Source organism: Apteryx mantelli, chromosome Z, assembly GCF_036417845.1.
Source record: "Apteryx mantelli isolate bAptMan1 chromosome Z, bAptMan1.hap1, whole genome shotgun sequence".
NCBI classification, from domain to species: Eukaryota; Metazoa; Chordata; class Aves; order Apterygiformes; family Apterygidae; genus Apteryx; species Apteryx mantelli.
The window spans coordinates 10,387,576-10,459,033 of record NC_090020.1 but is presented as its reverse complement, the minus strand read 5'-3'; the positions used below and the strand labels follow the sequence as shown (position 1 = coordinate 10,459,033).

General features: G+C 45.7%; 1 protein-coding gene across 1 annotated transcript; it reads right to left on the bottom strand.

The window, feature by feature from the left end:
* Nucleotides 1-12,946: 12,946 nt before the first annotated feature.
* On the bottom strand, nucleotides 12,947-64,979 carry LOC136995365 (neuronal acetylcholine receptor subunit alpha-7-like). Its single transcript, XM_067315989.1, has 10 exons — nucleotides 64,901-64,979; nucleotides 59,920-60,059; nucleotides 44,144-44,188; nucleotides 43,037-43,146; nucleotides 40,329-40,408; nucleotides 38,070-38,237; nucleotides 35,537-35,731; nucleotides 34,147-34,233; nucleotides 19,841-19,950; nucleotides 12,947-13,468 (listed from the first exon to the last, which is right to left on the bottom strand). Exons 1-10 carry the CDS (start codon nucleotides 64,977-64,979, stop codon nucleotides 12,947-12,949), a joined length of 1,536 nt encoding a protein of 511 aa, XP_067172090.1.
* Nucleotides 64,980-71,458: the final 6,479 nt, after the last annotated feature.

Sequence of the window (71,458 nt, the reverse complement as noted above, 5' to 3'; positions counted from 1 at the left end):
TAAAGGAAATTATTTATGCCAGTTCTCTAGTTAGTAAACTATTTTCATGCTTACAGTATAACACGTAAAGCGTTAAATGCAGACTAAGAATGGCCAGGTCATCCACTGATGCAAATTGGTACAATTCCATGAGCTGGCTGACACAGGCTGAGAGGTCTGGTTTGGGGCCTTTTTGTCTAATTGTACATGATATGAGAGAGACCTCTACCTCTCAAGGGAGATTTTTCCTCCTTACAACAATATAGTTTTGGGTAGCCTCAGGGGAACCAAGTCCCTACTGTATGCAGGTAGTCTGCCTGGAAAAGAACATCAAATTTTTCCTGCAAGTCCATGAGGGATATCCCAGCCCATGTTAGCCTGGGCATTAATCAAACCGGGAAGCTTACAGTTTGCTAGTGAGTGGACCCTTCCTTTCTTCTTTTCAAGGCCAATAGTGACACCAGTGTCCTGAGAGCACAGATAAATGCTTTTTTATAGTAAATTAGTCATAAATCTTTCCGAAAAGCAAATAGGAAAACTGGATATGGAACTTGCTTCAGAAAGTCTTTTCATCAAGGATGACAAAGGACAACTAGACACTAACTACTGTGCTTGGGCAGCAACAGGTTCAATAGTCTGCTTAAACTACTAAAAGTATGGCACTAAACTAGCTCATTCTGCATTGGGTGGCAGAGTTGGTGGAGGCGTCATACTCCGAAGATAATATTTGGCAAATCCTGGTTTTGAATTGCAAATAATGACCTGTGAAATTTGCTTATGCCTATTTGCCCTTCATCAAAAAGTTAATCATTTTCCCTAAAACATTATTTTAGAAATTCATACTACACCAAAATGAAAATCTGAACTGTGAGCCAGTCATTTTAACTCATCTCTTGAAGAGAAGTCCTTTGAGTATTTGAGTATTTGTTGCTTTTAATATGACTTTCAAATATATGAAAAGTAAAACTGAATGAGGAAGACACTTTTATATTATTTTGCCATTATACACAGTTTTCTGCTACTGGCAGTCATTCGAACTCATTCTCTTGGTGGCTTCTGTGCCTGATTGCTGTGCCCAAGAGGTCCTTCACCCCGTCTCCATGAGTGCAGCAAGCTTTCAGCCTGCTGCTTGCAAACCACGCAGCTATCGCTTCATTTGTGCTTTGCAGTGACTCACTGGATGGACCAGGTTAATTTTATTAGTGTGAGCTTGCACTGGGTCCATAAGTTGCTGTTGCAAAAGCAAGATGAATGTATCTGTGCAGACCTGTAAATTGGATCCTAGCACATGTTTTGGAGGCCCAACTACTTGCAGCATTAGTTTAGATCTGTGGAAAGCAAGGGTTCTGCGGACAGTTCATAACAAGCACATCTGCATTTAGGTGCTGAAGTGTGAATGTAGACATCTGACCTGAGGGTCCCCATTTGAAATCACACTTTTGACACCCGTGAGGAAGAAAAGCAAGGACTCACCTTTCACTCAGGGTACGTTTATACTTTGGGAGCTAGTCCTTGATCTCAAGGCTGCTTTAGCTATGCTGCTTATAAACACTAAAACCATCAAGTTTTCACTACATCTGCACAATCAGTAGTAATCACAGAGAAGATGTGCCATTAAGATTTCTTATAACTGAAAAGTACAGGTATAAACTAGCTGATATTACGAGCTTAAGAGTTTTTCACTGTGCAAGTCACTCACTTTTTTGTCCTTACTTCAGTCAGTAAGCAAAAGTAACACTTGTAGTATATTGTTTTTGCTGAGATAAGGTCTGATTCTGCCTTGAGCATAGACAGCACTGTCTCTCTTTACCTTGTATTTACCCTCTCCACTGTTGTACTATGCAGGAGCAGCCAAAAGCATCAAATCCGTGGATGTAGCACCCATCTTCCATGCAAAATCTTCAGATGCAGCAGAGAGGAGTCAGCAGCTATCGACTGCCCTTCCCTTTTCTGGAGGCCAGCAACAGCAGCCCTGAAAAGCTGGCATCTGCAGGTGGTGGGGGAATCAGAGGGGAAGGACAGTTCCTGTTTAGCCTGGCAGTCAGAGAAGACCCTGTTGGGAAGGCCAAGGAGCTTGAAATTACTTTGCTTGCTCCTCTGGGATTTCTGCTTTTGTGCTTACCTGGAACATCAGCCAGCAGCAAGAAAGGTTGTTGTTAGCCTTGAAGACACCCTGGTGACACATGCTAGACTTGCAAAGCTTTAGATCTGCCTTCAAGATCTGCAGGGACCACTTACAGTCTGGAGCCTGAGCTTTGTCTATGTCCTCCTTCTCTGAGACAGTACAGCTCAAGAGAGCCTACTCATGATTTTCATTACTTCAGCACCAGTTACTTCGGCTGGGAAAAGGACAGTCTGGACCTACAGTTTCTTGGCCATCTGACTGTTTTTTGACCATCCAGTATATGCCAATTTTTTGCAGATTTCTTAGCTGCAGTTTTCTTGTATTGTCTATCACTGAATAGAAGGCTTATTGATATTAATCAGTCTGTATCAGGTGGCTCTGGGGGCAGATGGGTCTGTCCACATCAGTACTTTACCAAGGGTCACCTTGCTAGAGTCTTTCTGAATTACTTTCTTCATGCTAAGTACGGACATAGCAGCATACATGCCAGCCCCAAATCCTGTGCTGCAATCACAGAAGAAATATGCCCTACTTGTGCACTACCTTTCTTTGTGCATGATGTGGGAAGGGGAATCCCACACCCAGCTAAAAAAAAATTAGAGCCACCCCTGGTCTTCATTAGACTTACTCCTGAGAATATTTCATAAACTCAGTGAAGGGGTAAGCAGGACGGCTGAATGGGAAAGCAGATTTAATCACAGCTCACCCTTTCTAGAGACATGTAGCTTCTTAATGGATTTTCCTGTCAGGAAGATTTCGCCTTTCCTCCTCAAAAAATTTGCAGACACTTGGTGATACTGGTGTCAAGCTTGGTTATGGACAAACTCTGATGTCAGCCAAGAGAGCTTATCACTGCCTCAATGGGTGCAGAGTTTTGTGAGCAAAGTGAACGACTCAGTCCAACGTTTGCTCCTAAATATTCAGTAGATGTGCCCCTGTCCTTATGATGTTCACTGCGCAGCAGATCAGGGCTCCCCTGCCAGGCACCTGCCAGCACCTTAGCTCTGCACTCAGGATAATGCGGAGCTGTGAGTGAGGTTTCCTCCAGATGCAGAGGAGAACGTCAGGAACACAACGGGGAGTTATTTGCAAGGGAGTTAACATGCTGAACCCCTGAAAAGATGTAATAAGCTATTTGCTCTCTATCCTTTGAAACTGGTGAATAGCATCACAGGATGCTGCACATAATGAACCCTGAACCCCAAGCAGGTGGTTGTGCAACTGGCCAACCCCCTACTTTTATTTTTTTATGTTTATCTGTTTGGGAATTCCATTAGATAGACTTCAGCTGTGACATCTGGAAAAATATTTCAGCTAAGAGGGACTATACAGGCTGTCTGACAGCAAACCCCCTTGTCATTCTGCCAAGAACATTTTACTAATATATGGTAGAAAATGCACAGTCACTGAACGCAAAAAGCTAGAATTGGTTTTTGATAGTCAGTCAGCGAGATAAAAGCCAGGTTCTCTTGACATGTCTGTGGGAAGGAAGCACGTGTCCAAAATTAATATCAAAAGTAATGACAAAAGTCACTATATGGTATTTTTGCATTAAAAACTGTAAAAAAATAACAAATACAGCTGTTACTGTCTGAAACTGACCATCTGCAATGCCTACTGCTTTTCTCTTCCAGCAGCCACAGAAGAAAAAAGGTGGGCGGATGTACTGCTGATTTTCTGTCTCATCCAGTTTTGGAAGCTCGGTGACTCTTTCCTCACAACCTGCATCCCCAGGAACTTTGTGGCAGACACATCTCCTGCCAAATAGGCCTCCTACTCTCTGCCCTGTGGACTCTGCAAGGTTCACAGGGGTCTTCAGTGCTATGCAGAGGCTCCTTTTCAGCCATTTCGCTCCCTAAAAACCCAGGTTTTAACTTGGCGGTCTTTGTTGCCCATGATGAAGTGAATCTGGCTGTTTCTTGCCATGACAACTCATCCTCCAGCAAATACCCCGATACCTGAAGTCAAAACTCTTTTTTACATGAAAAGCATGTTATTCTTATCCACTAGAAGCAACCTTTACAAAAAGAAGCTATGAATAAGGTGTGTGTGGTTCACTTTGATTCTGTGACTTTTTTTTTAATTTTTGAGTTTAGAGACTCTGGAAACACTCAAAAAAGCTATTGCTGTTTTTTTGGTGATGTCAGAGGAGATGGAGAAAATCTACAGTAGTTTTCTAAACCATCAAGGTCCTGCTCTGTGGGCCAATGCAACATATCCTTCTCCGAAGCTTTTAGGAAGCAGGGTAAAAGATCTTGTCCTTAGGATAGTCTTTGTAGATGTAAATATCCTGCTTTTTTTAGTTAAGGATAAGGGAATTTCATGCTGAACTTGGTCCTTCTCAGTTGTAGCTGTGGGAGTTACTTAGAGATGTGAAGGAAGCATTTGGCCCGAATTTACTGCGTAATCCCTTCTCCAAAGGTCATTGGGAATTAAAATGTAAATTTCACACAGCACAGCTGCTGAAAAGTCTGCTATTAGTTATTACCGTTATGTTGGTCAAGTTCGTTTCTGAACACTTGGTTTCAATCTGCTGGTATTCTTCAAGGGAAAGGTACTTCATAGCAAGGGCACCGTACTTCTGGGCAACGGTAAGGTGGTGCTGAAGAATGAGTCTTGTGGCACATTTGAAATGGTGCAGCCACTGCCTCCACGGCTGGAGCCCCCCAGGACTTTTCACTGCACAGATTTCTGAAATCAGGTCGTTGTCCTGATCCGTCTGGGACTCCTGGTCGTGTCCAGCACAACGTCTCAGTAGGGTGTACTGATACTTAATGGTACTTTCCTAGGCACGTTGTCTAGCCTGTTTCTGGCAGCAGCACTCTGTTTTTAACTGAAGTCACTTTAGGACAGTTAGGGAGCCCTAAGCCTCATTACAGCCCTCTTCGCTCCCGCACGCAGCACTTGCCTTTCAGCCCCTACTGAGAACCTGAAACTCTGGCAGTCGTTCTGCAGATGTTAAATCTGTTTGCACTAGAGTATGCTGGGTCATTTAATCCCAAAGCACATTCAGGTTAAGATCAGTAGCAGCAGGCATTTAGCAGAAAGTTTGGTAGGGCAGCAGTGTCTAGTGACAGTATCTTCAAAGATAGCCAAGGGACTTTGAGAGACAGGGAATTTCAAAGGTTTGGTTTGGAGCTGAGCGAGTATTTGAGATTTTGGATGCTACATAGTCCTAAGATCTTGACTTCTTCTCAGGATGCTCTCCTCCCTGCCACTGATGTAGGAACTTCTCTTTGGCCTCTTCCACTTTATTCTGCTTATTGTTATGTGCCTGTGCTACTTAAGAGTGGGCTCGCTTTTCAGCAATGAAAATTTAGCTGGTTTTTGCGCATAATTATAAAGCTGGAGGCTTCAAGAACTAGCAAAAAACTTCATACCTTTTCTCTAATTTCCTAGTGAAGTCAAGGTGTTTTAGGATTTAGACTGCTAAGAAAACCAAATACAGAAACGCTCTGGTCACATGCAAAGCTGATCACATTACCCATAAACATGTTTTGTATCCACAGTACTTCTCAATACATTTTGTGAGGCCTGTTAATTCATTAAGGACTATTAGTTGCAAAGCTGTGGATACAAATTTCAGCTAAGGAAACCCCTAAAATGCAGTTTAAGGTCATATTCAGATCATTACTGATCCTCTCAGAGACTTGATACCCAGCTGGAGGTCACCCAGTGCACTATGGCCATTTAGGAAGTTCTTCAGCTGGGCTGAATTTAGTCATTGACTTCTAAGTTAGGAGAATAAGATTTGGCTAGACTCTGTTAAACTTCATAAATAACATTCACAAAAATATTCTGGTTTTAGTCTTGGATCAAAAGAGGTTAGCCAAGGTCTTTCAGGATATCAAATTTCCTTTTCCCACTTGGATTTCTGACGGGTGAAAAGGAAAAAAAACAAAAAAAGACTCTATGTGGAAGCGTATTTGTTTGCCACAGAGTTACCAGGTCGTGGTGCTATGTGTCTGCATTGTTCTTTTGATGGGATACTTCTTTTTCACTGCCCCTACCTAAGGAAAATAATACTAGAAAACCAACAGCTGGGGTTTTGGATCCTCCTTCTGGTGTAGCAGACTCTTCAGAGATGTGAAGACTATTTTGTACCACTATTCTATTGAACAAAAATATTAAGAAAGAAGCCTTGGTTTTTTGCACAGAAATTAAGAGGAGCATTTTCACAGGAAAAATATGCATCTGCAGTTTTTCCTATCCCTTTCTTTTGGTTCTTCTTTCACCTTCCTTAGCTGAGACATGCAGACAGCAGTAGTCTTTGCATGCCTCACCCTTCAGAAAGAAGAGCCACCCACAACAGCCAAGTCTCCCCTCGCTGGCATGCAGCCAAGGTTGCAAGAGAGCCTTGCCTCATCTGTTTTCCTCTCCAGCAGAATCCCAGTAGTATTTGAATAAAGTATCAGCAAGCAGAGAAAGTCTGTGTAAATAACTATAATTGGTTGCATTAGACTAAGTAGCCAAAGAGAGCCTGCAAGGAGCATGATGATCATCCTAGTCAGTAAACGTTGTTGAAAGCACAACAACTGTTGTCTTTGTTTATTGCAGAGTAGCATTGGTTATAGTCATGTTTGAGAATTCTCTATCTCCATTTCTGTCGCTAAAGCTGCAGGGTTTGTTGTAATTGTGTGCAAAATGGTATGCTGCCAGAATTTCAGTACGTTTCATGCACTAATCCGAGCTAATCGTGATGCCACAGTATAATCTTTGGCTTGTTCCAGTACTATCTATTAAATACGGAGATCTAAGTGCAGGTACACTTTATATCAATTATTGTTTTAGGCTAGGAGGATGTACAAGGAGAGGGATCATTCCAGGCATGCCTGTTTACCAGACTCCTTCTTGAACAATTATGTGTGATCTCTGTCAAAGATAAGATGAAGTGCCAGATGGATTTTTGATCTGACCTGATGTACCAGTTTGGGGGTTTTAGTGATACATGAAACCAGGTTTTCCTTCCCATGGCAATATCAAGTGCTGTAACACTTGTGCAAGATAGAAGGTTGGCGTAACAGAACACTGCACTGATCATAAAGTTCTGAAAAATGTCACCTGGCAAAATCGAAGTTTAGCATTTAATTCCGTCTTCCAGTGTGGGGCCATAGGTTGCCTCCAGGGAGTTGCTGTTCGATTTCCCATTCTGTTATCACAATTTTCCTACATAGGTTCTGAAAGACTAAGTTCCTATGATGAATCAGTGGTCTTGATTCTTGTCATGCGCCCTGCAGTTCGGTTGGACGCACGTGCGCATTGCACAGCATGAGGGGTACTAGCTGCCAAAGCAACGATCGCACTCTCACACCACAGCTCTCTTGGGGATCCCCTTGAAAGCACATTTTAATGTTAAACTCAAAAAATTTGTCAGTCAGTTTAGCAAACCAGTCCAGTTCAGTCAGAGTTAGATTGAGCTGCAATTATATTTGTGCTATTTTGTTTTGATTTCCCTGTGGAAATTTGAAAAGTTTACATGAAATCGGAATAACTCTAATAAAGATTATATTTTTAGAAATTTTCTTTTTCACAAAATAACCATTTAGATGGAAAATTGTAAATCAACTTTAATTATAAAACCTGTAAAATCCAGCTAAATTCTCTTTTAATTTGTGTTTAAAATGTTTTTTTTTTTAATTATTTTTAACCATGGACTCTAAATCCTCAAAATCATCCTCAAAAGTTACAACCTGCCAATTCATGAGCTTCATTTTAGCTGCAAAGTCATCCCAGTATATCAAGACCAAGCACACATTACCGAAGCATTAAAAATATGCCAGTTTGGACAAGAATGGTGTCTGGGTTTGGAGGTACTTTTGGCATTTATTACTGACAGAAGAAAGAGTCTTTATATCAAAAAGTAATTTATTCTAAATAAAATAAAGCTTACAATACTAATCAATAAAAAATATATTCTTAACTTCAGGATGTGTGTCTTCTTTAGACCTGGTTAAAAAACATGGAAGGCTTTTCATCAGAAATTTTAACACAAATGAAATTTAGAAAAATTCTAAACAGTCTACTTTTAGGGTTTCCTCGGCCTTTGGCTTGTTCTCTGCCTTGATGAACCTAAGTATTTCATGGTGAGCAGAAGTTTTTCTGATCTGTGACATTTTAGCCACTGTTTTCACTTTCTGATGTTCTTGTCAGCTGCCACCTCCTGCCGACAGGGTAGTGGTTCACGGGATGTTTACAGATGCAAGTCATTAGGCTTTCCAGAAGCACAGAGAAGGGTGCAGACAATTTCCAGTTTTAGGATCTGTTTTCCCTGAAATGATTTGTTCTAAGCAAATAATTCGGGGACAAAACTTAATTACCACATGACGAACGCACTGAGGCTTTACGCTTTTCCTTTAACCCTGGGTTTGATGAAACTCTGCTGTGCGAAACTGAGGAAAATCTGCAGACCTTTTCCACATGAGCTGTACTGGGAGGTGCAAAGGGGTCTGGTCAGCAGCAAGGTGGAAAAAAAGTGGAACCCCCGAATTTATTGGATGATAAAAGAAAGTTTGTGTTAGACAGAAGTGTGTTTTTAAGTACAAATGAGTGTAAACGTGGTTTAATTTTACTGTAGTATTCAATGTAGTCCTTAGCATGGACCTATGGGCCAAGCAGAACACTTGTTTAAAAGGATGGAAACGGTATTATAGTTGCTTTGAGGACTTACTGAAAGAGGGCAGAGTTATGGTTCCATCTATGTGTATTGTAACTCTGTACTTCATAGATCTCAGAAATCTCGGCCTGAAATACCTTAGATCCTGATTTCCTGTTTTCAGAAGTTACACAAAATATTACAAGGTAACATAATTTTGGCCGGGGGGGGGGGGGGGGAGGTTCTGAGAAAGGGTGTTATTTGTTGGCTTTTAACTGAAAAATAACTGATTCTTGCAGAAATAGCTGAATATGCATCTTTATTTTATTTTAAATTTATTTTATGCCTTGATGTATTGTGGGCAGTTAGAGGATACTGTGATTCCCAAGTGCTCCTTCCTTTCATTACGCATGTTCTATCATTGAATAAAAGTCATGGTTGTACCTTGAAATGTTCGGAGTGCAATGTTAGTAAAAGGAGAGAATGCCACAAATATGGCCTTAAATTTTACTTTGATTAGAATTCTGTGGACATGTCTTCACTGTATTATACTGTGTATACATTCATTCTTTGTCTATTGCACAACCATGCAAATTATTTTGACAAAACTGATTTTCTATATAAACAGATACTACCAAAACCATACTGCTGTATTCCTGTCCTTGGTCTGAAATTTAGACCCTGCTTTCCCTGATAAATGAATTTTTAAAAAAAGATATAATGATTGTATGAAATAACTGTGCATCCTGCAGATGCTAATCTTTGAAAGTCCTCTTTTGTGCAAAAACAGCTCTTTTTAGAGTTTACCGTGGGAATGACTGCTTGGTTTTTTTTTCTAGTATTATGTCCTCCTTGTACATTATCATTGTATTTGCATTTACCTTCATTTAAACATTGGTCTTCCCAAAGTATTTTCTTTTTGTCAGACAAGCCTATGAGATCAGTTTTGTAACTGTATTTTATTTAGGAAGTTCTTCACCAATTTTCTACATTCAACAAAAATCTGCAGGGGCAGGGTGCCGACAGCCCACGCTGAATACCTCCACACCAGAGATCTGACGTGCCTCCCGGGGAATACGGCGCTCCTCAGCAAGAGAGAGAGTACCGGGATTTTTACTAGGATGTTCACATTGCCTGCGGAGGATAAGATGACCGTGACTCTTAACGGAACGTCTGCTTAAGTGCACGGATTTTGTAAAAGATGGATGTTGTGGGTTAGTTCATTGTTGCCATTTGGCCGTTCTGATTGTTTTTGGAAACTTTCTGTCTTTTGGAATTACGCAATACCTTGACAGACGTTGTGTGACACTAACTAGTGGTGCGACAAAAGGCTGCGATTTGGTATATATGTGGGATGACGCATCAGCCTTTCCAATTGCGCTGCGGTTCTCGGGAAAGCCCTGAATGCATCGGGGCTTTATTCTGCACTGTTCTGTCTGTACAGTGGCCGTTTTTCCTCTTTCACTCCAAACTAGGTCATTCCAGAATTTTTGTGGTAACAGTGTTATTACCTTCCAAAAGGCCAAGTGACTACCAGATGTCAAAAGGATCTGCCTTGCTTTGCCAGTTGAACAAGTAACCAGAACGCAATTTCAGTCCAGTACAAGGTTTTGTGAACTGCATAGCATTAACACAATTTGAGTCTTAGGATAGCTCTATAAGAGAAGACCCATCCCTTGGTGGCATAGAAGTAAAAAATGGTAATCTGTAAATGGAATTTTTTAGTTTTACTGGACTTCATAAACTAAATATTTGATTGAGGTTATTTTTCCATTGTTGTTTTTGGACAGTTTCTGTCATCCTTCTGGTCCTAAGATTTATGCATCCCTGCTCCAGTTAAAAATACTCTCATATAATAACTGTGTTTCATGTAAAGAAACATGCTTTGCATTAGGATGTTAAGTTACTGTGACTGTATGGTTTAACATTAGCTTTTATCCTTTTATCCTGTCACTGGAGACTACTTTCAAAAATGGAGACTTTCAAGCAAAAATATTAGTGGTCCTTGAGCAAGCGTTCTAAAGGTCATATAGCAGCCTGCATCACAAACTGCAGAAATAAATGGATATTTAGACATTTTCTACATCTGTTGTCCCCATAACCAAAGCAATAATTTAGAGTGAGCACTTCTGCTGCGTCCCAGGAGCGGAGCCTGCTGATCACTGACCTGAGCCCCCAGAGCAGTCCTGCAGCTCAGTTGAGAGTTTGTGTAGGGCAAACCGCTCTTGAATTGCATCCTGCACCTCGGCAAGGCCAGCTCCATGAGCAGAAGCAGCAAAATGGGCAAGGGACAGAAGCAGAGCTCCTGGCAGTTTTCTGCTGCTGGTGCAGCAAAAGCTACCTAGAGCACTAGCACACTGAGATGGGCAGCAAGATCTCTCAGAAAAAAATACAATGAATATTCGTTATGGTGGTCTTTTACTGTTGCCACTTTGAGCTGAACTGAAGAAATAACAAGTAGCGCAGAGCACAAAAGCTAAGATAAATACAAAACAGGTCACTATAGTCAGGACTACCAAGAGCTTTTGGGTGCTTTCTGGACATAACTTCAAGTAGGAAACACTAGTGTGATGATCTGATCTCAAAGCTGTAGAGGTAAGGTTCATTATAGTGAAGTCTCTCTCTAAAGGGACCCACCACCTCCTAACGAAGAGCAATAGCGAAAAAGCTCCCACAGCTTCTCCTAAAAGAAACAGCTGCTTGGTTCTTCAGGCTGTGGAGCTACCAGCTTCACCATCACTTTTTAAATGAAAATGCTTTCCCGTAAATAATAGCTCCATGATCTGCTTCTTCCTCTCCAGGAGTGATGATGGGAGGGATCCATCAAGCAGATACGGGAAACATTAATTTTGGTACATTAGCACTGACTGGAAGAAAATCAAGCTGGAAGACAGTCAGAGAAGATAAGGTGGTGGTGTTTTCTTTTAGAAGACATTCAGAAATGTGCTGTGATACCCAGAGAGGAAAGATGCCTACCTCACATCACAGCCTTTTGTAGGTCTGTTGTGATCAGCTGGCAAAATAAAATCACACTGAGAAAGGTGTGGTTTCCACTCGCATAGTTAATGGAAAGGAGGTGCTTTTGAGAAGGGGGCTTTTCTGACATTCTCTTCCAGGGAAGTGGCATAATAGGATTATTGTTTATTAATATATAGACATTACATTACTGTATTTGTGGACAACAAAATGGTACAAATGGAGATTAAATATTGCTACGTTAAAATTTACCAAAACAAAAATATTCTTTTACACAACTCTTTTAACCAAGCCACATTGTCCAAGTTTGAAAGTGGACTATGCTAACAGAATTTAGCACAAAAAAAACCCTACTTCAGTGCTGTTGTGTAAGCTGTGGACTCTAAATGTGAAATCTGGCCCCAGTGAAACCAGTGACAAAAATTCTACAGGCTGTGTGGAACCAAGATTTTTGCCCTAGTTACACAGAATGCATCATTATTAGTTTGGCAGCTGTGATCCAAGAGATCAGAGATGTTTCATATTAAGCAGAGCTAGAACATGACAGCAACGGTGATGCAGCAGGAGAGCTAAGGAGGCGCCATTAACAGTACGTGTGATTGCCATTTTGGAGGATGAATTTTCTTTCATTCCTCAACAACCAATATTTCCTACATGAAAACTAAAAAGTTACATTCTGGCAAAAATACATTCTGCTAACATATTCACTGAGAAAACATTCCAGTCACTGCACTAGTAAGAGCTAACACGATGACAGTTTATTTTGTTAAATGCAATACAGCGTCATAAGACTGCGAAGAGATATCTGTCAAACCTGAGAAGTGAGTATCAGAGCCACAAAAAATCCCCAAAACATAAAGATACTGAAAACAGTAAAGTACTGAAGAGCTTATAGCAAGCCACATAAAAATAGCTAAAGGTTCACAGATGCTTTGTAATGTATTGATACTAGTGTTAGCTTGTAACAAATATATTGTAGATTGGAATTCTTGTCTGTCTTGTCTATCTGATGGTCACAAGATCATGACATAATTACATGTAGAAGTAGTCTAAGAAATAAATAACAACACGTATACTCAACATGTGTGCTATTCAGTAATTACAGTCACAAACATCAGGAATAAATTAGCTCTTGAAACTAATTTCGGTTCCTTCTGCGTATGTTAGCACAGAAAAGTACACTTCTCTCTTTTGAGTTAAAATACCTAGCAGAATTACTGGAAACCTTGACTTTTAAATTACCTTTCTCCTTACTGTTTTCATCTTTGAAAGCCTCATGCAAAATCCTTTGAAACAGCTTCTATGAAATTTGGAGCAGACATGAGTATTGTAAATGTGCAGATGATGGCAAAAAGGGTAAATGCAACCAGGCACAATCTGTCTATAACAGCAGCTGCAAACTTCCACTCGCTGCAGATTTCCTCACCCTCATCTTGTTTTCTGAAGCGCGTTGCGATGAACTGAACCTCCTCCAGGATCTTCACGATCACTGGGAGGTGATCCACGAAAGCTTTCTTCTGAGCGAGCTCGATATCCTCTGGCGAGGGGCAAGTAACCTTTCCGCTCTTGCTACCCAGATCGTTGCTCTGGCGGCAGCGTGGGCTCTCCATGGCGTGGTAGCTGTAGACCACGTTGCCGTTGCTGGACTGGTGCCCGGGCAGGACGTTCAACTCAGCGCTGTTGACGCTCGGAGGGTGCTTGGGATAGCTGTATTTGCAAGAGAGGGGCCTTATGTTTTCCCCAGGTTTCTTCATTCGCAGAAACCAAGCGCACCAGTTCAGCAGGATGACACGGACCTGAAAGAGAGTGATCAGAATATGAATAAAGGGAGCCTTTGAGCATTTTAATATACTGTTTCTGAAGCATTTGGTGGCTACTGTCGTCAGTCCTTATGTTCAATTAGAAAGCCTGGCTGTTTGCTATGTTCTCCAACTATCTGATTTTAAGTGGAGTTTTTCAGGATCTGGGCCCTTCCCAAAAATGACATTTTTCAGACATGTTTTGAACATACAGGTGTTCCATGTCCACCCAGCTTAGAGAGCAAAGGAGATTTAAGATCTTCACTTTACAGAACATTTCTTGAACTCCTCTATTTTGCAAACAATCCTGGATCTCTGTGGTTGAGCGGAAGGCACAAAGTTGGCTGCATTCTTTTACAACCATTTCTCAGTTAATATGGAGAGAGATACTCTTAAAGATTTGGGGGGCAAATGTTTAGATTGTGCTGAATTAGACTATAGGACAGACTAACTGAAGTTTTTAGCATATACCCTCCCCGCAACCCCTGCTGTTTAAGTCTATATAAACAGCCTTGTGTTGTTTTACTTGAAAGCTGTTGCAATCCTGTTTTAATCCTTGGTGAAGAGTTCAGCCACATAACACAGCAGGCCTTCTCTCAAAACAACAGCAGCTGATCAGTTAAATTGGGCAGTTCGAAATCTGAATGTTGCTATTATCAGCTGTCGTTTCCTCATGCTCTGGTATAAAACTGCTCCGACAGTTCGCGAGAGCTTTCTAACCTGCCTATGGACGTTTGTGGGGCAAATATTTCCTATTAAGGCTGTCAGGTGAGCTAACTCAGGAGGGTACATCCAGCATTTTTTTCCCTGTGAACTGATCTTCAGATCCCTTGTCTGAACTCTGAGCCTGCCAGATTTCCCATTTTTAGTACTGATTGCTGTGGAAGGCAGACAGCAGCAAACTCAGTCAGTAAAATCTTGTAACCGTAGAGTCCTTCAAGTAGTATGTATAGAGGAACGGACATTCGCAAGGAGCTGGTGAGAGTCGCTCTTGGAAGACAGGTGGCCTCTTCAATTACTGGTTCGCTCTGCTTGCAGAAAAAGCAGAACTGACCTCTGGTTTCACCCCTGTGCCCAGGACCGCCTGAAGGATGCTGCTCCTGTCGGTTTGGCCCTGTATGCCTCAGGGCCACCCCTCGTCCGTAGGGTGGTTTCAGATACAGGTGGAGTCATCTCCTGCGTTTGCACAGGGCAGATGCGCAGGTGGGCGAATTACAGCTCGCGCTTTGCGTGGCTGCTGTAATGACAAGCGTAATTTCAGAAAGGAGGAGACGCTAATTACCACAGCAGGGAGTAATAATAGTAAAACCCAAAAGCCAAGACGAGTGGAAGATGGTAATACAATTTTTAAGTTTTACAGTGAGAGTTCTTCTGGCTCGCAGCCCTGTGGGCCATTCTGCTTCACTCCCTCTAACGAATCTTTTATTCCTCACCCTGAAAAGCTATTTTCCTGAGTTTCAAATTATTCTGCTTTCATTGGTGGCTTTAAATGTTTCACTATTTCCTCCCTGGTCACCACAGACAAACACAAAACTATAATGTAGCAGGTTAAAAAATCCATCCTGGATTTAATTGAACTTCCTTAATTAGAATGTCCTCTGACTGCTTATGGACACAATGATTGCATATTATCATGGAACAATATAAAGGCTTTAATTGCTGACAATATTTCAGCAGTGTCAGTGGCAAGGGTAGAGAGAAATTCATTCTCACATAATGTGAAATTCCAAAATACTAGGCCAGGCAAACTTTATTAGAAAATGTTGATATGTCTGCCCTGGGTCTTCAAGGAGATGTAAGGGGAAAAGCTCTGTTCTGCAGAAATGTTACTTTTTCTTTCAAGATGGTGTGCTTATTCTTTGGAGAATTTACATTTATAATTTCAGATACAGACAAGCCCATTTCCTACAGACAATTAAATACATGCAAGACAACACCGCAGCTTTTCATGTGTTTGGACTAATGCCATATTTCCTAGAAAGCACAGACGTTCAGGCATCAGTCTCTTCCTGGCATGCCAATTGGTTGAGGTTGTCTAGAAACAGCCCGGGTGTGAACCCCTGCCCACCGCTTAGCCCACGGACAAGGTTGTAGCTACAGCGCTCTGTGAGGAGCACCAGCTCCCCGGCAAACCTGCACGCCCCAGCCCGACGGCATCAGCCAGCCCAGGATTATATCCAAAGGGAAGCCTGAAACTAAACAACCTGATGTAGGCACAGCAGAGAGCCGGAGGGCTTCTGCCTCTACCTTGGAGGTGCTCCCAAGGAAAGCCCACGCCTTCCCCTGGAACTCGCTCCAGCAGCCAATTCCATCAAAGGTGGAAAAACATCCCCTAACAATTAATTAGGGGTAGAGCTTTGCAATGCCTGGATGTCTGGCTCTGCCAGGGGGAGGGGTGTGTGGGGAGTGAGTAGTTCTAGGAGGATCTGCTGAGACTGGGATTGCAGAGAACAAATTTCAGGTAAGCAATTTCCTCCTCTCTGCAGATAGCCATCTTAATAGGTTCCTGTTTTTATTCAGCAAAAAGCTGTATGGATGTCTCTGAAAAAAAAGGTAAACGGGCCCGGAAAGATGCTGGCAGGAAAAAATCAATGGGGATTGTGCCATAAATCCTAATGACTGAGCAATGGCTATGACTTGCAGAGAACTTGTGTACTGACCGCTCTTGGGCTGCCAGCCTCTTCCCACACAACTGGCATTTGCCCCTTTTGTCTTGAGATCGCTCAGCCCTGCCTGCTTGCCTGTGCTACAGCTGTCACAGTATATCATCTGCACTCTCCAGTAATGCCTTCTACAGTCTTTGCTTCCTGATAGTAATTTTTTTTAAGTGTATGGCAGTTCAGCTGGCAGGCCATTGAACCTTGTTGTTCAAGGATGACGACCCCCTGCACACAACGTTTTCAGCCAAAAAATAGTGGACCTCAGCAGGTCTGTGGCAAGAACCCAGAGTACTCAGATAGGTCTTTCTTATCTGTAGTTTCTACCTTGTCATTCTTTGTCCAGACGTTGTCAAATACAGACCGTATGGGGGTTTTATTCATCAATATATTCATCATTATTCATCAATGACTTGGATGAAGGGACAGAGTGCACCCTCAGCAAGTTTGCTGACGATACAAAACCGGGAGGAGTGGCTGATACGCCAGAGGGCTGTGCTGCCATTGAGAGAGACCTGGACAGGCTGGAGAGATGGGCAGAGAGGAACCTCATGAAGTTCAACCAAGGGAAGTGCAGGGTCCTGCACCTAGGGAGGAATAATGCCAGTCACAAGTACAGGCTGGAGGTTGACCTGCTGGAAAGCAGCTCTGCGGAGAAGGACCTGGGAGTGCTGGTGGACACCAAGTTAAGCATGAGGCAGCAATGTGCCCTTGTGGCCAAGAAGGCCAGTGGTGTCCTGGGGTGCATTAGGAAGAGTGTTGCCAGCAGGTCAAGGGAAGTGATCCTCCCCCTCTACTCAGCCCTGGTGAGGCCACATCTGGAGTGCTGTGTCCAGTTCTGGGCTTCCCAATGTGAGAGACATGGCACTACTGGAGCAAGTCCAGCAAAGGGCTACTAAGATGAGTAAGGGACTGGAGCATCTCTCATATGAGGAAAGGCTGAGAGAGCTGGGCCTGTTCAGCCTGGAGGAGAGAAGACTGAGGGGGGATCTTATCAATGTGTACAAGTATCTGAAGGGAGGGTGTCAAGAGGATGGAGCCAGACTCTTTTCAGTGGTGCCCAGTGACAGGACGAGAGGCAATGGGCACAAACTAAAACACAGGAAGGTCTGTCTGAACATAAGGAAGAACTCTCCTGTGAGGGTGGCAGAGCGCTGGACCAGGTTGCCCAGAGAGGTTGTGGAGCCCCCTTCCGTGGAGATATTCAAAAGCCATCTGGATATGCTCATGGGCAACATGCTCTAGGTGACCCTGCTTGAGCAGAGGGGTTGAATTAGATGATCTCCAGAGGTCCATTCCAACCTCAACCATTCTGTGATTCTGTGGTTCTGAGTGAAACAGCAGCAGGTCTGTGCTGGGGGAACAAGTTCCCAGCAGCATGCTTCAATACACAGGTCTAGATACTTCCATTCATTTCTTCCCACAACCAATCCCTATTTTGCTCTACATCTAGCCAGGAATCTCTTGCCAAATATGTTCCTACAAATTTTCTTGCCAATGGCAAAAGAAAATCCACTCTTTCTACAACTGCTCCAGAAGTGGACCGAAGTGTGTACCTCTCCCAAACATATTACGGGGAAATGGATGTTCTCCAGATCCCGTGATTGCTCAACCCTTGTTTAATTTGTTACTGCATTTTTCGCTATGGGTCCCTTGGATTCACTCATCGGGAGGGAAGTCCTCTCAGCTCTCCAGGATGTGAATGGGAGTGTGTCGGGTTGCTCCAAGTCTTGCAGGAGCTCCGGGGAGCTCCAGATGACCGATATGAAAGAAGAAAATCCTTTGTCCAATAGTTTTCAGATATGCCATTTCTGTGTTCTGAGGTTTGAGAGAGTGAGCAACAAGCCAGGTCTGATAGCTTGTTACAGAAGAGCACAGTTCTTCAAGGCTTGCTTTGTCTTGCAGAATGGATGATTCGTGTGGTAATGGGCTGGTTTCATGTGTCTGGTTAGGCCTAATGCTAAATCTGGACGTACTGTAGAAGCAGCTATAGAAGTCCTGTCTTAACATGTAACATTCAGTTGTTACAGGGCTTTGCAGAACTGTTCTCTTAGGCTTGTCCTCTTTCCCAGGAAACTTCAAAAAGAATCACGAATGATAATTTCCTCTAATGTCTCATCATCACAGTGAAGTTTCCTCAGCAAAAATATTTGACGTGGCCTCAGAGAGTATCTTGATGGGCTGGCAAGGAACAAGAATTGACTGGCAGGGTCTGTGAGCATATTTAACAGGACACCTCAGCCCATGCCCAGACTCCTCAGAAGGCAGAAGACACAGTACAATTGCCCAAGGGGCTGTTGTGCTGCTGCATACTCTATCCATTTGGACATCTGAAGCATGTTTATCCAGACTGGTGTCCTCAAGTCTTGCTGACATAGAGGTTCGTCTAGAATTCACCTGCTGTGCTGTCTTGAAACTAAGCTGATCTTAATTTATACAGCTTTTTAAGAAGTGATTGTTAGGTATGCTTAATATCTACTGATCTATTTTTTTTTAATTTGCATTGACTCTGCAACTTATTTTTAGAGAAGATAAACTAGAAATCAGTTCTGTTTCTCAAGCTGACATTGGTAGCCATGTGAAATTTCACATCACATCACGATAATTGGCCAGCATGACAAATAAAGTGAATGAGATAATAGAGGACGCTGCAAAAGCAGACTTCTTAGAAACCAGGGTGAGCAGATGACTGCGACTATTGGTATCTGCTTTAGCTTTCATTACTTTTCCTTTTGTAGCAGCAATGTGTTCCCTGCTTATTCTAAAACCCATTCTTGGGAAGGTGAGAGAGAAAAAAGTATGCTTTTGTTTTTAACATGAAAATCTAAAATAAACACATTCCTCCTGAAAGCTAACTGGGGCTGGTACTGGACCTCACTGGCATAACAGACTCTTCTGTTGTAGAGAAAAGAGTGTCCACAGACTATGGCACTGAGAAGTCATCAGATGCCAGCAGACAAAATTGTTTCTCCAGGCAGACAAGTGGATATGGTTTCAGCAGAGGGCAGATTTCCCAGCAAAGTCCAGGGGTCCCTCAGCACAGCCAGACTGAGCCCAGACTGAGCCTGACTCCATCTGCTGATGATGCAGAAAAGCAGTCAGCCACCCTGCAAGCTGCAAGAAGCACAGCTGAGTTTATATCCAGGACCCTTGGTGCCCTGCGGTGGTGGGTACTGTCTTCCAGCAACTCAGAGAGCCATTCACAGCTGGGACAGTTGCAAGAGTGGAAATGCAGACTGCCTCCAGTGTTGAATTCTGGACCTCCTGTCCTTGTTTTGGGAGATTACAGCTCTGCCAGTGACTGCAGTATAAATCTCTACAAGGCAACATGCCGGACAAACTGCCCAGCAGAGACTAGTAGGTGTTTGCTTAGTGCTTTGAAACGCCAAGTTTTATCAGCACCAGCGACTGCTGGATAAGAAATCAAGGCTGTTGCCTTTGGGGTCAGCACTTGCAAAGTGGGTGCAGAGTAAGCTGTCTCCTGGTTTAAGTTTAAAGAGAAAACCCAAATAATATATGCTGGTTTTAATGGAAACCCAAATTTAGTATATTCGTTCTTTTACGCTGGCAGCAAACACAGCAGTGTCACACATACTGTCTGTAGCTGGCACTTGGGATTAATTGAGAACAACTTCTGCCCCTCTTTAGTTCACTATAAATTGTAATTTTTTTTTTAGCAGGTTGTTGAATATTTACCGCCAAAGCTGCTTACCCATTTGGGCATCTTTCCTGCTTGAGGGTCATGATGGTGAAACTGTAAAACCAGCACCGTTACCACCACAGACAGACCAACGATGACCATGATGCTTGCGAAATATTGAGCTGCAATTGAAAGGAGGATTTGGTTAGGAGAGGAAAAAAAGAAAAGGCAAATAACATTCCTCAGCCAGGCCCTGAGAGCAGTCCTGTGTCACATCCAAACATCCTCTCCTCTGGCCATCCACACTATACACTGCTTGAGGCCTTTGCGGTTTTCAGTACATCTGCTCAGCCCTTTCGCCTCCACCTAGGGGAGGGCTAGAACCAGTGAAAGGCGTATTTGCTTTGCTTTTATTCCCGCTGCAGGGATGGCATGGTGCCTGTGGAGCTGACGAGGATGCTGGTCACGAGGCCCCGGTCCTGGGAGCCTCCTGGTGGTACCGGCAGCAGTGCCAAAGGCACATGCTTTGTTCGTTGGGTCACTGGACCCCTCAGCAAAGTGTGACCACGGCACCATTTCTCGCCTGTTCTCCCCATCACTGCCCACAGGGGTTAGGCATCTTCTTCAGCACCCTCCTCAGCCCTCAAGCCCACCTCCTCTGGCTCCTAGCTGTGCTTCCGCCTTACTGCTAAATCTAAGCCTGCCACACAGGACAGAAATCGAGATCCTTGAAGCCAGAGCAGGGACCTGAAACCAGTCTAAGGCCCAGCACAGCCTCCTCATGCCGGGAGTTAGGTTGAGGCACTGGAGTGTGAAAAAGAAATGCCCACAGAGCTAGTGACGTTTGCTATGGCAAAATACTAGGGAGTGTGACAGTCAGATAACAGGGAGCAACATGGGGCAACGCGTGACACTGCCAGAGCTTATAACCTCTTCCTATGCCCACCCCTCCCTGCCGAAGCTTGCAGGAAAAGTCAAGGATTTTAATAAGGACTCCAAGGCAAGTTCTGTGCCAGGCTCAGTTTCCTAACACCTCTTTTCGTTGCCTTAGCGGCAAAGAGCATATTCATAATAATGAGGTTCTGATGCCTTCCTGAAACCAACGCTAGAATTGCTTCAAGAGGCAGGCATAGCTTTCCACGGCAAAATGAATTATGCAGCTGGACTAGAAGAATACTCCTGAGGGCAAGGTGAATTGAAAGATCTCTGTTACACTTACTCATGAAAGAATAAAGGCAACGGTGGTGCAAAAACAGAACAAACCATGAACTCAGGTTTCAGAGAAGGTGGCTGATCTGACTCCAAAATGAGTCATATAATAGGAATACAGGCATGTTGACACCACTAGAATAATTAGTGCCATAAGTCACTAAACCCTGCAGCAAATTCTATGCATTTAGATGCCACCAATAAGACTTCCAGGCCTGAAGTGATCAATTAAAAATGGCTTTGGTTAGGATTTTTCATAGACCCTTGGAAAATTAACCTCTCAGTTGAATTTGAAAGGAACTTGGTATTACCTGACTCTTGAAAATCCCAGCCAAGGATTAGCTGAGGAATTCACATTCTTAGTTTCTTGTGCTGTAATCCCAAGAACAGAGGGCAGGAAATTGCTATGGAGGTCTGGAGTAAACAGGGAAAACAGTTCTCTCAAGCCGAGACTGGCAACTGTAGGGGACCTGTGGTGCCATAAAGAAAAATGCTATCTGTTCTTGCCTGATGGTGGGCAAGGAAGAAATGGCTGGGTGTGCATCACTTGCATTTCTATTTGGGTCCTTCTGGCCAAGGTACTGTTAAGTTTTAAGTTGGAGAGTAAGGATGGAGAACAGAGGGCATGGTGCTTCAGCTGTATTATCAGTTTCAGGCGATAAAAAGTCACAAGTGTATCTGTGAAATGAAAACTGGCAGGTAGTCCAGCTAGGAGGAGATATGATGAAGACTGTTGCCCACTCTCCTGTGGCAAGATAGGGTGGACCTGAGAGCCACTGTTGATAAAGTAATTACTAGAGCTTCTGCCCATTGGTCTCTTGGTTCCAAAACACGGCTCTGTGCTCGCATTACGGATCCTGCGTCAGGGCAGAGCCACGGGCAGGGGTGGCTGAGACCGAACCAGGCCTGGGATCAGTGACAGTTCACCTGTAAGGGACGGAAAACCTCCAGTCCTGAGCAGGTTCAGGAGTGAGGCAAACTGATGCTGACTCTGAAACAGTAGCTTTACCCCCTCAAATATTTCCTGGTCTTCCCTTCCATGGCTTAATCCTACATCTCCTCTTTCCCTGCAGCAGAAGAATATTCTCCTCCTGCAGCTCTCATGAGAGCTCTGGTGGGAAAGACTCTCGTGCTGTCTCTCACACACCTCCCCAAGAGCGTGGCTTAATCCTCCTCCAGTCTGCTGGCCTGGCATCTCTGTCCCTGGCAGTCTTTAGCCCTCACCCCAGCCAGATCAAACCCATCATTTGACAAAAGCTTCAAGGGCCGCGGTCCCTTGTCACCTCCACCACCCCCTCTGCCATGACCACTGCTCTCTTATCCTCCTCCAGCAACCCTGTGAGCAGAGCTGCTGAGAGGACCAACCTGCAAGGCACGTAGGTACCACTTTCCTTGGAGCCATGGCACTGCCATCTCCACTCACCCTACTTTGGCCCCACATGATCAACCAACTCCACTCCTGGGCTTCTCTTGATGTTGCCAAGCACAGCCACAGGAATAGAGATGCTGATCCATCAGATGTGGTACAGGGAACAAGCAACAGAGCAAGAACTGAGCTTCAACAGCTGCAATCCAGCCACAGGATTGTCCTCTTCCCTCCCCCCTGCCCCAGTATTTTAGAGTCCATCCTAAAGCCCACAGCACAGGTGCAATTAGGGCTTTGAGACTCCCACAAAGTCTCTCCCTTCCAAGTGTATCTGTCGGCAGCGGGCAAATGTGAACCTGATTTTACAAAGAAGCTCAGCCCATTTCATTTAAACACCTCGAGGAGAATACTCAATATCTGTCACTGAGCATGTTATTGTCTTATCTTACCCTGGAGCTCCTGGTTACCAAGATCTTTTCTAGGCTAAATGGGTCTGCGTGGAGGCTTTAATAAATGTCCCAGCCACAGGCAGTGTCAGCCCCCAGTGAAGGAGCAGCCAGCCCAGTCCAGAGTGCACTGGGAAGAGCGTGGGCCTGGGTGCTGGCTGTGAGCTGCTCTGAGGCAGACCTGGGATGCGATTACCATGCTCTGGAAGAGAACTGCTCCCATTTTCTTCTTCTGTCCTGGACAGCTGCCACAGGGCAGGAAAAGGGACTGGGACACCAGCATTTGAGCCCCCGTATGCTCCTGCCTTGCATAGCGATGCTCCCCAGGGATGCGGAGGTCTGCACTGGTCGCTATTAGCTGTTCTTCATGTGACTTCAAAGCTGCATGCTGCTTTCTTCAGCAGTCATGTGTCAATGAAACAGCTGCTGCTTGTGCACAGGAGCTGATCTCTTTCAGGCATGAGGTGTCTGCTCTTTCATTGTTGATTTTCTTCCCTCTCTTTGCCAGAGGGGGCATGATGTAACACGCTACCTGGACAGCTGCTTTAACATCGGGAGCTGTCAGGCTCAGTCTCAGCACCATTAGAAGATGACCAGGTGCTGTAATCACAACAAATACTGATCTGACACAGCCACAGAGACCCAGTAAGTCTTTTTAAATGATCAGCGATGACAATAGCTATTTGTTCTTGCAGACATCCTCTGACATTAAAGAGTAAAACCTGTATCAAAAGGATGGCCTTGACTTGCAATCCAAAACTTCAGGAGTTTCCAGCACCATTTTAGGACATTCTGTGACAGCACCCAGCATCAGGGAAGCACCTTAAGATTATTTTAGAAATGTTTTGGAGTGGAACTGGATTAACTTTAACTTTAAGACTAATTAATAGAACAAAGAAAATAAAACAGAAACCCTAAGAAAGGCAAGAAGATCCCAGAGTGATGCGTTGCTTTGTTAAAATTATTACTGAATACTGACAGGAAAATCAGTGTATTATCCAGATTTATTAACCCAGTTAATCATGGAAAGACAGAGCTTCCCCACTGCGGCAAGTTACAGTCCTGGTTTTATTATGAAATGGAGGAGGAGGAAGGGGAATGTCATACTCAGGTATTCACAGTGGTTGAACTGGATGCATCCCACTGGAGTCTGTGTTCCTTCTCCGCAGAAAGCGTCAGTAACTGCACCTGAAATGCTGGAGTGGTTTACAGCTGCTACTAGTCAGGTCATGTCAACCATTTGGTGTTGAATGCCTCCACTGAACTCTCAGGAAATGGGAGAAATGTCTCAAAACATGCACCAAATGAGCTGTGCACCACTGCACCTCTGGAAATGCTTCCAGTTCATAAGTTGCAGCCTGTGGAGGACTCAGGAGACCTCAGAGACCATCCCAGGGGCTTCCAGCCGTCCTGTTTCTCTCCTCCTATGGCAGAAACTGGGGCCAGTGCCAGGCAGACAGGGTCCCAGTACACAACAGCTGATGGCCCACCACTTGTGCAGAGTTTCTCAGAGACCAGGGCACCGAAAGGTGAAGGAGGGATTCCCTTCCTAGCTGATTTACCCTTGTACACAGAGAGCAAAGAAACAAGGAAAAGGATGTGGGCAGGAAAATTATGTCCATTACTGATGAGATCTGCTCTAGCTGGGCCACCATGTGTCATCCATTACCTCTCACTGATGTTAGAGAGCAAAGAGCATCGTCATGTTCCTGAACTGTGAGCTGATGCCTCATAAACAGAAAATGTCTTCAGAGAGTGAGAAATCTAAGGATTAGACTCTGTGTTTACCTTTTGGTTATGATACTTGTAGAGGGCATAGGGTCAGTGTTTTCAAGCTCTTCTCCCACACGCTTTTGAGGAGTAGAACAAGGTATTTGAGAAAAAGAACAGCTGTATTTTTTTCATAAAGAAAGTTGCAAAGCTTGAGACTTTGGGAACAGCACCATTGACCATGGAGCCCAAAACTGCAAAGAGCTGCTGAGACTGAGAATTTCCATTGCATGGAAGAAGCTGAGCAGAGGCCTGGAGTCAGCAAGCTGCCAGGCAGGAGCATCGAAGGGCGGGGGGGAAAGCACTCAGCAAAATCAAAAAGAGACAGAGAAAAATGAAAGGGCAGATGCTAGAGTGGCAGCAGCTGAAGAGATACAGGCACATGACAGAAAATGTCATAGGAGATTAATCTCGTTTTCTCCATCTAGTCAGAACCACTAATGGCTTCTGCTCTTAACTTAGAACAATCTGTAATTCTTGGAGCTGTTAAAGCACTGTGCTGCTTCCTTGTCTCAGCAATTTGCAGCCTTGTTTGCTGTATGACTGAACTGCAAGAAATCACCCCGAGCATCTGGTGCAAACATATTTATTCGCAGCTTACACCCTTCTTCTTTACTGAAATAAAATAAGCATGGTAAAGAAGAGCAAGAAGGAGACAAGGCTGTAAATATGTTAGGCTAGTAGAGCCCTGAGTAGCAAGTACTTATTGTGCATTAAGAACAGGCAAGCAGGTGAGCACAGTGAAAGAAGGGGACAGAGGGAAATGCAGTTTATATTACCTAGAGGCAACGATAACTCAGTTTTATCGCATGGCATTTGATATGTCCAGCCAAGGCATCAAGCATCGTGTGGATGTTAATATGGACTGAGGAAGTGACAGTTCCTTGTACTTATGAGTCCCAAGTTTTGTTTTTCATACACTCTGTGAACATACCATTTTTCAAGTGGTCCACACTTTCTGCAATAAAACACCTTTTAGAGCAAAATACAGGTTCTAGACCCAAAAGTGATGGTACTATTCTGAAGAGAGCTGGCAGGAAATAATGATTTGCATTGCCTTGGCGTTTACTTGGGTATGTGGGAGGAAAAAAAAAAAAAATCATTTGTCTTCCCCACAGACATTCTGCACTGAGATATAGCGCATGGTAAATCCAAAATGGTCGAGCACTTCCCATGTTCAGCAGGACGCCTTGAAGTTCCGGGCCAGAAGAGTGTTTGTGGGAGAAACAAATCATCTGACTGGTTTGAGAGGTCTGAACATTTCAATTTAGGATTTGGCTTATGGGCAGAAGCATGCCTTATCTGATCTGACAAAGTACTTTGAAAGCAATACTTCCTGTGAGCACCGGCTGGGGCGGAGGGAGAGCAGCCAGCTCTCAGCTTGCTGTAGCCTTGGCCGCAAGCTGGAATCTGCCTGCTGCGGGTGCTCCTGGCTGTTTCGCTGTGTGGCTGTACTTTCTCTGCCACCTGGGGCCTGATCTGAAGGACTCATGGTCTGCAGTGAGCTTTGGATCAAGACGAGAGGAAGAAACAGCCAGGCGAGGTTCGCTAAGTAAACATTTTAGGGTCACTTCTGCACTCTATCGCCCTTTTCTTGCAGTCATGGGACTGCTAAAGTGGAGATGCAGTCAAGGTGGATGCAGGAGGGTGGACGGGGATCCCAGAGCCCGTGTCACGCTGCGCTGGGAGGAGAGGCAAACCTGCCCTGACTCGGGCCAGGCAGGGATTTGGTGGTGTTTCTTTAAGAATAAAACATCTGAAATAGGCTGAATCATCTAAGGCTGGAAGCAGCCAGGATCACAGAGCAGGAAGGAAGAGCGGAGCCCTCTGAACCCTTTCCATGCCATGCCGTGTGGCCCAAAGTGTTTTTGCCCCCGAGATGATATCGCAGGCAGCAGAATATGAGGGTGGGGAAGCAGTGCCAGCTATGCCCATAACTGCATTGCCTTGAATTTTCCAGGGCCATTGCTTTTGGCCATATCTGACTACAACGGGCTGTGGATTGATCTGTCTTTCTGAAAAACGGGTTGATTTTTGCTAGGTAACTAAACATTACATTAGGAGCTGAATTTTTTAAGGTATTTAGTCCGTGAGTCCAACCCAGCAGCCCATCCTGAGACATTGATTCTTGAAAACATGCCTATAGCAATGCAAGATTAATGAGATCCTGGTGATTGCTTTATCAGGTACTGTTGGAAGTGCGTAAGCATGCCCACCAGCTGTATAATCTTAAGGAGGCTCTACTTAAAGGATAATTGTGAAGGGGCAGAGTTACAGTTAGGAATCTGACTTGATCTGGGGAAGCTTCCTTCCTAGTTACTTCTTAATGCATGATTTGCTACCCTTAATTGCAAGGTTGCTTTCAAATGAATGATAGAGTTTAATGAAACAGGTCAGGGATACGGAGTCTGCAAATAGGGAGGCACAATGCTCTTTAGAAAAAAGAATTCAGGCGTATGCCTATTGCCTAAGGAATGGATTGATCCTTTCTTCAGAGATGGTCACAAAACCATTAGCCAAAATGGACTTGATTATCCAGTACTGTTTATATGTTTCATGCTGTCTTTATCAAAATAAAAAAGCCCTTGCAGTTTATGACTGGATGTCTCAGATGTAGTTCCCAGATGAATTACATGACCCTCTAGTTTGAATGGACAGATCCAGAACTTCTACAGAAACTCTATTTCAAATTATGTTATTTGTGTAATTTCATTTTGGTCGCTGAACTGGGATTGTTACACATCCACATGGATCTCCCTCCTCATATAATGCCCTCAGTTGGTGCACAAGTGTACTATGTATTAGGAGCAGGCTATCTCCATGGAATTGCTGGCTTTTCAAGTGAGAGACAAATCTGTCTGTAAGTTAATAGGCTTATAGAAACGTAAAGGGCAGTTGTTACCATACACCTGAGCTGTATGACACAGGCTTTAGGATTTCACCCAGTGATAGTGCAGCCAGTCCAGTAATTTCAGGTGTGTAACACGTCTGGAGTTCTGTGCATTTCTCTGTGGTTTTTCCTCATGAGATGATCTCCAGCTGTCTAGCTACACAGGCTCTTTATAAAAACTTTTTTTAAAGAGAGAAATTAAAAGTAGGTCAAATCATGAGTGCAGCCAGACACGCTGCCGGTGAGGCAGGATGAAGCCGTTCCCGGGGTGCGTAAGTTTAGGACACAGTTGCTGCCGTGTAATCATGGTCTGAAAGTCTGTTCAGGAGCCACAGTCCAGAGCTTTCAGTGCCAGGAGGGACCTCCAGGGCCCAGCAGTGAAGCAAGCCTTGCTCGTATAGTCAACTTGTGTTGAATTCTGGCCGAACCGTTGTGTTTGTGAATGCCATGGGACGTAAATACTCTCGATCCAAATGACTGAGCTGGTTTCTGTTGCTATGGGTGTTTAATTTTTTAAACATAAGCAGAGGCATCCTTGCTCTGGTTCCTGGACTTTTCCTTTCTTCAGCATCACAGATGAGTTTGCAGAAGAGCAGCCCTTTAATTTTTGAAAGATCTCAATGCCTTGTGTGGCACATTTGCAATGCTGCTGAAAAGTGGGCTCTGGAAATATCTTGTTCCCCCAAACAGGGGGAAATTTCTGGAGAACAGGAGCAGGGGGACAAATGCAGTCACCCAGACTCCTAGCTGGAACATTTCTTGGCACAGAAAGGGCCTGGCTCACTGGGGAGAAAAAAGCTTCAGTACACATCACCCCGCAGTGTGTTGAAGCAGAAGAGTCCCAGTGTTAAAAGGCATTGAGCAACCTGCCTCTGATTTCTAGGCCAAGCTTTGCCACTTGCTCTTTACAGATGAAAAAAGTCTGCTTGTTGTTATTGTGTATTAACACAGCATCTATTGGGCTGCTTAGAAAACCGGAGTCCATCATGTGAGAAGTTGCACGTGGTGGGGGAAGAGAAAGTCCACTCCGGGCAGCTTTATGAACAGAGAGAGTGCAAAGGATGTGCCAAGGAAAGGAAGGAGGTGTTTTGCAGACAGGTTACAACAGGAAAAAGCAGGCATCCTGCCCCACCTGCTTCCCTGTGCTTACTTAGGCTGGAAAGTGCCTCATTTATTGTAAATATTAGTCGAGGTCAAGAGAGACTAGCCTCAGTTAAGAAGAATCAAGATACCATTTCCTCATTTCTTTGCAAACAGATCAGACATGAGAAGCCGGTTCTTTTCCTCATGTTATATCAGAGCAGCTTTCCTGTGCCCCCTTAACAGAGTGACTGCAAGCAGCAGCTCTGAGAATTTCTCACGTTCTCATGGTTAAATAGTTAAAACTGAGGCCAAAAGGCAGAGAAAAGTAAGATATACAGCATTGTTAGGGACCAGTGTTGTTGGACTGGCAAAAGGTGGGACTATTCATATGGGTCCAGGTGGCTGTGGATGCACGTTTAATTTTAAAAAACCCAAATCCTAACAATACAAAGCAGATTTTTCAGAGTGTATGGGTCAGAGCATCTCTGCTCCCACAGACATGAAGACAAGCAACAGTGACTTCTCCTGCAGTCCAGCAGTTGATCTTTCTATTTCAGGATCGAATTGCTTGCATCCTTTTTAAACCGCATGCTTTAGAAGATTCATTTATTCCTGTAACCTGGTGCTAATCATGGCGATTCTCCAAGAACTGAACAAGCTGTCCAAGGGTCCACCACTTCCTCCCTAGGGATTTTCAGCTGGAATTGGATCATGCTGAAGAACTGCAATTATTACCTGCTATACCCCTTCTGGGATCGCCTGCAATATCATTGTGGGAAGATTATTCTGCGCTTCCCCATTGGAGTAGGGAAAAGGCTTTCAGAGCTCAAGGTCTGTCTATACCATACAGCCCAACAGTGAGTACTTGCTGAACAAGGGCTATTTAGATCCAGCAGCCAAATGGGCAAGCGGTCTTGCCCTGTTTGTCTGGGCTGGTGTCTGGAGTAGCGCTAGGAGTTAGGAGTAGGGATTTAAACTAAGCACGCTCTGGGACAGAGATGACAACCCACATCTAAGTGGGGCAATAGTGGAGAGGGGTGGAAGGAAAATGGTGCACGGAGGGCTGAACAAGAAAGGCCTCAGCAATGGTAGCATAGAGCGGAGGGGGCCCACCTCCAGAGTGTGTGCACAAATTCGCCCAGCCTGGGAAACAGGCAGGAGCAACTGGAGTCCTGTGTACAGTCACAAAAATTCAGCATAACTGGGATAACTGAGACGTGGAGATCACCAGACGCTCACACTGCTGGAGTCCTCTGATGGAGAGGTACAAGCCCTTCAGGGAAGACGATGTGCATTGCCCTCTACATGCAGGAGCAGCTCCTATGGTGGGTATCTACGGGACAGGTGACAGCTGGTGGAAAGCTTGTGGGCTGGGGTCAGATGAGAGGCCAGTGAGGGTGACACTGTGGTGGGAGCCTGTTACAGACCACCTGATCACTGTGGGCAAGTGGATGGGGTCCTTTTTAGGCAATGCAGGGATACCTCTGTGTTGCAGACCCTGGTTCTCACAGGTGACCTGGACTTCCCTGTCATCTGCTGAGAGAGCAGCTGAGTGGAATGCAAGCTGTCAAGAGGATTTCTGGAGAGTGCCAGGAGTAGCTTCTGGATGGAGGAACAAGATGGGTCAACCAGAACTAGTGCACAGCTGGATCTGCTAATACTACCGAGGACGAACTGGCTGGGGACATGATAACTGGTGGCAGCCTGGGCTGTAGTGACAGTGAAATAATAGAGTTCAAGATCCTGATAGGATTGAGGGAGAAAAGCAGCAAAGTAAATACCCTGGACTTCAGGTGAGAAGATTTCACTTTTTTCAGGGATTTGCTAAGTGGGATCCCATAGGAGGCAGCTCTGAAGGCTAAAGCAGCTCAGGAAAGCTGCCAGGGCTTTAAGGACAACAGTCTCCAGGTGCAAGAAAGATCTTTCTCACTACTTGTAGAAACAAGCAGACACATCAGGAGACCAGCATGGCTAAGCAGGGAACTCATGGCAGAGCTCCAATGAGAAAAGGCAGCATATGGGGGATGGGGGTGAAAGTAGGGATAGACTGCAAAGGAGGAATTTAGGAACATTGTCTGGGCGTGCAGGACTGGTGTTAGGAAAGTTAAAGCTCAGCAGCTGAGATTGCCGAGGGACATCAAGGGCAACAAGAAGAGCTTCTACTGCTACAATAACATCAAAAAGCTCAAAAAGGAAAACATGGGCCCACTGGTGAATGGGGTGGATGATTTAGTGAGAGCAGACAGAAATAAGGCCAAGGTGCTCAGTGCTGTCTTCGTCTCATTCTTCACTGTCAAGGTCTCCCAGGTCTCTGTGCTTACAGACAGAGTTCAAGGAGAAAGAGAACTACCAGCGGTGGATTAGGATCAAGTCAGGGATTACTTGTCAGGTCTCAACCCATACAACCCCTACAAGTCCGTGGGACCAGACAGGCTGCACCACGGGTGCTGAGAGGGCTGGCTGGTATCCTTGCAAGGCCACAGAGACTGGGGAAGATCCCTGAGAACTGGAGAAAGGCAGTTGTTGCACCCACCTTTGGGAAAAGCCAAAGGAACAATCTGGGGACCCAGAAGCAGGTCAGCCTCCCTTCGATCCCTGGGAAAATCAGGGAGCGAGTCCCTGGAGAACATTTCTGGGCACTTAAGGCAGAAGATGGGTAACTGGGAACAGTCAGCCAGGAATTATCAAGGATAAATCAGGCCTGACCAACTTGATTGTCTTCTATAATAAAATGAAAGGGGACAATGTCTTGACTGGAAATAACCCTGAGCAACCTGGTCTGACCCCATGGCTGACCCTGCCCTGAGCAGGGTTTGGGCTAGACACCTCCCCTGATCCCTTCCAACATGAGTTATCTTGTGATCCTGTGAAGCAGGAGCTCCCATTAAAGGGGGATTGCCAAGTTTCAGAGCACGCCAGCCCAGACTGCCTGGTTGCACAGTGGACCCCAGTCAAGGCTCAGTGTGCTTTTGGGCTGTAACAGGAGAGCATCAGGTGAGAGTAGCCAGGGGATTGCTTTAGACATCCCTTTTCTGGATAGCTCAAGTCAGTCTCCAGGGTCTAATAGACCATCCATGTATTATAATTTTTCTTTTACAGTGTTTTACAGTGTGAAGTTTGTTTAATGAACAGATGAAAGGAACAAACTGTCTTTGACCTACATGACAACTTTGATAGGTGCATTTCTAATACATTTGATATGCTCCAATTATTTCTGAATCATGAAAAAACTTGCAATAATACAGGCTGCCAAGAAGGCATATTTAATACACTAGTGGTGAGAAGAGAGTCCCTTATCATATTCTTGGCTTTGTGATCCAAAAATGATGAAAAGGTGTGAGAGGTCCTAATACTTGAGCAGCCAACAGTCACCTGGAGAAGGGGACTTGACCCAATAGACCTCCCCACCACCCTGCTGATATTTGATGTCCACACATCTGCAATAGATTAGGTAGTAATTTGCTGAAACTTGTTATTCCAGCATGAAAATCTGTAATAATACATAACTTAGGTCTATCTAACTCCCTGAAGTTAGATAATGAGGTTGTGCGACTAAGTGTCATTTTGCTCTTTTTATGGTATGCCTCATGCTAGGCCTTAGTTACACAATGATGAAGCACACCCTCCATCGGCACCTAGATATATTGTTGAATATATATATTTTTTATTTCTACTGTCCTCTGTGTGTATCTTAGTCATGATTTGAACAAAAATATTGGCATTAGCTCAGGAGATAATATAATTTTTCAGGTCCTAGTTTTTCCTATGGTGTTCATTCTTGCTTACTCTTCAAACCAGAACAGGTTTACTTTCCTTACCCTGCTATGAGGCCAGGGAATGATGCTTTCCCCAGTTCAAGCGCAGGCCCCCTTAGTCCTGATGAAAGAGACAGTCATCCTTGGCTTTGCTCCCGCCAACATGACATGCTTATCTGTGGCTTCTCCTTAAAGAATATGCCAATGCTAATTCAGGCTCTGCACTCAGCCCCACTTGCAATCAACACGAAGGCAGCGTACAGGCCTGTGCCTTTACTGATCACATCTTGCCGCCCGGCCTTCCCCTTCTCCCCTGTTTAGCTGTCCCAACTCTGAAGGGTTTGGGCATCCTCAGGCCAGAAGAGGTGGGGAGTCACCTGCAGCTGCTGGCAGTCTGACCTGCCTTGGTCCTTTCACTTCTCCCTATCCTTCTCAGACAGCAGTTTCAGGAATTTCATGTGGCAGAGGCTGGAGTCATTGACGTGCATCGCCGATGGGACCGCAGCCTGAGATCTCTCCTTGCTCCTGTTGTGCTGCTGTGGACTTGCAGAGCTGTGTATGTATTGCACACAGAGGTGACCTTCCCCTTCTGCAGTTTGTATCACACTGAACCTCAAAAACAACATGAAAGCAAGACCTGCATTTTCACTGTGCCTGGCAATGTTCATAATACCCAGCCAGCACCTTTGTGGGCCAGCTTATTGGTATGACAGCCCCATAACAGGCAATCAGTCTCTCCTAATGCCTCAGTTTATCTTGTGGAACAAGAGTGAATCCCTCATCTGCCTCGTTATCTGACCCTCCAGAAAGAACAAACTAATGAAGCACATGATTAGAGCACTCTGTCTTTCCCGTATGGCTTTGGGAAAATCATTTAATCCTTCACAGCTTCATTCCTTGCCTAGAAAAAGGGAAGAATGATATTTCTTCCAGCTCCTTCTCTACCCTTCCCATCCATGTCTGCTTTATCTGCTCAATCTGCAAGCTTTCTGGGGCAAACACAGTCCTTTACTGTGTGGGCATGTGTGTGTTCAGCACTTGGTATTATGGGCCTTCACCTGGAGCCTTCTGATACCACCACGGTAAAAATAAAAGTAATAATCCACCATTCTGAGTCCAGGTAAGGTCTTTTAGATGTTTCCATGACTGCTTCTTAGGCTATAATAAAAAGGCTTATATGGCATAAGCTTGGATTTCTTATATTGTCTTCCAGGGCAGTTACAGTGGAAGTCACCAAGAAGATAATCTGGTCAATAGCTTTCATCAAATGTTAGAAATCACCACCACACCAGTGATGTATTTGAATTTCGACTGCAATCTCTTGAATTGCTCTTGGGGTAGACAGAAGAGAGGAGGAGGAGAACTGGCAGGGAGAGATGCATAAAAGGAGGGAAGGCAGGTCACGTGGGCAAGGAAAGAATTTTTTCCAGCCAGCAACACTGAGATTTTCAAAAGCTCTGTGTGGGACCTGCTTCATTCAAAAAGCTGCCGAAGCAACTTTACAGCCAGGCGCAACGAATCCAGAGCCAGGGCTGAGTATTATTCCAGTATTCACTCCGTGCCTGTGCCCTGAAGGTGCTGGGTCTTCAGCTTTGCCCACCTAAACCTCCAGGTTTTGTGTTAGTCCTATGTCCTCTGCACCTTGCAGTTACCAGCTTATCTGATGTTTTCAAAGCCCCTTTGCAACCCTCATGTAGGCTCTCTTCATATGCACAAACAGTGAAGGCCCAGACAAAGATTTACTCCTGACACTGCTGAAATGCAAAACTCTATTAAAAAAAGATTCAGTCCTCAAACCGGCTTTGCACAGCTCTTAGGAAGTATCATAGGGTGTGCACAGAGCGACAAAAGCAACCTACCTATCAGTTGGACTGAGTCAGAAGTTGCAGGCATGATCTCAGCCACGAGCAGCATGAATACAGTCAGGGACAGCAGGACAGTGATACCTGCAGGGAATGAAAATAGAGAGGAAGGATGAGGAACGTGATCTCTGCAGCTCCTCTTACGATGTCTGTGCTGATAAATATAACCTTGTCCTGATCTACAGCTAAGCCAAATGCATGGCTTTGTGCTTGTCAAGACAAATGAGAGCTTCTGCCAAGTGAGAGTATCTTTGGATGCATCTTTAGCCGCTCTCTTTCCCCTTGTCTCAATTACTCCCAAAACCTTGTTCCTCTTAAAGTGATGGAGAAGTCTTTGCTGCTGAATGAAATGAAGCTTGCAGAACTTGTAAACTGTGCTGTTCTTGCAAAACTGGGCTCAAGCAAAGCCCAGCCAGTTTTTAAGAGCTTCCAGAGACTTCACAGTCACAAGTAATCTTTGGACATTGTAAAATGTCCTCCATACAGCTGCAACCTGATTTAAACGTAGCTCTTTGTTTATTTGTTTCCTCTGGAAAGGCTGTTGCAAAAACTTGCCGTTCTGGTGCTGAGAAATCACCTTCTGTTTCACAGCCTGCACGAACATTATGCCCTATTTTTTGTGTCAGCATCGCCTTTTAGCTCAAATAATTCTTTTTCTTGACTTCCCCCTCTTCTTTATAGACAGCAGTCCTATTCCCCTTAGTTCTTGTTTTGCTTCACGGAAGCCAGGCCACTCAGTTTTCCAACTGCTCTACGGACCCTCAGTGCGCTTGTTCCTTTCTGAATGTCTTTGCCCTGACCAGTTTTGTGCACAATATAAAAATTAAGATCTCACCTGGGCCAGTTTTGTGTGTTTCCTGCTTTCCCCTGTCTTCTACTCTTGGAAGCACATATAATAGTAAATCACATTTAACTCTTCTTTGACTGTCACTTCTTTGCATTTATGGGGAACTCATAGCTTGATGGTTTGGGGACTTGAGGACATGGAAGATGAGAATCCAATGCCCAGTCACTGCTGCTCATGACCCTTCAGAGAGCCACTCCACCTCTCTGTAACTTAGTACATCCTAGCTGAAAAATGGAGCTAATCAGCTGTGAAATGCATTGAGATGCACTAAGGAAAAGAGCGACAGGGGAGAGAGTGTTATCGTTGCTGCCTGTGCCAGTGAAAAGTTTTGCCTCATCCCAGGATAAAATCAAAAGGATGATGTCAGTAGAAGTACGTAGCACAGTATGTGTGAATGTCTTACAGAAAGCTGTTACCCTGATTTCTCCAACCAAACAAGTGCTTCAGCTGCTCCTCCAGGGAAATCTTTTTTATCAAGCACCATTTATTTCCCATTTTATGGAGAAGACTTAGAAAGGAAATGAATTTTTTAGCACTTACCTAAAGAAATCTTCTCTCCTGAATCAGCTGGCAAGAGGAAAACAAGCAATGCCAAGGCAGATATCAGAACGCATGGAATCAGCAGGTTCAAGCCATAGTAGAGTGTGCGTCGGCGCATGGTGACGGTATATGTCACATCTGGATATGGTTCTTTACAGCATTCATAATACATCTCGTTCCTCTTTCCTGGGACACCTGTAGAGAGGGGACATCAGAGCAGTGGGGAGAGGTATCCCTGGAAAGGGGCCAAGCACATGATGGTTTATGGCACCTCTAATCACGTGGTCTCTCACCAGAGCTGAAGGACCTCCAGGGACCACGTGGTCTATCCCTGACCACAAACAGATCCAGCCCTGCAGAGGATGTTCCTGGCACAGGCAGCAACAGCCACCTTGGTGCTTCAGTATTTTTCGCTTTAAGTCGTAAGCCAGCAATGGGGTGAGAAAAAGGAGACAAACTGAGCCCTGTCTTGACCACTGAAGCAGTTGTTCCCTCACAGAGGATCTAGTGTAGGGGTGTGAGCACGCTACAACTACCTCCAGACAGTCTAGGTTCAGACCTGAGCGGGCATCTCGTCTGACTCCTGAGGTTCAGTCTGAAGGAAATGGAAGGGATTTCTCCCCACCCCAACCTCCGTGGGGTCTCTTACTGCTCAATACTTCCAAATATCAGACCCAGGAGTGCTTTGAAGTGTCTTGTGGCAACTGAGAAGGGAGAAGAGAAACCCCTAAGGCTGTCACCAGGCAAAAGTCATTTTCTAACGCTATGGCCACAAGGATGAAAACATGGTGAACAGATTAAGGGGCAGAAGGGACAAAGTATGTTTTTTTTCCTCAGCTCGAAGTTGTTTGAAAGCTGAAATACATCACTACAGGGTTAAACCAGCTGTTGTAACTCTTAGTATGTCAGTGTCTTCAGCAACCTCTGAGGCAGCTGTGCAAGATTCCTGCTGTTCCTAATCCTGCTTCTGCATTTTCTGAGGGTTTTTTTCATGCCTTTTGAGTACTCAGAACCTGGCTTAGCCACAGAGACTCATCTGGGCCAAATAAACACGGTTCTGACCATCCCAATCCCAACAAGGAAAGATTTGCAAACAGTAGCCAAAGGATAATGCAGCAAAACATACCTTCTGCCTCCCTGCAGAAAGCAAATGGTGACAAAGGGAGGATGTCATATTCACTAGCCCATGCAGCAGATTTTCTGCAGGACAGGTGCCGCTAGTGGTTATTTTTCTGTCATTCTCTTATATAGTACTTGCTTTGTTTCATCAGGAAAAACAAATATGATATGGCTTCCGTTTTCAAAAGGGGTGTCGAGTTAAGCTTAAAGTCTGTCACCTCTGAGGGTTAAGAAACATAGCTGTCCAGCACAGCTGTACTGTGGATTGGCCAAAGTGACCAGGTTGCAGAAGACCCTGCTTGGCAGGGACATCTAAGACTCTGCTTGGCAGGGACAGCAGCAGCACAGGAAATGTCAGGGGAAGTTGGAAGAGCTAAGCATCTTGTACCTTTCCTGCCACCATTGCTTACCTCCTTTTTGTTTCTGCCCACATGACAGAAGATGCTATGGCGTGTTTGTTCTGGCAGGAGCGTGGCAAAAGCTCCATAAAAGATATGGCCATGGCTGGCTTATGGTGTTAACTATCACTGTAGTTGTATGGGCTAGTTAAGGGTCAGCTCTGTCCGTGCCTTATCTGGGAGGAAGACAGATAAATCAAAAGCCAGTCTCTTCATCAGATACACAAAGCTACCGGACAGAAATAGCCACTATAAAGGAGTATGTGAAAGCCAGGACTGCTCTGAAATGGACTGATTTTAGGAGGTCTCCTTGACTACACATTTGGACTAGCAGATGAAAGATCCTGTCTCTGAGTTCTCTGTAGGGTGGTCTAAGCTCTGTTGATTTCCATAGCATTGCTTCTGATTTAGACTTACATCAGTGAGTTCGTAATAAGGCACTAGGAGCTAGCTCTGAATAACTAATTCTGGGCATAGGATCCTCTTTTTAAAAACACAGGTATCTTCTGAAGCACAGAAGAGAACAGAGATATCTTGAGCTGCAGTTATTTGCAGGAACTGATAGACACTTTGATCATTTTCTGGGCGAGAGGAATTCATTTCTGTAAAAGCTCATTCCAATTTCGCTGAAATAGTGTTTTTAAACCCAATCAATTTTTGGCTGATGTGCTAGAATAGATGTGACATTATGCTCAGTGTGTCTGTATGAGACACAGATCCAAATTTAGTACTGACAAACTGCTCAAACACATCAGGACCAACAGATTCCATTTACGTACAGGTTCCCCTGAGTTTCATGCTGCTGCTGCAGAACACAGTGTTTTCAGACACATTTGAATGAATGTGTTTGAAAAATTCTCTCTGATCAGTGATTTTTTTTTTTTTTTTTTGCTGACTTTTACATAAGAGCGTTTAACACCTGTATTTCAAACTTCCCAATTGGATTGCTCATTTCTCTGTACTTGGGTTTTGCCTTTGAAAATTAGACTATGGAAGATTTTAGCCCATCAATTTACCCACTAAATCCCATTCTCCATTTGAAATGTAGTTAGAAATATCAGCCTCAAGCATCTGCAGATCAAGTAACCAGCCACTGTGGGTCCAGGAGCCAAACTTCAAATCACACCTCTGCACATCAAAAGGGAACCAGCGGACGTCAATGTAACACGTGCTCTTCAAAATGCCTGTAGACAGAAATATGTGGAATCAAATGTGTGCAGGGTGCAGCCCATCAAATGGGGAGGACAGGGTAGGGGTACAGAGTACATGGGTGTCCAAGTGGTGCTGCTGGGTGTACCTGGACAGGCTTTCTAAAGGGGTTCCTCCTTAAGGCTTGCTCAATTTCTGACATGCTCAAAAGCCCTGAATTAGACCTACAATCCCTTTGAACATGTGTTTTTATGCTAAACCTTGCTCACTGGCGGCCTTTATCTTCTACACGCTAATCTGGGCCTTTGTTTTAACTCTGGATGTGTCTGGTTCACTCGTGGGCCTGCTGCTCCGCAGCCTTCACCTCACCTCACATGCTCACCATGCCTTGCCAAGCTCAGAGAAGAGGCAGTTCTGCTTCATCAGAAAATTATCTCAAATGCCGAGCTGACCCTACCTGTTTGGAATAACTGTTTCTGCCTGCTCCCTAAAACACCAACTAATGTGAATCCCACTTTTAAGTCATATAACTGAACAGAGTTTCGTGCTCCTCAGTAAGTGCTCAAGCTGCGCCTTTTGAAAATTAAATCTCCAAAGCAGAGGTCCTTTGTTATTGTCTCCGTCTACTGTTGCAAAGGCTGAGGATGTCGTTCATGATCGCTTCCCTGCACAAACAGTGCTGTTCTGGGGTGGCTGGATTCCTTTGGTTTGTTCCTTTATGCTCAGGTGGGTTTCCCTCCTGCTGTCATGGCCCTTTTTGGACTGGCTACAGGGAGTCTTTTCTCCCATTTTCTCATGAATCTCGGCTCCGCTCCCTTCCTTAACAACAGACTGCTGTCCCATTCTTGTCCTTCATCTCTGCTTCTCCGCCTAGCCATATGTACTGGAGCTTGTTTCTCTAATGGACAGCAACAGTGAGTACAGCCTCCTCTTGGAGTCAAGGGAAATAAAACTTTCATGAAGCTTTGGGAACACTCTTTTCCCTTCTGCAGTATTTTCCCATGTCTCAATTATTCTAGCTGCTTCTGCGAGCTCTTGGTGCTGTTAAGTAGGCTGATTATGAACATTTTCCTTCAAAAATGGATTGGACAAATTATTTTACCAGCAGTTAAATTCTTGTAAGTAAAGATTTCCTGTGCTTTGCATAACAGATTTCCTTTACTGCTTATTCCTTAGCTTCTCTTTCCTTGGGGTCTTAAGTAAGCAGTTCTCCACCATGGAGTTTGCAGCTCACTCTGGATGCAGTCTGCATACGTGGTACCGCTTCTCCTACTCCATCGACAGAAAAGAGACTAGCAGGGCACCAGATCTGCCTAATACAGGCACCACCTGCATGATCTACCTAAACAGACCCTGGGGGCATGGAAAAGGCTCTGCCCTGGTGAATGCCAACTTTTTCATGTTGTCTTTTGCTCCCTGGAGAACAGCCTTACCCGCAGATCTGTCCCAGAGAAACCACATGAGTGCTTTAAGTCATCTCAGGGATAGGGATCACCAATGAACCTGTGGATATGCTTGGAGTCGGTCTGCCAACAGCTACCTCAAAAAGCTTGGGTGTTTCTTGTCCACCACAGCAAGCAACTGTGGGAATAGCCTGGGTGTTTGCTGGTAGGTCACACCTGCCAGGACCCTGCGAGCACTGGAGTCAGCAATATGCCTGGAAAGCAGGCGAGGACCAGAGTCTGACCAGCTCTGGACTGGGCTCAGCCTAAGACTGCAGTACACAGAGGGCTTTGGTGGGAGAGCAGTGCTGCTCCTGTGACTCATCCTGTAGTCACAGCTCTCTTCACTCGCAAGAAAGAGCTAACCGGGTTGCACGTAAAACCTCCCCCTGTGATAATGTGCCGTGAGGGTGCACACCACCTTGCTTTAGATGGTACCTCTGCTGGGCTCTGAATGTTGGAAGCAAACTGCTCAGGAAATACATTTATTCGTTTATGAAGTGGAAATCTGCCACTAATAACGGACCTAAATCACTTCAGCAGGTCTGTCCCATAATAGATGGCTTGCAAAATTTCTACCCACAGACTGCTTCCAAATGCTTGGATTTCATTCATAAAGGAAAACTGTTTGTAATTATTCAAAGATACACATTGATTTAAAGCAAACAAACGTGTTCTGCATACCTGGAGGAATATATTGACAGGATCCAGAGTAATTCACCAGCACATTTGTGTGAAATGTTGCATCAAATCTTTCATCAGCGCTGCAACACAATGAGAACAAAACAAAACCAAGAGAGAGCCAACAGACGTATGACTTTGGATGTAGTAGCTCTCAACAGAACAATACTCTTTTGTCAGAATTTAATGTACAGGATGTCTGAATTAAGGGCTGTCTTACGCCTAGGCAAAGGGCCCACCCCCATCAGTAGCTCACCTTCTCATAGACGTTGTTGGCCTGTGCCTGGGTACACTGGATGCTTGCCCTAACGTCCTTGAGGAAGGGAGAGGCAGAGCTGGTGATGTCTCAGGGCAAAGGCAGAAGGGAAGGGAGCGGGGGTAGTGTCCCGCCAGGAGTCTCCAAAGACCAGACAGTCGGGAGGACGGATCTTTTCTGGGACTTCTGTCAGAATCGGGCAGCTCACAGTGTAAATTAAGCTATTTGTTACCCAGGTCTGCGGGAACAGTCCTGCAGTCTTTCAGGATGCGTGGGGCCAGCACTTTGCTTCACGCAATGGATGAAAGCACTGGCAAGAAGCTGTTTTGGATCTGGGGCTTATATGGGGAGACTGACTGAGACTGTAAGAGCAGAAACCAGGTGAAAGGGACCAAGAAAAAACATTTCTTTAGATTCCAGCAATTCTGAGGTAAAGAAGCCATCTTCAAGGGAGCAAGCGTGGGGGCTCGCTCCAGAGGGTCTCTTGGGAAGAGGTTAAATGCAGAGCATTCCTATAGCCTGTAAAAAGGCTTTACACAGTAGCCCCTTGCTTATCACGGCTATATGCAGGTCGGTCATGTTTGAGCGTGACTCCAACGTTTTACTGGGCACGTCCTGTGTCACAGCCAGACATGAGTCCATCACGTGGCTGGGCATAGATGTAGCCCACTCCTGGGGCTCCCAGGAGATGTCACACAGCAGCGTGGAAAATTTGGACCCTTTGTTCCCCCTGTGACCTGCTCTTTATTCATGTCCAAGGAGTCCTTGCACATGACAGTAATGGGGGCAGGCTGAAAGTGAGGCAAACTGTGCTGGTGAGCGGAAAATGGCCTGCTGGTGTAGACGCTCCTGGCCTAAAGAGAAAAAGAAGTGTAGGAGAAGGAAACTATACTCAGGGCACAGTGCTAAGCTACTCTAATGTAAAAGAGTGAAGCACAATGACAGTTCTGTCAGGAGCTTTCTGTGGGCTTGAAAAACAAAATCGAATCACAAAAATTTGGGGAGAAGAGCACATGACTCAAGATGAGCATAAAAGAAACAGCACAAACAAATGGGCATAAAATTGAAAAAGCTGAGGTGATAACTAGCTAGAGACATAAAAGGCGGCAAGACACAATGGCATGAGTGCACGTCAGAACAGGGGATGAACAGGTTAAAGAAGTGTGCATACAACAGACTCCCATTGCCACAGCTGATGAAATTTACTCTGGAGTAGTGAAGGAACTGGCCAAAATACTCCCTGAAGCATTAACAATTATCTGTGAGAGCTCATGGAAAATAAGAAAGGGCGTAGTGAACTTGAGATGATCAAAGAATATTCAGATGATCTTTTTTAAAGGGTGAAGTTATAGACACATCAGCCTAACTTCAAAGATAACAAGGTGATAACAGCTGGCATGGATTTGTCAAGGGCCAGTTGCATCAAATCAGACTAATTTTCTTCTTTGTCAGGACTGACTTACTGATTAAGAGGAGGCAGGAGATATGTCTGGACTTCAGAAAGCCTTTGCCACATAATGTTCTTATAAACAAACTAAAGAAATAGGGAACAGATTAAATGCCTGCTGGTTAGAGACTGAATCTCGCTGAGTTGTTATCATGGGCTCATAGTTGAACGGTGAGCAGTAAAGCTGACATAAAGAATAACCGTTATACAATTTCCAGGTGACTGCAAGTTTCCTTCAGACACCTTGGAGTGAGGGCTTGGAACAGAAAATGGACCTTGGCAAACTGGAGAGACCAACAGAATGAAATTCAATCCGGATGACTGTGAAGTATTCCCCTTAAAACTGTCAGAGACAGACAGACATAGGAAAACCTGGTAAGGCAGCAAGTCTGAAGGACAAGGTCTGGAGTTTATGATGGATCAAAAAATAAGCCCAGAAATTAGATGTTAGTGAGCATACAAGCAGAAAACCCTCCTTCAGGAACATGTTAAAGGAAACGTGTGGGCAGGTGTGGAGATTAGTATATCACTCCATTGCACACTGCAGAAGTCTCGGCTAGAGTGCTGAATCCAATCTTGGCGAAAAAACAAATTGGACTGTTTAGAGGAGAACAGCGGTAATGGAAAGAGATTTAGAAAATGTGGATGATGAGGGAAGCACAAAGAAACTGGCCTTGTTTAGTCCAGGCAGGAAGACTAAGGCAGAAACATGATAATAATTTTCCAGGAGAGACACAGTAATTACAGGAAGAATATGGGTTCGTTGTTCTCTGTATCCACTGTGAAAATGGAAGGAAGACATCCACAAAACTATAGCAAAGGAGATTTAGTTTGGGTATTAGAAAAAAACTATTATCTGGCGATTGTTTTCTTTTATTTTAATTGCTTCAAGAGAAGGAGGCAAAATCCCCAGGTAGGAAAAGCCCGAGTATTAGTGGAGCGTGGCTGATTTCCAGCATCTAGCGCTGTAGTTCCATGTTTCTGTAGGCTGTCACATATCCTGCTTACCTGTTATACAGAAGAATATCTGGCACCCAAATCTGATCAGCTGGAAATCGCAAGTTCTGCACCTCTGGGTATTCATACTGATCCCAAGACAGGTAAACATCAACCCAGTACTGTTGGAAAATACATATATGAGATATATGAGCTGGGAAAAATCTTCTAACCTATTTTTTAATATTAGGGGAACAGAATGGCTGTTACCAATAGTAATGCAGTAATGTGATAATAGTTACATAGCTTATAGTGATAGGCTTTAACAATTAAAGAAGGCTGGCCTGTATCCTGAAGAATTTACAAAGTGATGAGTGGATGTTGTGTGCCATTATATTGTAATTTACTGTCTAACCCCACCACCGTAAGACCTGAATACAGATATTTCAAACCTTTTCTTGATGGATTGACAGAAACTCTGGTAGTAGGCTGGTGAACCAACCTGGTCTGAAATAACTTGGGTATCATTAGTGGTATGTGGACCACTGTCTGGCAATCTCTGATGGAAATAATTCAATTTGTTACAAAGATTTGGGAACGGGGGGTTAATAACCACCTCGCTATGACAGGCAAGCAAGCGGACTTTGTATCTCAAGGGCTTGCTTCTGATCCCCCTTCCCCCCTACACCAACACACACACTTAGTTCAAGAAAGGTACAGGTACAAGTTTTGTGCTGAACCTTGTGACTTGCAGCAAACCTCTGTGGCAGGGCTACCAGGGAAACAGTCACTGGTGCTATAACCATAGCCAGCCTCTCCTAGGGACAGGACACCCAGAGTCCTGTAGTCCTGCAGGATTGTCTGAATTCTGGATTTTTGCAGTAGGAAAGCTCATTTCTGTTGCAAATCCCAGCAGATCGCTGAGGAAGAAGCAGCCCATTCTGCTGTGCCCATTAACATGATGCAATGTTTGGCTGCTAATGTCATAGCAGAATTAACTCAGTCATTCAAGTCTCCCACAAGCTTTTTGCTCCTGAGTTACGTCTTTACAGAGCATAAGTCGCTCAGGAGATCAGTTCATGCCCCCACAAGAGTAGACCGTACTTGTAACCACACAGGGCCAGCGGCAGACTTACTGTTAAGGAGGTTTTTTGCTCTTTATTGACACGGGTTACTCACCATCTGCAGCCAAGCATTTGTGATCAACACCTGATTCTTCTCATCCTTTAAACAAAAGGGAGAAGGGGAGAGAAGAGAAAAAGAGATGAGCCTCAAAATACAGTTTAATCACAGGTGGACGCATCACAGCTCTGTTCCCTTCAAAACCCTGATTCTTGGAGAAAATGCATGCAAACTCTATTGAGTAGACTGTGAGGTCAGCGCAAAATCACTGAATTGTGCCACATGACCCAGACAATTATTGCTCTCTTTGATCCTTAAATCTTACAAACCTCCTGCATTTGTTGTAACTGAGCAACATCAGAAGTGAAAATAATAGATAATGGCTGTTATTTTGCTGGAGACTCCTTACCAAATGCACAAGATTTTCTTTTTCATTAGATGGGCAAAACAAGATGATTTCCAGTACTATGCAGCATACAGTAATAGGAGAGCGTTTCCACTGTCTTGGCTACCGCTGCAAAACAATAGTGAAAGGATGCTGAAGGTGCTGTTCCTTTAGAGTCTCGGCATTATGTAACTTAGCTCATGCTGAAAAGGAAAGGCTGGTCTTGGGCAAAAGCTAGTATACGGCAGCAGACTGCAAACACTGTCTGATGGGAGCTCATGTAGACGCCTTGGCTCTGTACAGAGCAGGAGCTTTGAAGGTTCAGACACCAGCATGTGGAGGCTGCAGTGAAGTGGCTCTGACTGGTGCCAGAAATGAAGAAGCCCTCGCCTCGTCGGTCTCAGAGCAGTTTGGGGGAAGATGCGGGGATGGCTGTGGGGCCTGGCTGTGTTGCCGTCAGCCTGCAGGTGGAGAGTGACCACAGCAGCAGAGACGGAAACAGCAGCCTTGCCCAGCTACTGTGGTGGGACAATGTGATTAATGTGGTGAGATCCACTTCCCTCTCCAGAGAGAAATGCAGTCTGGGCAGAAGTGGATCCTCATGCTTGGGCCTGATGCCGCAGCTAGGGGCAGGCCTGGTCAATGCAGCCACACTCTGGGAAAACCGGATTCTTGGCTAAAAGGCCCAAAAAGAGGCAGTTTCCACCTCTACCTCAGCTCAGCTCTCTTGGGCACTTGCTGGAAGGCACCGCTAAGGCAGGAAATCACTTGTCCACAGCAAAGGCATATACCTTCTACCTGCGGTCCTCAGACCACTACCCCATTGCACGCTGGCTTGACTCCCCTTCCTACCGATACGTTGGAATAAACTACCTTCTTGCCCCCTGAAACCTACTATTTTTTAATTAGAGACAATCTTTATGTTCCATTGTTTTCTTCCCATTCTCCTGCAGCCAAAGAGAAGCATCAAACACAGAGCTCATGCAGAGAACAGAGGGGTTAGTTTCATTACAGGCAAGATGCAGAGATCACTGAAGCAGAGAGTTATGTTTTAGCACCAGACAAAGCTGCTGTGAAACTCTGTGGCAAACACTGTGAGCTGCAGCAATCAAACCTCAGGCTCCAATGCAAAAATATATCAGTGCACGCAAGTGGAGTCACCAATCGGATGCAGTAGCTAGCACTCATAACAGGAGTACAGGAAGAACTGTCAGGCAGAGAGCTTCACCGAGACATGAATGGCCTATAGAATTTCTTAGGAAGATCTCTTCTGACTTCGTTGGGTCCAGGCTTTCACCTGATGAAGTTACTTTCCAGAGGTATATGGTGATCGTCCTGTCATGCTGGTTCCTAGCTGCCCTAGTCCTCTGAGTCTGTATGTGTTTGCTCTTAGGAACATCTGGTCCTCTGCAGTGTCTGAGGTGGCAGACACTGCATTGAAGACTGGCAGGTATTTAAACTCTACAGAGCACCCTGGGCATGTAAGCGCTCTGCGGTCATATTCAGAGGCATCTGTCAAGTCCTGCAGGTAGGTAGGGCTATCAAAGTCTCAGTCAACTGCCAGACTAGCTCTTGATCAGTAGTATCTCCAGCAAGCTCTGTTTGCTGCTACTGGGTGCTTAGAGCACCCACTTGAGCTTGGACACCAGCCTGCCTGTTGTATCTGTGGGCTCCATTCCTGTTGGCCCCAGCTCAAGGCATGCCTCCATTTTTGACGGGGTCTTCCTAGAGCTGGCTGACATTTCCTTGACCCAGTAGGTGACTGGATCTGAGAGTCTAGAGACAGTCAAAGAGCTCCAGAGGCTCTTTCTGATACTCTGGAGCTTGCAGAGGCTGACTGAGCTTACTGGAGACATGTAAAAAATAAGTGTACATGTGGTTGCCAGAGTCCTGTATGCAAAGCTGTATGTTACACCACCATCTGTCCTGCTCCCCTAGAGTCCATGCCGCCTGTACTCTTCATTAGTGCTCAACATCCAAAAAGCCTAGCCTCCACAAGCACAAGATAAACTACATCCCTGAAGTAGTCTGGGCTTTTGGATTGGTCTGACCTTTAATTATATTACTTTTTGCAGTATTTGCTGGTTAACAGAAGGAGTGAAGCCAGAACTGCTTTATTCATTTTGGAAAAATTGTCGGTCTAGCCACGTCAAGCTGCATTCATGGTCTCCCCTCTCTCTCCCCCTCCAGCGCTACCCCCACAGCAGATAGGCAAAGCAGCTACCCATTAATCACCAGGGAAGATGTGAGCTGCTCAAAAGCAGACTGCCTTATTTCTCACTCAGCTCCTTCACTGGATGAGTGTTTTCTTTTGTGAGGCCTGTGGGTTTACTTCTTGTGCATGCCATGCAGAAACCACTGCATGACTGCAGACTCCAAGGCTAATGGATGAAGCAGAGCTGTCTGGGGAAGCCTCTTAATTACCAGTTCCCTGACAAGGAGGACGCTGGATCATTGGTACTGCTGAACGAGCATGAAGCTTGTCTGTGGCATGCTCCCTCCCAGGTAGCTCCCTGGCTTGCTGGAGCCGCAGGTGACCCAAAAGAGGAGCTGTGACACTTAGGTCTTTCCTCTCTCTGAGGTCTGCAAAAGGAAGGGTTCTTCCCAGCTTCACTGCACCTCATGGGGAAGGGGAGGAGGGGACCTTTCCCTTTTCTTTGGCTACCTGAGAGTCTCTGGGGGATCCATTAAAGTGCAATGTACACCTGGAAGGCTCACGGCTTTCCTGCATGTGGAGAGGCCTCTGGTCAGCAGCCTTTTACTCATGGCTCTGTTTTCCAAGGAAAAACCCTTTTTTACCCCACATAAGCATTTTATACTTGACAGATTCCATGCCTGCAAATAAAAACACCTAAGACTGACTTCTGTAGTTCACAAAACAGTCTATTGCCCTAAACTGCTCACCCATTATACTTCTAGGAGCTCCTTGCTCAAACTCAGAAACTAATGACCCTGATAATCAGCTTTCACTGCAAACAATTCATCAGTCACTACAGAGCATATGGATATTTCAGGTAGCTTAAACACATTGTCTTTGGTACTATTTGGCTCCTTGTCACAGCACTATTGTGCTCAGACCCACCATGTTTGTCCTGCTTCTTAGGTACGTTTTGCAGTCGAAGGTGAACTTTTCTATTAGGGTTGCCACAGGTTTATCTGCAGTGTAGCCATGCCCTACGTGGTCTTTCTGCCTTCCTTTTAATAACAGCAGTCAGCAAGAACACGAAGTCTAAGCAGGGCTTTGGGCTTCTTACATCTTCTCAGCCTTGCGGGGAAAGAAATGTCACTTCAGGCTGCTTTCATGGCTATCCGGAGTCTATTCTCATTCCTGCCTGCAGGCTGCTGAGCTTTCAAAGGGAGTTGGCTTTACGGACAGCAAGGCCCAGAAAATGTTATTTCTATATTCAGCACCAATCAACACACAGATGACAGCACAGATGCAGCCTGCTGGGTCCTTCCTATTGGTGGTTAAGGTGAAACAGAAAGTTTTCCCGTGAAGGATTTGAGTTTGCCCGGAGTGCCTGATTTGCAGGAAGAGCAAAGCACACTTTATACTGTACTCTCCCAAGTCTGTGGTCTGCGCTAAAGACCTTTAGCATAGCTAAAGATAGTAAATATGAGATTCACAGAGAAGGAAATCCGTTGCCTTCTAGTGCAAGGGCCTTCTAAGGGCTCATGTGCTTATGGAGCTTCTCATTTCTGGAGGTTTGGTGATTTACTGAGCCATATAGCTTTGCATCCTGTAAAGAAATGGTTTGGTCTGGAAGGAAGGGGCTGGTTGCCTGTCCTTTTCAGAGCTGCAGAGGAATCACAGTTCTTGCTCTCTTTATCAGGAGCTGTGGGCCATCAGCATCTCTGAGACACCTGGGCATGATGTGGGCAGCTTAGTGGGCTGTATTTGTCTCTTACAGAAGTACTTCCAGACAACCCTGAGAGCAGATCTGCCTCACCCAGTCCCAAGAAGTCACTGGTTGCCTAGATAAAAGTACTGCTTTGCCTAGATAAAAGCTAATTTTCCAGCTTGGGAAGCACTGGAGGAGGTTCCCTCGTTGTGTGTCCTGGGTTCATATGGAGGGATTTAAGGTCAGTCATCAGGATACCTTTCTTCCCAGGAGAAAGCTTGAATAATCGCAGCACTGTGTGTTTTGTTACCAGTTCTCTGTCGCACTTTGCTTCAGGATGATCTTCCCTCGGCGTCGGGCAGGCCCTCTCCAACCCCTCCCCTCACTGCAGCATGCAGCCGTCCCCGCCAGGATCCCAGGTGAGGCTGGAGACTGGAGACAGCAAGCTCCCCGGAGCCGCTTTCCCAGCACTCCCCTGGCAGTTCCCTCGGGCTGTAAATGTTCAGCCCAAACGAATCAGTTTGCTGCTGGTATTTACAAAAGCTGGAAAAGCTAGTGCTGTTGTCAGTAGCGAGTGCAACGGTTGTCCTCTAAATCCTTCCTTTCCTTATCTTGGTCACCTTCTCCCCTTTCTGTCTCCATCCTCACCCCAGTTAATCCTCTGCCCTGGACATCTGCCTATTCCTACAGCCACCCTTGACCCATGGAGAGCAAGAAACTTACTCCGGCTTGTTCCAGCTGAGAAGCCAGTGCACATGCTGGAACATGTGAATATTTTTGTTTTGTTCTATTTTCCCTACTGTCAGTCCAAAGCTTACAGTGTGCGCAGGTCCACCTTCCTTTTGCACCAGGCTCTGCCAGTGGACTCTCCCCTTGCTTGCACCACCATCCAGATAAAATACGACTGCCCTTGGCCACATAAATATCTGGGTCCATAATACACGGACAAAAAGAAACAAAGCCCTTGCTGGTTCAGTAGTCACATCATATGGTAACGTGTCATCGCGGTAACAAGGGACGTGTGAACAGGTGACTGACCGACATCATTAATCCTTGCCCTCTTGCAGAGCTATAGCCTTGGAAGCTGACTTAGTCACCGACTTATTGGAAGATATTCAGCTGAAAAGTCCCAGACTGGACAGATGACTATCATAGGTCACCAAAGGCCATCTGTGGTTACTCCGTTTTGCTTTTCTGTTTATTTGTTTTTTTACCCTACCAATGTGCCTGAACATATAGAAGGGATATCTCAAGGTTTCTGCTGTACAAGAGAGAGGTTGCATTGACCTGGAGGTTTTCTCTCGGGAAGATTTGCTGGCAGAGACACTAGTCTCTGCACTGGATTTTGCTCAAGGAAATCAAAAGCAATGGGTGAGGCTTTGAAATACTTGCAGAATCAGTCTGTGTCTGCATCATGCAGTCCTTTCCTTTGCTGAAGCACCCATCTGGCCACAGCCTGGAGCTGAGCAACTAAAACATTCCCCTGACCCAAAGGACTTAAATATTTAGGGACGACTCAGCTTTAATGCATCGTGTGGTTGAAGTTCCACAAAACCAGAGATCTTCAGAAAAACCTGGGTTGCCCTGGTAACAGTTAGTCAGCATGGCTGGACAGCCTTTATATTTCAGGGGTCTCATTAAATATGAATACTCTTATGTTTACGGCTTTGCTGCCTGAAAGAGTCTAAAAAGTTGGAATGCATGCTTCCATAGCAACATCAACTTTGAAGAGATACCTGATGTTAAAGCATTTCATCTCACTACCGTTAACAAAGCATCTTCAGGAGGAAAAAGGGAATCAGAGGGGATAGCCTAGAGAGCAGGCAAAGGGACTGGGAAAGATACAGACATAAAAAAGGATAAGCAAACATCCACTGATATCTGTGGAGTATTTCTGTACCCATCAGGACAGAGATGTGGAGGGGCTGGTTTGGTCAAGTTAAGGGGTCTAGTTAAGAGCTCATGGCTGAACACCAACTCCTTCCCACTTTTCGCATTTTGTTGCTTTGGGCTTTTTCTGCTATGAAGGGCTGTAGGCAATTTCTCATAAGTGCTTTTCACCTAAGGGTGATCCACATTCACACAGCACAACCTGCCTTTGGCCTCTGCACTGGGTCACAGCGCAGAGCCTGCCAAGCCTGCAGATTTTTGCCTCGTCTCCCTTATCTCCTGCTCTTCCCAGTCTTCACTGGTACTGTTGTGAAAAAGGCCACGTCACGCAGACTTGCTTCCTCCCTGCACACGTGACATGACCGTCAGCTACAGCACAGGGCTGCGGGTGCCCGTCTCAGGATCCTCAGGCTTTTTCCGGGGTGCAGCTGCTCAGCAGTGCCTGCAGATCAAGACTGATATGAAGTACATCACATTACAGTCTCCAGCATTGGCTGTGAGTCTGTTGGGCCTCCAGCCCTTCATGAGAGACCCACAAATTCAGTGGATCCCTCCTCCCCAAACCAGTACAGGGTCCTGGGGAGAGCTGTGAAGCCACCAGATTGTTCAGCTGCTTCACGTAAGTTTCTTTAGGAAACCTCACAAGCTGGGGCAGAGGGCTCGCAAGGCTTTCCAGCCCAGTGCTGCTCTCTAATCGACTGCCTGGGTGAATTGGCGTGCACCCTTGGGGAAGGGGTGTTATGTCACAGTCCAAAATCACTCAGTCCTCTATTAAAGTCACAAGTCATCTGCACATAGCATGTAGGTGGTTTGCATATTCTCCAGGGTGAAGGTCTCATCCTGAAATAGCCATCCATGTGTTTTGAGCACAATTGGCAGGTGTTTCAACAAAGAAGACTAGACTCAAATCGTTATTCCAAGTTATTCATTATTCATTGCTTTTCTCAGCATTCAAAATCACAGGCAAAGCACCGGGAGGAAGGCAAAGAAAGGTCCTGAATAGGTCAGCCCTGAGTTCTTATCAAAGACAAACTCCTGGGCTACTTGCAATTGGTTTGCTTTTTCTTCTTGCATTTATGTACTGTTATGACAGCACAGCAAAGTAGTGTGATATAGGCCTGTCCCAAAACTCCAGTGAGCTTTTAAAGCCTGTGATCAGCCTGAACAGAGTTATTCATAGGCCTTTCATTCTAAAAGAGCCAGTAGAAGTGACTTTTCCTTGTTCTCCTCAGCTTTCCAAGGTTCTTTAACACCGCGTTTGTTAGTCCTCCTCTCTTCACCGACACTGAGTCAGATTGGTATGTGCATATCACTTGCATTATTAACACCTCTCAAATTCCTTCAGGCATCCTGAGAACATCAGACAGCCAGGGATCACGGGATTAGGCTCACTTCTCATCAGCTTGGCTTTGCCAGGGCAAGGACCCTCAGCCACCCTAGAAGGTTTTTGGGGTGCTGGGGACAGAGAGCTTCACCAGAAGCAGCTTAAGGACATGTGCCTTGCTGCCCCGTGTGCATGCATGGCTGGGCACCTCCTTTCTTTGCCAAGGCAATGCTCTTGCTTGCCCCAATGCCGAGAGAAAACCCGTTGTGGAAGGAGGGAGGGAAGGCACGGCCACCTCCTGAATCCCTGCGCAATGCTCTGTTGGTACCACCGAGAAGATGTGGATCTATATACCACCACCAGGGCTGGTGCCACTGTGTGCTGTCAGGACCCCGTGACATTTCCCACTGTGAGGATGTCCTTCCCAATTTTTTGTGACTTTGCTAGACTCCAGTGCTTTGAGTCAGGATATTCTAGGCGACACAAACCATTCAGTGAATTCAGCAATGGAAAAATATATTTTCATACAAATTTAAAAATTCCAGTGACCTTTTCTTTGAGACATTGTAGCTATTAGGGGGTCTGAAATTTGATAACACTGACACTTGGAAGGCAGCCAAAATAATAATTCATGACTCAGTCAGCGCCAGCATTCCCATTTTCCAAGCTGCTTCCATGCTAATGAAGGGACCAATTGGTTTAAATTTTTTTTCCCAGAGTTCCAAATCGGTCACAGTAAGCGAACTTTATGAGAGGGAGAGAGAGTTTGGGATTTAACTTTGATGAATCTACTGGTCTGTCACCCTTTCTGTAATTTTTCTGCTTGAAATTTTAATAACTATTTCTAGTGATCACTAATTACTGATTTTCAGAATATGTAATGATATTCAGCCTGATTCCCATCTCAGTTCCCACCTCGGTTTGCATCAGTTTCATTGCTCTGGTCTCAGCGAATTTGCTCTTGCTTTATAGCAGGATAAGACCGCAATGCCTGGTGGAGAAAAGCTTTCTGGAAAGAGAAACGTGTTTTGGTAGAGGCGGTTCCATACCAGGAGGAACAGAGCAAACATACCTTCCAAGGCTATTCAGTAAACCCACAAATAAATGCAGGGGCATCCATGGAGGGTGGGGGTGGGATGAAAGATCCTTTTAATCCAGAGGGGCTGAAAGAGTCGTTTTATCTCCCTGTCACTCATCAATACTTTAAAAATACATAAAATATAGAATAACTGTAAGAATAATCCTCGCATTATTATGTCTCTTTCACATGCTTTGTGTATTTCAATCTTAAGCAGTCAAGCTTACGTTTTGGAAGTTATCAATCCAGAAAAGATTTGTACAGGATGTACTATAAGGATTATGGTTTAATCTAGTGAATAGTGATGCTATATTGGGAATAATACGTGAACGGCTGCATGTGTGTACTGGCATATTTATATTTGTTTCTCCGAATCACTTGTGTGTTGACATGGGCTTGCTGCATGATGTCCAGTGCAGAGATCTGGACACGTGAGGACACAGGGGCGAGGGGGCGGCGGGGAGGATGACCTAGCTGCTGTAAAGCCAGTTTAGGAACGGAACGGAGAATTAGAGCCAAAAATTTAACCCTTGAAATTTTTGGTCATTCAATTCACATGCCATACCATCCCTAAAACACCCGTGTGCTAGGGAACAGGATCGTTTTGAGGGTGAATGTTGTACGTAAACATACCCAGCAGCGGTACAGTAGCTCTCAGCTGCAGCCACACTTTGAAAAGAGATCCCAGTGCCTGCTCTGTATTAATGTTTTCCGTAACGAATAAACCCATTTTCCGATGAACAGGCCGGGTTTCTTTCCAAAGTCAGCTGCATTTAACAGGACCCTTCTCCATCTCGCTCTCCCTCTACCTCTCTCTTTTCTCAGCGATGGTCTGGGTGGTCTGGGGCTACCGGGGCTGTGTGCACCACGCGTGTGGCCTGCGCTTCCCCCTGCTTTTTCACCTCTCTCTTAAGCTCGCCTTCGAGGAGAGGGCAGGCCCATAGCCCACAGCACAGAGCCTGCCGACCGGCAGCCCTCGGCGTTGGCAAATTTCGTTCAAACCGTGCAAGCTCCAGCCAAGAGGCTGCTGCTCGCCAGCTCTCCCGGGCTGGGGTCGAGGGTCCTGCTAACCGAGCAGCACGTCGCCTGGGAAGCCCAGCGGGCAAAGTGAGGCGCCTCTGACGAAGAGAGCTGCCTGCTGTGAAAAATGGTCCCCCCAATAATCGCTTCCTTAGAAAAAGAAAAGAAAGAAAAAAAACCCTGCAAGGCTGAGCTGTAGCTTCCGATTTAGGGAGAAACAGTGTGAGCTAAAGCTTGAACCCAGCAGTTTGGTAAGTTCTTGGTAGAGAAGATAAAGGCTGCTGCACTGGGTCAGACCAGCTAACCTTGTAGTCTGCTTAAAACAGTAATGACCGCACCTGCGTGCTTAGGGCAAGTACGCGCAGATCTTTTTTGCTGGATTCCCCGTACGGCAATGCAAAGACTTGGTTTTCAGGAGATAGATCGAATCTTTGCTCTGCATTGTCCCAGTCAACTCTTCCGTGAGTTTGTCTTGCCGCTTTCCAAACCTTTCAAGAGCTTTGACGCACCACAGAGACAAATTCTGCAGTTTAAATGGGATTGTTTGCAAGCATGTGATCACATCTGGGATAATCCCAGTGTCAGTAGGATGTGCAATCATGTTACCCACTGTGTAATCAAAGCAAAACAGTGCACGCTGAATTTTCCAGATATAGCATTTGCCTTGGGGTTGTTGCTACAGTAAAATAATGGGGTTTTTTTGGCTTCTGGAAGTGCAAAATGACCTACTGTGGGTGGCTGTTTTTTGTTGTTGTTTTTTTTCCCCTGGTATTCTTGTGGCTTCCCGCTGGGGACTTGCAGTCCCTTTTTGTAGTTGTGATTCCCTCTGAAACAGGAGGAAATTCCCACAAAAGCACCTGAACGACTATGGTGTGTTAGGTACCTGGGCAGCCCGGCACCCGCTGGGGTACAGTGGGGTGGGAGGTGAGCAGGAAGGAGAAGAGCGCTACGGGACTGAGCCGTGCAAGGGGAGATGCACAACCTGACCTCTGGGGTGGCTCTGCCCACGCCTCCTCCGTCTCATGAGCAAAATAGACCAAAAGGACTTTCAAGCTCAAAGAAGCAGGTCTCAATAGAATATAAACTGGAATAAATCTTTCCAAAGAGAACTCAAAGAGACCAGCTGAGAGAGGACAGAAATAGAAAGGGTTTATGAATGAATCTCCTCTCACCCGCGGTGTCTCTGCAGGCGGGTTCCTGTTTCCTGGATCAGTTTCAGGTTGCTCAGGGGCTTTCTGGGTTGCAATAAGCTCTGTGCAGTCCCCTCTTCACCTGCAGAATCCTTTTCTTTGCATCCGCTTGGACGCCTGCTGATGCCTGTCGCCTCTCTCAGCCCCCTTTTTGCTATGATTTTGTCAGGCCAATACTTCTCTCTTCCTCTCCCAGTTGTGCCCTCAGCTCTCCCTTCTGCCCACCCCACTTTTCAGCCTTGGAGATTTCTACCCCTGAGCAGGTCCAGCTCCCGCACCAGAGGTGCTCCTGCCACTGGTGGCACCAAGGTACCCTGTGCCCGAATTCGCTGCCTGGCTGAGCGGTTCTTGACACCGGCAGCCACAGCTTGTGCCGAGGTGCCGTGGGTGAAGGGCCGGGTGCCAGAGGTGCGGGGGATGTCACCTGTGCTTGGGCTCACAGCAAGCCCTGGAGCCACCACCTCTGCTGGGCAGAGATGGCGTTGCCCTCGTCCCTGAACTCTGCAAGCACTGAGGGCACCAGGCTAACGAGCATGCTTGTCAGAGTATGGTCTCTGCAACACTGACAGTGCAGCAATTACTGGAAACCTCAGCCACGTGTTTGCTTTTGGAAAGGGCTTTTCAGGAATTTATTATCTCTGCAGCATGGTGCAGCCATCTTCTTAAAATTAGACTCTTTATTTAGAGGGGTCTTTAAAAACATGCGATACACTCACAGTCAGGCTGGGGTTTTATTCTTGATACTCTTCTGTAGGTTGGCTGGTTGGCTTTTTTTTTTTCTCTTTGTAGATTTAAGCTTGCAGTTTGGGGAGACTTGTGGCCTTGAAAACTAGTCAAACTTTCTCCTGCGGAGAATCAAGGGCAGTAAGACTGTTGTTGCGGTGTCTATTGAGGCACTGACCCAAAGGTAACAGTGAATAATATCCCTAAAAGAAAGAAAGCTGGAAAATGAAAACTGTATTTTTTTTTAATTCCTCATTAGTGATTCTACATAAGGGATATAAACCAATTCGGATAAGCTCCCCTACAAATGTCAGGAGGAGCAAACAAGCCATCATTCATGACGACGAATGGTTGCTACCTAGCAGGCTGCTATCACACTGAGCCAAGGAAAAATGGCCTGCTGTCATGCCTCGTTTCTTGACTACTGCAGCCTGATGGCCTGGCTCGGCTCTCAAAGCAAGAACAGGAGTCCCATTCCTGGTGCTCTTGGAGGCGCTGCACACTTGCTGGGGCCATCAGGGCTCAATGGGGCTCTCTGGGAGGGACCACCAGGCAAATCCCTGCTCAGGCAAGGAAGGGGCAGGGCACAAACCTTAGGCAAAAACGGCCCCCAGCAACAGTGTACGCGTGAGACAGCTCCAGACAAAGCTGACCTATGCTTAGAGGACAAGGCAAACTGCGCTGAGCCCTGCTGTGGGGTGACTGCCACAAGCCATTTCTGCTCTCTGTGTGTCTGCTCCCATATGCCGCTGGGGTTTAAAAGGAGGATCGTTGTCTAGATACTTTCTTAAGGCATGGGGGGGAAAAAGCACACCTCTGCACTTCTGTGACCTGGCAGGAGTTCTTGTAGCAATGAAGGCTATTCAATGGGATGCAAGTGTCTCACACTGTCACACGCTTTGGCTAAAACATACCTCTCCAGCAAGAGCTGGAGCATGGTATCTAGCAGGAATTGGAAACGGGAGTTCTGGCAGAGCTGGTCATACTGGCCCCCCTTCTGCTCATTTGTTCCCTGAGCTTACTGGAAGTGAGAGCTCTGTCTTGGCTCTAGTTGTGAATTAAGACAATTTTGGAAACAATTCTACCTCTAATGACACCTACCATTCATCTACCCTTTTTGCCTAGGGTCTATCTGACAAGCAGAGAACTTGTTCCTCAAAGTTTTGAGTGTGATGGCTGGCTTTGAGCACTAAAAAGCAAAAAAGGATCCCATGCAGGCCAATACAGGCAGGTGCCAGCAGGAAACGTAACCTAAGGAAGCCATGCTTGGAAATTTGCTTTGAATGGAGGGGAGAAGAGGAGGTGGAATTTTAGGTAATGTCACTAGATATTGCTATTCAGCAAACTACAGGGACCTCAGAGGTACCTTCCCTCTCTGTGCAGCAAAAGGAATCTGGATTGTCATAAATGCTGTTTTCAGCTGGTTGGCTGCAGAAGATGAATTCAGAGTTGATTAGGTTATGAGACAGTATGGTTAGGAAACAGACTTCATGGAGCCACTTCATGGAGCCTGTCCTAGATTTGTGTACGGTAGATGTGATTTCAGACTTTGGCAAGAGTAAAGAGTGACTGTTTGTGTGAAGAGAAAAGAGTGAGTCCCTCTGTGCAAGCAGGGACTGCTTTTTTTCTTTACGTTTTTCTTCTTTATATTGGTTCCTCTCACAGGGAAATAGTCCAGGCCTCACTTTTTCGCACCTGTCATGGTGAGTACTTGTAAAACATTCCCGTGAGTCCAGCAGTAACGTTGTACAATATCATGTCTTCTTTAGACCTTAATATCCATATTCCCCTCAGTGTGGCATTCTTTTTTCCTTCCCCAGGGAGCATGGTGCGTGAAGTCCCATAAGGTTGGGACCTTGCCCAGCACCCTGTGCTGTTGTGGTGCTGCAAGGTAACGCTCTCCTTGGCACCACCAGGAAATATTCCCCAGTTGCATGACTTCCTGCAGTGCTGGGGAACACAGGTAGGATCTGGAGAAGGTGCCTCCTTAGACAGGCAATAGCAGTTTGTTTCCACTTTGAACCATTACCCTCATCATAACTCTGTTTGTTCCTGCTTCTGATAAAGTTAAATTCAGAAAAGTTCTGCCCGACCTACACTTAGCCCGCAGGCTGCTGTTCCTGCCTCAGATCTGTGTCTGTCTGAAAATTTGTCCGTCTGGTTTCCCTCCCCGTCTGTCAGCTAATAGAGATTACTGACTGCCAGCAGCGCTGGCTCGAATGTCCTGAACAACATTTCCACTGCTGGAGGTGGTGCATGGTGCACCTGCTGGGATGGCAACAAGGAGAAAGAGCCCGTGCAACACCCTGTGCAGAGAGAGGAACGCGTCCTTCAGTTAGCCTCAAACTAAAATATGTCCCACACCAGACCAGATAGCTGTCCAGGACACTACACTTCCCCTGTAAATGTGCCCATATAGCTCAGGTGATGCTGAACAACCTGTGCTGGACTGGAAGTGTCCCTGGTATGGGCTCCTTATTAAACTACTATTGTATGGCATGAAGGAGGAAGCTGTAGTTTAGCCCATATACAAAGGATTTTCTGTCACTGCCCTGAGGAGAGAAGCACCTTTTTTTACGTAGTGTAAGATATACACCCCAGGTTACTCCAGCTGGCTTTTAAAGACACCATGACCGCAGTATGCAAGACCATGAGTCTGGAACGAGTCATTACCGCTTTGAGCTGATGAACTTCTAGCATCCGTGGTGTGTGCAGAGGTGGAGGGGAGCAAAGCATTGTTGCAGGTGCATATGTCCATTTAGATGACCTGTTTCCTACTCTGAATCACCAAAAGGGAGAAGATAAATCTAATTCTTTGGAACGGACAACCGTGACGTAAAGGAGGTAAAGAGCTTAAAAAATGCTGTCTGTTGAAAGGAAATATTTCATGCGGGAACATGAAAACCCAGCTGTAGATCCAGCATAGCATCCCCCCAAAGTGGGTTTTATGTAGCTCTTTCCTCCTCCTAACTGACTTTGAAAATGCATAGTCCCGTTTCTAATGGTAAAAAGCCCTCCACACTACTCCAGCCCTCAAATTATTGCATGAAGATAACAGCAAAAAAGGAAAATGCCACAGTGAGTTTGGAGGAAGACCTTTTGAGCTGAGATTTAAGATTAGCCTCTGCTAACCCTGGAATGACCCAGTGAAATTTACCTAAAATTGGCTGGGGGGTTTCTTTGCTCTTTCATTCAAGTCGAGGACTGTGAGCTCCTGCCATGAATGTGAGGGACTTCGGTTGGGACTACTGCACTCTTCTCTCTTCCAGCTCCATGCGATATCTAATATTTCAAAGCAGAAAGCTTCTTGTCCTGCCTGAGTGGCTGTTGCCTGCTGCCAGGAGAACCACAACTAGCTGGTCCTGCCACTCGTGCTCACGTGGCATCTCTACCCAGTGCTAGGGAGCTTCATTTTTAGGGGCCAGCTTTCCCCTCTGGGGAGAGCATCTGGTCTCCTACAGACTTTCAGAAAGATTGTAGGAAATTTAAAACTTTGGGTCCTCTGTCAAATGGGGTTGAAGCTGTCCAAAAGTTTGAAAGTTATTCTTTCTCTTCCTTCTTCCCTCCTGGGCAGTGAGACTGCATGGGAAAAGAGCCTACGCCACTGATTGCAGGAATGGTAAGATGGAGAAAGAGATGTTCAGCAGTTTGTTGTATTGACAGCTAAAGGTGGCCAAACCTGTTCTTCTGGATTGGTTTTTGCATGTATATGAATGAAATGCCATTAAAGATAATGAGTTGTCATATAAAATCCTCTTTGTGATGAAAAGGGGATCCTGGCTTGGATCACTGTGTTAAAATTTTCCCTGGGTCAGATCATCAGTTCTGCAAAAGCATGTTGCAGAGGCATCAGTCAAGACAATCGTCGGGGTGTGCCTCCAGATTTTGCTCTGTGCACGCTCTTGTGATTCCTAAGTGCATGGTAAAGGTGTGATGGATGAAGAGGACAGCACTATTGTAATGTCTAATGAAAAGGTGCAAATGCAGTGCTGGTAGCTCTGCAGACTGCACGCAGTCTCCAGTTATTGCATCCTGGACGGTTCTAGGAATAACATGCCATTACTAATTTGTAGTAACACATAGCTTCTAATTTATTGAAATGGTTTGGAGGTTTTCTTCTGTTTAAAATGAATGGAAAAACTACATAATTAATCTGCTTGCAGCTCATGTTGTATCAGAGATGGCTTTGAGTTTAGAAGGATATTCACTCCTCCAAAGTGTCAAAGCACGTACTCTAGCGCTTAGGGAGGATGCTTGGCTAAATCCAGTCTGCTTTTCTCTCTGATAGTCTGGCCAAGAGGAAACGCGTGGTCTTTACACCAGAGATGAGATTTGTTACGCCGAATGGGTGCAATAGAGAGCAGAACTGCCAGGGACTTACCACATCAATTATCTGCAGCAAAGAAAGCTGAAGCTCAGCTACCAGAGGTTGGGAGTCGTTCACCACAGGTCGTTCAAGACGACTGTAGTTTCTCAGCAGATCTCTGTACAAGCGTCTCTGGCCTTCACCCTGCTGAGAGACTAAGGGAAAAGAAAGATGGTAAACATCTGTCATTCAGATGGTCACACAGTCCATGTTGTTTGTTTGCCTGAAAAAATGTCTCTGAATGTCTTTTTAACTTGAAACCGGTTTCCTGAAAAGTAAGGATCTCTAATTCTGCCCATAGGGGTGCTGACAGAGCTTTTCTGTCGTGCGTCAGTCACACAGAAAAACTGGACTCAACTGGGAGCCCTCCTGCTGATGGTGCAGGGAGACCAGGCTCTGAAGCCAAAGGGCACCTTCTTGGAAAGCGGCCAGAGGGCTCTTATTTGCTGCTTCCAGAAACCAGCTGCCACGGAGCCAGAGCTGGTGTCATTACCTGAACATACCCTGTGTTTACCTAGCATCACTGACAGGTCCTGTTAGTACCTGGAGCCCTTCTCCGTGCACGTTCAGGAAGCAAGGGTTTGTCCCCAAAATGGGTGCAGGTGCAGATGCTCTGGGCTGTGACTACCCGGGCTCTACCTAAGAGCTGCACCAAACGGGGTGAGGCTCAGAGGCTGCATGTTCGCTGAGGCCAAATTCATCCTGCCAGCACGAGTGTGTACTCCCTGAGTTGTCCCTGCCAAGGAATCTGCACTTTGTATTATTATTACTTTGGAACAAAGCTTTTTTCTTTTTTTTTTTTTCCTTATGCGCTGCAGCTCCTAGAGTCTTGTGTGTGACTTTTTTGTAACACGTGAGCAGAGCTTTTCACAGTGACCCTGGGACTCTTCTAACAGTGGTGAGATGAATAGCTTTTGACAAGCCACACAAACTGTAACAACCAGTTCCTCCTTCCCCGGTCCCCTGATGCGCTCAGCGAACCCTGCAAGCCTGGGGCAGGCTGCTCTCCACCACAGCAGCGACGCCTTTTAAAATTAATAATATCATTCAGTTTATAAATGTCTTTAATTAGTGTTCCCTTCAGTGTTCCTGATGCTGGAGGGATCTTTGTGGCTTTCCAGTATGACGGTGCCTAGTTAGCAAGGAGGGAGGGTATTTTTATTTATTTTGGTGAGTTATACCAACATGTCATCTTCATGGGCCTTTTATGCCTTTGAATAATATATTATATGGTCATGGAGAACCAGAGAAGCAGATGTAACAGAGCTGCTCCAACATTTTCACTCTCTTTGAAGACAAGCCCTGGCCACAGTTTCTCTACTCCACCAGCTCTGGCAAACTTCCCTGCTAGGAAATTATTTAGATCCTCTGTTATAATTTTAGTATGTAACCCCCTGCCTCCCTTGCAAGGTCCTTGTGTGGGAAGGAGACCGGTGAAGATCACATCACATTTTCCTTTGGAAAGAGGGCCCGTGCTCCGAGCCAACGCGCTGCCCTCTCTCTCCCTGCAGCATGTCACGTTGCTGTGCTTCAGGGAAAGGATGACCACCTGCACCATGCCTCATCCTTAGCACTCCTGTCGTGTTCACCTTTAACCTCCCTTTGAAACAGTCTACCTCAGCTTTTACTATCAAAACGTGCCCTTTGCCAGGCTCTTCAGGTCGCCGCTGCAGCTGGTACCATCGCTGACGATGTGCAGTAAACCATCCACCCCAGGGGGCTGACGGGGGAGATTTGGGCACAACCCTTTGCTGTGTACCCCGGGCAGCTGACTTTGCGCTGTGTGCTCCAGCCGTGCTGTAACCGGGCCCCTTGCCCCGATAAACCTTGCGAGCTGAAGTAACCCAGCACAAGATGTTTGCACCCGGTCCTCCACCCCTTCTTCACTTCTCCCTTCTGCAGCGTGGTCCTGTTACTTGGTGACCTCTTGTATCTGCAACTGTTAACATAGCCCAGCTGATCTGTTCTGAGCCTGCTGAGCTGGTGCTCGTTGCCATATGTTTGTGTGCTCTTTGGTTTTGTTTACAAAATTGCGTAGGTTCAGAAGCGGTGGAGCCTTTGTGGTCTCCTGGCAAATTGCCGGGGCAGCTGTTGGTGTTGCAAAGGCTTCGCTTGTCTAATCAGGCTGCTATATCCCCATTGCAGTGGCTCTGGAGCAGGAATGGAGAAGGGCAACAGGTCAAAACTGTGTTTCTATAAACTTCTTTCAATCTTAAAATGCTTAGTGTTTCATACTCCGGAGAGATTCCTGCTTTTTATCCCTCTAATGCCTGTGCTAGTGCTTTGTGACATTACATCTCTGAGTGCTAAGTGGAGTGTTTGCTGGTGATGGGGAAGCCGAGGCCTCTCGGGAGCAGCGACAGGATAAGCATTACTGCTGCCAACCCCCCAGCCACAGAAATCTCTACCTCAGTCCCTGGCACTGTGAGCTCCCTGGTGCCTGATATGAAATTTTAAACGAGGCTGGAAGTTGGAAGCCAATTTTTAAGGTTGCCAAGTCAGTCTCCCAAAAGCAATGCCAGACTTACCTGCCTAGGTCTGTTGTGAGAGAGTCTTTACCTGCAAATAACTGCTGGTGGGCATTAGCAAGCAATGCTTGCTTGATGCAGGCCCCTGAGGAGCAGAGAGCCTCTTATGACCCACAGCTTCAGCCAGTGCCCCCCTTATTGCTGAATTAGCTTTGAATCAGCAGGAAAAAAAAAAAACTATATCTCATTAAAAATTCAGGGAAGAGGAGTGGATGCTGTTTCTCTTAACTTTAGTAAGGCTTTTGACAGTGTCTGCCGTAACATCCTCATTGACAAAGAGATGAAGTATGGACAGTGGTGAGGTGGAATGAAAACTGGCTAACTCCCAAGCTCAGAGGGTTGTGAGCAGCAACACAAAGCCCAGCTGGAGGCCAGTCACTAGTGGTGTCCCCCAGGGGCTGATACTAGAGGCAATACTGTTTAACGTCTTAATCAGTGATCTGGATGATGGGACGGAGGGCACCCTCAGCATATTTGCAGATGGCACAAAACCCAGAGGAGTGGCTGGTACACCAGAGGGCTGTGCTGCCATTCAGAGGGACCTCAGCTGGCTGGAGAGATGGGCAGAGAGGAACCTCATGCGGTTCAGCAAAGGGAAGTGCAGAGTCCTGCACCTGGGGAGAAATCACCCCATGCACCAGTACTTGCTGGGGGCCCCCCTGGGAGTCCTGGTGGGAAAACAAGTTGAATATGCACCAGCAATGTGCAGTCATGGCAAAGAAGGTCTATGGCATCCTGGGCTGCATTAGGCAGAGCATTGCCGGCGGGTCAAGGGAGGTGATCCTTCTCCTCTACTCAGCACTGGTGAGGCCGTATCTGGAGTACTGTGTCCAGTGCTGGTCTCCTCAGTGCAGGAGAGATATGGACATAGCAGAGCAAGCACAGTGACAGGCCATGAAAATGGTGAAGAGACTGGAGCATCTGTCATATGAGGAGAGGCTGAAAGAGCTGGGACTGTTCAGGCTGGCGAAGAGAAGGCTAGGGGGGAACTTATTCATGTGTATAAATACCTGATGGGGAATATAAAGAAGATGGAACAAGGCTCTTCTCAGTGATGCTTGTGACAAGAGACAATGGGCATGAATCAAAACACAAGAAATTCCATTTAAACGTAGGGAAAAGAAAGCTTTTTTATCGTAGGTGTGATCAAACACTGAAACAGGTTGTCCAGAGAGGTTCTGTGGTCTCCATCCCTGGAGATATTCAAAATCCAACTGGGCACAGCCCTGGGCAACCTGCTCGTGCTGCCTCTGCTTGGAGCATGGCGTTTGGACTAGGCAATCTCTGGAAGAGCCTTGGATTGCCTTCCAACCTCAGCCAATCTGTGGTTATGTAAAAATTTTCTTTTGATGGTGTCTCCTAGCCCTATGCCATGGGAGTCGCCTCAGTTCTGGTGCTTCTGCACATTGGAGTTCCTGGCCTTGCAGTGGAGGGATTCATCAGCGTTGGCTTACTGAAGTCTGACAAGTTGCACGTAAAGAGAAATTGAAAGAGAGAAGATGAAGAACTAGAGTGACCCCTGGCAAAACATCATCGGGGTGGAAACCCAATCCTGTAACCTTCTACCTAAAATAAAGAAATAACTGACTGTTAATACAGATCTTTTTCTTGGATAATGCTTGTGAACATCACAGCAGCGAAGGCCATTCAGTAGGAACAAATCTAGTCTGATCAAGGCTTCTACCTACTGTTATCTTTCTCTGGGCAAAGGTGGTGATTGTTGCTGTACTCCTTTTGGACACCTGGTAGCATAAGGTGCATGAGCCTGCTGATGGCAGAGAGAGCCTGGGGAAGGAGCTGTGCTCGGAATAACACATGGCCGGCGTGGCTGCAGTGGTGTCAAGGCAGAGGGCATCCTCAGAGAGTTTGCTTATAGTAAGTCTAAGAGGTAATGAGCATGTGCAAAAGTGGCCTCCTGTCACAGAGTGAGGTGAGCTCTGTTTCTAGTGGGAAGAATAGCAAGTATTGACAGACTCTGCAGTAATGTGCTTTGGATGCTAAAGGGCTCTCTACTTTTGTGGAAAGGGCATCAAAGCCATCTGTGGCTCGGAGCTGAAATCAAAAAAAAAAAGAAAAAAAAGAAGCTGGACATGAAGCACAGATTTCATTTCTAGCAGAAAATGTAGCAAACATCTAGAAAAAGGGCTGCTCCGTCTTGGTGTCCTCACATCAGGGCTGCTGGATGTCTTTCTTGAGAATTTGCTTAAACCAAAAAGCTGCTGGACTAGCTATGGGGTGATTAGGTGACATGCAATGGCCTGAGATAGGCAGCGCATCAGGTCCCTCCAGCTTTACTCTCTGATTAACCTGAGTGGTGGATCCCCTAAACTGCTCCTACAGTTTGCAGACACCTGGAAGGCACAAGGCCAATTAATTAATCCATGGCAGGAATAGGGTCCCCAGACAGCTGTGTGAAGAGCTTTATGAACAGTAGAGGTAGTCATGGAGCAGACTGATTTCTTAGGTACCTCTTCGAATCTCTTCTCTCTCTCCTGCAAAGAAGTCTGCAAGAAGCCCACACTGTGATGCCCACTGTTTGAGCGACATGATCGATAAACTGCTCTCAAAATCTCTTGGGCACACATGCTCTTATTGAATTGTGTCTTTCTTTCTAGCACGGAGTTGATGTGAGTAGCACAGCAAGGTAACCTCCTAGGAACTGTTTCTCTATTGCAGTATGCTACCTTCTCCTCTCTACCAGGTAAATTTTGGCCCCTCCAAATGTATTACTGTGAGACCAGGGAACTTCGCAGGGAGGATGCTGCTGTGGCCTCTGCTGGATCAGGGAGTCCTGTGATAGGGAAGATGAACTTGTAACAAGGAAGCAGGAGGTGGCAGCTTCCCTGTGGGCTTATTTCTGAGGTGCAGATCTCCTGCTTTACACGCCTGTGAATAGCTGTCCTTCTCCTCCTTCATTCCCCTGCATCATGCCTGTCTTGAATTATTTGGGCAGAAAAGAAAGCAAGCCACCTTGCTGTTAGCTTACAGTCTGGGCTGTCTCTCCTTCCACATGCCTGGTCTGCACAGGGGATTTCATCATCTTCGTCAAATGCGGACATGCTGCAATGTCCAGCCAGGGTTAGGCAAAGAGAGGAAGAGTTAAACATGGGATCTTTGTGTCTTAAAAAAAATCAGCAGAGCTTTGGTAGCTGAGCTGCAGAGAGCTCCTTAGAGCAAACCTGGAAGCAGGTTAATACTTGCATCCAGCTGTTTGGGTAAAGTGTGGATCAGTAACTAGAAGGAGAGAGGTGTCTCTGATGGGGCTTGCACAGGTAGTTTTTCACAGTGACTTTGAGCCTTCGTGCTGTCTATGAAGGGTTTTGAATTCTCTGAGACAGTGCAGTTTAATTAGGTCAAGCTGGAGCTGGCTGATGTCAGCTCCAAGTCAGCAGCTGGGCATGCCCAAGCTCAAGTCTGGACCAAACTCCCCATGCCCTGACGCCAGTGATGGTGAGGAGAGCTGTCTCAATTGGCCTGCATGCTTTGTGGCTTGCTTAGGCATGATGATCTTGATGCGACTCAGATATCTGATCTGGCGGCACAGCTGAAAATCAATTTTGGGGTGGTTTTTTTTTGTTGGTTTGTTTTTTGTTTTTTGGTTTTTTTTAATAAAAACCTCCCTGGGCCCTGGGGCAAAAGTCCAGTTCTTGCCAGCTTCCCAGTTTCGTTCCAGAAGTGGTCTGCTCCTTGACTGAGCGTCACTGGTGTGGCTCACAAAATGGCTTGCTGCACACAAGTATTTATTAAATAAGGAAACGTCACCAGGGGGTTGGGTGGAAGGGCATGGATTCCCAAGATGTTCTGAGCAACATTAACTGTACTTATTGATCATTCCTTCTCTTGTTCATGGTGTTCCTCAGTTCCTGTGATATCATTGTTGTGGTACTTATTCACTCCCCTTGCACTTTGTGCAGATACTCCACCACATCTGCATACTTTGTTTCTCTCTCTGTACTGTTCTTTTGCCACATTCCTGCTGCTCTTTTCTTTTTTATTACTGTTTCCTAAAGGAAATTGAGGGGAATTCTGGCCTTTTCTGAAAACCAGTGTCCTTATACTCATAGATCTTATTATGTTTCGTTGTATAATGAATGCCTGCAATCTCAGTATGACTGGAACATTTACACAGCAAAAAAGCATGAGGAAAACCTTTGGGTATCAGAGCTGTCTAACTCCTAGAGCCTCATATATTTTCCTAAAAACCTGCAGACTTTTATGAGGTAACTAACCCTCTATTATTTACCTCTGCTTAGCTTATCACTGAACTCTTACAGGGATTTTAGTTATTTCTTCGGGAATGCATGTGGAATGGTCACAGAGAGATAAACAGCATATGCAATAATCAATTATGGGGGGAAGTAACAGGGGTAATATCACTGAAAATGCAGGTTATTTCACAGGCAACTTCATCAGCATTAATAGTTGAAATTGCAGTATCTCTTACCAAAACGTGGCGTGCTTTACTGCTTTGGTAGCTATAAGAAAGCATTCACCTTAGTTTGTGTATTTTGCAGATTTCGGAGAACGTAAAGCGTCTCACTGCCATATGTCACTTAATCCCCAAAGACACAGATGTGTCCCATCTGCTTTTGTTCTTACGTGCAGGGTTGTTGCTTTTGTCTGGGGCTGCAAATGCATTATTTCTTTCAGCGTCCTTGGCTTTAAAACGTATGCCATCACACTAGGTGAAGAGTACTCGCACGGGAACCAAGGGCACGGCAACAGCTGCCTCAAGCCTCCGTGTGTGTGGTGCATGTTTGTGTGTTTGTGTATTTGAATACTTCTCCCATTTAAAACCTCTTTTTAATCTACTTCCCTTCTGCATAATCTTCGATTCTAATCTTTGGTTCTCACTGTGCAGATTGTTTCTGCGTCTTACGCTCAAAACTCATTAGGTACCCAGAGAAATCTAAGAAATGCCATATTTTCCTAGGCAAATTGTATCTAATCTTCCTGATATTGGCCATTTCTGTTTGATTATACCAGTTAAAGGACTCCTAGTAGAAATGGGTATTAAAGGGTATGTGACAAAAGGTTTCAACTCAGAGACTTGAGGCACATGACAACGTGCTAAAAAGAGAATGTAGGCCATTACATAGTGAAAGAACGGATTATTTTTTCAGTGGTTCCTGCTGGCTTGGTGCAGGTGTTTTAAAGACAAGGATATGTGTGTGAGGTGAAGAGACGTGTGTTAGGCTATTACTAACATTGGCATACCTCTCCAATGTAGAGTAGTTATCTAAACTGCTTCATTGCTCTGGAACAGAATCGGAAAGGGAAAAAACCTGTATTGTTAGTGTACTGCTTTTTTTCATTAGCTCCGTACAATACGAGTGTAAGTGCTACAGTACTAGATGTAGAGCAGCATGGGAGCAGCAGATGGAGGAGCAGAGGAGCGGAGGGGGACTCACCTAGCTGAGACACGTCACAGCAACCCTTGCCAGCTATGCTGGGATTTTGCGGGGAGGAGCAGTAAATGAAATGGCACAGACCATAAAATCAAACGCAGTTCTCCTAGGTAATATACTTTCGTCACAGACTTGCCTTTACTAGGCAGAAAAAACCATTCCTTTTTTCACAAGTCGCAGGTGAGGGACCTTGCCTCAAAACCCTTGCCTCAACGTGATGTTCCTGAGGCAGATGTGATAGCGTTGAACAGCTCGGGGCGATGCAGATGACAGGTCAGAGTGAAAATGCTCCAAACGGCCGTGTCGCAGAAACCAACCAGCCAGTGTGTCCAAAGGTGTTGCAGTGATCTTTCCCCCTCCTCTTCATGACAGTCAGCTGCAGCGGTGGTTGTCCTGGAGTTGGCTGCTTCCTGAAGGATGCATTTTTGTCTCTGGAAGGGCAGCCTTGTCCACCTGCAAGCTGTTCTGCACAGCCATCCTCAGCAGCAACAGTACTCAGAATGAAATGTTCTTCATTCGTCGGTGGCACCTTCCGCCCTCTTCGGCGTCACCTGAGCCCCAGCTGTTGCCCGTGGGCAAGGTGAGAGGGCTGGGAGATGTGAATAGACGCCTTCCCAAGACCTGAAATGGTTTCCTGCTCAGGGCGCAAAACTTACCTAAAACTCCCCTGGACCACATTCAGCCCTGTTTTAAGGAGCGCTGCTGAGCTTCTCCCGAGCCCGGCTTAACGCGCTGTTGGCCTGCGTGGCAGGTGCTGTGCTGCTGGCTGGCTGGTGCCAATCCGGAGGTTTTGGGCAGCACAAGTGACTGCAATCAAGGGACTTCTCTAAGAAGTCTGCGGCTGTAGTAGTCTAGGTCTTCAATGACAAGGGGAAGTCTAAATACAGGCATGAAAATTCCCAGCAGGGAGTCTGAATTTATTTCACTCTGAAAATGGAAGCTGCTTTTCAGATGGTCTTGATGAGTGAAATCGCTGGCTCGGAGCAAATTAGACTTGTGGCCAGTCAAACAAGTGTCTGCAGATACCTGACGCAGGGCACTCACAATTGTGAGAAGTGCTTTGTTTTGGCTGATTCAGCGCAGATTAGCTTATGTGCATATCTAGTGGCTGAATATTAGCTGTATCATGAAGTAAGGGCTGTTTTTTCCCCAGTTTCTGAATGTCACGGGGTCTTAATAACGCCTGAGTGTTTGTTAGTTTTGATCTGCCCCTGTTTTCAGGATGGCAGAAGCAACTACCTCTTCTTCAGGTACAAGCCTGGAGTCCTGGTTTTGCTGGAATCTGCGGGGGTATGAAACATATGGCTTTCCTTGCTGTACTCTGCCAGGCAAACCGGTATTGACTGACTGACTCTGATCCTCACCAAGAGGAGCAATGAAGCACAGTGAAAATAAGGCACTTTCAGGCAATGGGAGAACTTGATTTGGACTTGACTTTAGCCTCTTGGGATCAAACCTTTGGTAACTCCAGTATAACGGTCTGAAATTATGCCAGTGCAAACAAAACAAAATTGGTGTCCCAAGTGTCCAGGTGGAGTAAAACTGTCATCTTGTGATTCAGGAGCAGATGTCTGCACGTGTGAGACATTTGCTGCTGTAAGAGATCCGAATGAGCCTGAAAAGTGAAAAATGGCCCCATGCTGTCTGGCCTGCTCTCTTGCATGCCCTCCTGTCCCCGAAAGGCTGGTGTCATTACTGGCTGGCAGTCAGCTTGGCCCTTGAACAAAACGCTGCTGCAGAGGGTATGCTGCAGGGTAGCTGCTTGGCTTCCTTAGAAAGGCATGTCTTTTGCCTTGAAGCGACCGGCTGAAGGCAGAGTTGAAGGATAGAAAGGGAGAAAACCTCATTTGGTGCAGAAATATAAATCCTGAGCTTTGAAAGCCTGCTGGAAGAACCTAGCTGTAATTCCCATCGACACAGATATTCCGGGTACCTTGCATACGTTGACCAAGTTCTTTAGACTGGAGTTGCCATTAATTAGCATGTGTGAGATACTTTAACTTTGTGTTGTGGTATCAGCTGGAAGGTCCCACTGGGGGTGAGAGCCCCCTTGGGCTAAACCTCGTACAGCTGCTTGGTGGGAAGGTGTTGCCAACCGAAACAGGGAAGAGCGACTGCATGGCAACTTAACCCATAGGGATGAGCCCAAGCACCAATATCAAGCCCATGGGAAAGCTCGGAAGGAGCCTGGACTGGGGAGGAGGGGAAGGGTCTGCTTTGCAGTTGTTTGTGAGGACCTTGAAGCTTTCAATAAGTAATCATGAAAGCACCATGAATAATGCTTTCTAGTCCTAGCCTTAGCTAGGGTGGACTACTGAAAATTTCCTGGATATGCTGTGGCTCCTTCAACCCCAAATCTGCTGCAGTGGAGTGAATCTGCAGCAGTGAGAGACGGCTTTAGCTGTGTGATTTGGCAAGCCCCTTCCTTTGTTTACAAGATGTGCTTTCCGGGATCCAAGGGCAAACCAGGCTTTTGTTTCTCTGAGAATTCATAGATACATTTTGACCTTGGAGAGGGTTTTTTTAACTAGCTTTCTATCTGGCTACAGTGGAACTGAGCCCTAGGAATACATGGATAGCCGTGACAGCTGTGCAGTGATTTGGCTCCTAGCACGTGTGTCTGGGCTGTGCACGTGCATGTGGACTCCTTCTGTCCCGCCTGGAGGAGCACCTTCAGGGTTGCCTAGGAGTCTCTGACTTCCTGAAATTCCTAGGCCCTTTTGTCGATGGTATGTGATGCCTGTACAAGAACGGGTCTAATTCAAAGTTGCTGCCTGTTTGCCAGCTCTGAAGCTCTCAACTTGAAACTCGGACAGCTGCAAACCACCTAACAACTATTTCTTTCATTCTTTATTTCCTCTTCCTATTGTTCCAGCCGCTCCTCCTCAGGCTAGATTTGAGTGTGCTGATGACTTTTCTAAAGTGGCACGATATTCAGGGAGAAATAATCCGTCATCTGACATGCCATGTTTCACCACCCTGCAGGCTCAAGATGAGGAATTTCTTCTCCGAAAAGGGCACAAGATGGCTAAGAATTATGGAATGAATTTTCTGAAACTCAATATGAACCCCTACATTAGGCTGCTTCCCGCCTCACCCCAAACCTCCTGTCTCAGAGGAGAAGAAAACACTAAGCAGCAACCTCCTTTACAGACAACCTATATTCAGCCCCATTGAGCCCCCCCACTTCTGGAGTCATGTGTCCCACTGGGGCTCCTCAGGGCAGCACAAGGCAGACACTGTCTCGTGGAGTGAGTCTAGCTGAGGCCATGGAGACGAGGAGGGGCCTGGAGCACGGCATGTCCAAGGAGAGGCAGACAGAAACGCTTTTGGTTTTAGCCTGGGAACGAGAAGGTGAAGGGGAGCTCCCCTAGCTCTCTCCAGCTCCCGTGTGAGAGGGCACTGAGATGATGGAGCCAGACTCCTCCAGGAGGTGCACAGGCACAGCACCAAACAGACACAAGTCACAACACGGGGCATTGCCAGGGGACCAATGGAGAATTTTTTTCTCAGGAGGGTGCTCACCTCCCGAGAGAAGGGTTCAGCAAGGCTGTAGCATCTCCATCCTTGGAGATCTTCTCATCTCACTGCACAAGGAGCAACCGAACTGAGTTGTCC

Coding starts and splice junctions, on each gene's coding strand:
- LOC136995365 (XM_067315989.1), bottom strand. CDS start 64,979: ATGTCGCTCAAACAGTGGGCATCACAGTGTGGGCTTCTTGCAGACTTC. Junction 38,238..40,328: donor CTGTCAATATATTCCTCCAG/GTATGCAGAACA, acceptor TTCTGTCTACAG/GCATTTTGAAGAGCACGTGT. Junction 34,234..35,536: donor AGGAGAGAAGATTTCTTTAG/GTAAGTGCTAAA, acceptor CATTCCCTGCAG/GTATCACTGTCCTGCTGTCC.